Below are 72,089 nucleotides of genomic sequence, written 5' to 3' on the forward strand. Positions count from 1 at the left end.
CGAGCAAGAGCCAGAGCCAGTCTTCGAGCAAGAGCCAGAGCCAGTCTTCGAGCAAGAGCCAGAGCCAGTCTTCGAGCAAGAGCCTGAGCCCTAGCCCGTCGCCTGTTTGCCAGAACCGAAGCTAATCGCCTGCCCGCCGGATACTGAATATGCCGCACTTGGATCTGCTCATGAGGACAATGTACTGATTGTGGCTGTTCTGTGTGTGTGGGCGGCACGCACATCAGCTCTTGTCCATGAGTCCAGTTCCGAGTCCCATGATGTGCTGGCCCCGTCCAGTTCCGAGTCCCATGATGTGCTGGCCCCGTCCAGTTCCGAGTCCCAAGATGTGCTGGCCCCGTCCAGTTCCGAGTCCCATGATGTGCTGGCCCCGTCCAGTTCCGAGTCCCATGATGTGCTGGCCCCGTCCAGTTCCGAGTCCCATGATGTGCTGGCCCCGTCCAGTTCCGAGTCTCATGATGTGCTGACCCCGTCCAGTTCCGAGTCCCATGATGTGCTGGTCCTGTCCAGTCCTGCGCCAGAGCCCGTTGATCCTGCGCCAGAGCCCGTTGATCCTGCGGCAGAGCCCGTTGATCCTGCGCCAGAGCCCGTTGATCCTGCGCCAGAGCCCGTTGATCCTGCGCCAGAGCCCGTTGATCCTGCGCCAGAGCCCGTTGATCCTGCGCCAGAGCCCGTTGATCCTGCGCCAGAGCCTGTTGATCCTGCGCCAGAGCCCGTTGATCCTGCGCCAGAGCCCGTTGATCCTGCGCGCCAGAGCCCGTTGATCCTGCGCGCCAGAGCCCGTTGATCCTGCGCCAGAGCCCGTTGATCCTGCGCCAGAGCCCGTTGATCCTGCGCCAGAGCCCGTTGATCCTGCGCCAGAGCCCGTTGATCCTGCGCCAGAGCCCGTTGATCCCACTGATCCTGCACCAAATGCACCAGAGCCCACTGATCCTGTGCCAGTCCTGTCCAGCTCAGAGTTTCCTTTGCCGCTGGTCCTGCTTAGCTCAAAGCCCTCTTCACCGCTGGTCCTGCCCAGCCCCAGACCCCCTTTGCTGCCGGATCCCCCCTTTCCTGTCAATTTCCCCATTAAAATTTTGGGGGGGCGCCCTCCCGAAGGGTCCTCACCGCCATGGCCGCCCGAAGGGTCCTACCGCCATGGCCGCCCGAAGGGTCCTCACCGCCATGGCCGCCCGAAGGGTCCTCACCGCCCTGGACGCCCGAGGGTCCCACAGCTCCGCCCTGGACGCCCGAGGGTCCCACAGCTCCGCCTTGGACACGCCCACAGCCTGCTCCGCCTTGGACACGCCCACAGCCTGCTCCGCCGTGGCCACGCCCACAGCCTGCTCCGCCTGGACCGTCCTGGAGTCCAGGATGCCCACCCTCCCATCCCTTTGGATGTTATACGGCGTGAGGACGCGCCTTCGGGGAGGGGGGAGGTACTGTCATGTTTCATTATGTTTGAGTTTTGTTTTGTGATCTTGGTTTCCCCTGTGTTCGTGATTTTGGTTCAGTCCTGTTAGTTTTCCCGCTCTGTCTGATTAGTAATTCCCTTCACCTGTGTTCTGTTAATTATCATATTAGTCCCTGTTCATTTAAGCCTTGTGTTTTCCCTCAGTGTTTGTTGGTCGTCGCCCTTGTATGGTTGTGTTACTGAATTCCTGGAGTTTGTTATTTTGTTCCTGTATGTTCCTGAAGTTAATTTTGTAAATAAATCAATTACTTCGAAGTTCCTGCATCCTCGTCTTCAGCTACCTGCACTCAACCTGACAGAACGACCAACCATTAAAAGAAAAAAAACTCCAGTGAAAGCCTCCATTGAAAGATGGAGATAGATAAGCAGGCTTTTTTAGGAACCCACAAAGCAATTTTCCGGGGATCCGTGGAGGTCACAGGGGAGGATATGGGCGCAATGGGTCCAGACAGCTTGTTCAATATCAACATCTCTACGTCCAGCCCAATCCTCATCTCATCCGCCCTGTCGAGCAAGAGCCGGAGCCAGTCTTCGAGCAAGAGCCGGAGCCAGTCTTCGAGCAAGAGCCGGAGCCAGTCTTCGAGCAAGAGCCGGAGCCAGTCTTCGAGCAAGAGCCGGAGCCAGTCTTCGAGCAAGAGCCCGAGCCAGTCTTCGAGCAAGAGCCCGAGCCAGTCTTCGAGCAAGAGCCCGAGCCAGTCTTCGAGCAAGAGCCCGAGCCAGTCTTCGAGCAAGAGCCCGAGCCAGTCTTCGAGCAAGAGCCCGAGCCAGTCTTCGAGCAAGAGCCAGAGCCAGTCTTCGAGCAAGAGCCAGAGCCAGTCTTCGAGCAAGAGCCAGAGCCAGTCTTCGAGCAAGAGCCAGAGCCAGTCTTCGAACAAGAGCCAGAGCCAGTCTTCGAGCAAGAGCCAGAGCCAATCTTCAAACAAAAGCCTGAGCCCGTCGCCTGTTTGCCAGAACCGGAGCCAATCGCCTGCCCGCCAGAGACTGAATACGCCACACTTGGATCTGCTCATGAGGACACGGTACTGATTGTGGCTGTTCTGTGTGTGTGGGCGGCATGCACATCAGCTCTGGCCCATGAGTCCAGTTCCGAGTCCCATGATTTGCTGGTCCCGCCCAGTTCCGAGTCCCATGATGTTCCTGAAGTTAATTTTGTAAATAAATCAACTACTTTGAAGTTCCTGCATCCTCGTCTTCAGCTACCTGCACTCAACCTGACCAATATACTATAGTGTTAGAAATGGAAATGAAATGGTCCAAACGAAAAGTGCCCCAAACCTTGGTCTTTTATTATGAATAGATAATACAATACACCGTTATACTGTTATATAACAGTTTCTTTATATGGGCAGTATCCTGTTAGATTTCCAACATATCCCGTGGATCCTAGAAGCTTTTCAAACACACAATGTATAGATAGAACGAACATTCAGGGGAGGAGGCGATTCCATCCTCCATTAATGAATACCAGATGTTTAGCTTACACAAAAGGAAAACATGTGCAGACATGGCAGTTGTGCTGGCTAGAATAAAGTAATGTACATAGACTGTTATATTGTATGCTGAAGGAGAAAGATAAATAAAGTAGGTATATTGAATTATCAACTAAGATGTTATTATAATGTTTGTTCCAATATTCAAACTAATGAATCCTTACCTTTTTTAATACGTATGATAAAATGTATAATTTTTACAAAGAAAGAATACACTTGAAATATTGTTAAAATTGTAATTGTTGTTGTAATTGTAACCTATTTATAATTGGTTACAATTTCTAATTGTGAAAATATGTATATATAGATATTTTATTTTGTCCTTGAATTAATATGCAGCTCATTATGTATGTGGCATATTATCCGGCCTTTTCTTCTCAGGTGTGAACACGCCTCCACGCATATTGCCTTTCCAAACAAAAGGTGTCTTATAAAATTTTAATCAATGTATTGTTTTGTGTAAATGAATAGGCAGGATGATTTTCAGATCATTTTGAAGCAAAAACTCTAGGCAACAACGCCCATTAGTCAAAAGTCTTGTGGTCACATATTTAGCAAGTGTTTTATGGCCTTATTTCAGACACTTTAAGTTTTAGTTTTTTCAATAACCATGCATAAACAATATTCTCTCAAAAATGCAAACATGTACATACATTTTGCTCACATATTATGGTAGCCCTGTTTGTGCTAAATAGAGTGTAATTACACCTTTGCTATTAATATGTTTATAAGCAACTGAAAAAAGCACAAATGTCAGGGCATGTCAAAACATCTCAACACCTTGGAACCCAGAGGGTTAATATCTACTCTCGTGTAATGGAAATCATTACAATTGATATTAACTAACTGTAAATAATATATGTATATGTGACCCTGGACCACAAAACCAATCTTATGGATCAATTTAGTTTAAATTGAGAATTATACATCATCTGAAAGCTGAATAAAAAAGCTTTCCATTGATGTATGGTTTGTTAGGTTAGGACAATATTTGGCCTATATACAACTATTTGAAAATTGGGAATCTGAGGGTGCAAAAGAATCTAAATATTGAGAAAATCGCCTGGTTTCCATTTCTGTTGGTGATTGTGCTGTCTCCACTCATAAAAATATTTATATATATATATATATTTAAGGTAGGAAATTTACAAAATATCTTCATGGATCATGATCTTTACGTAATATCTAAATGATTTTTGGCATAAAAGAAAAATCGATAATTTTGACCCATACAGGGGTTTGTTGCCAGAAATATACTCTTGCGACTTATGACTGGCTGGTCCAGGGTCACTGTTGTATACACCTTGGGTTCTGCAGTTTGTAAAATGCAGAACCCTTTTTTCCACCTGTGTAGTTCAAAATGCACCGGCATTGTACTAATATTGCTTCATTTTTAATAACACTCAAATGAAAAGCATGACATAACATTTTTAGAATGGCTTCTTCAAACAATTGCTGAGATTTTTTTAGTGACTTTTGACACTCAAATTAAAACATTTAAATATCAGAAATGAGCACGTTCATTTTTATTTTTATGTAATCTAAGTATAATTTTTTTTCATATACATTTGTATTTTCAATTGACCTTTGACCAGGCCAGCTTTATCTTAATAATGTTCTGAGCGATATTCTTGTTGTCACACCCATAATTGCATGGATGTTCAACACTGAGTAACAGGCAACAGTAAATGGCAGGTTACATACAAGAAAAGTCAGAATAAAGCTGAGCACCAAGTGATAAAAACTAAGACAGAAACCAATTGCAGAGAGTACATCACATTGTATGATCATCTTTTCTTGGAAACAGTTCATACTCAGGTTAAATGGAGGTGAATATATTGAAAACCAAAACACAAAAACAAGGAACTGTGTCATAGTAAATACAGGAACACTGAGTCTATGTGGCAATTGCCCAAACCATTTCATAACATTACTGCCTGGAATTGCAGCCTTGAAGGCCATTAACACCACTATTGTTTTCCCCAGAACACAGGAGATACAGAGGACAAAGGTAATGCCAAATGCTGTGTGGTGAAATTTGCAGGAACAAGCAGTTGTTTGTCCAGTATGTGGACTCAAAGAGCACCATGAGATTGTGAAAAGCAGCACAAAACTTAGATTTGAGTTCCTGACTCTGTGGGTAAAAACATATCTTTGTGTACAGCTCATATATGTCACAACTGCAGTCTGGCCAATTAAAAACAGAAAAACAGTGATTAGCAGCACTCTCATAATCCACTGGTGAATCAGGCCTCTACTGAGTAGTTGAGTGCAGATCTGCCATTGTATTGGACTGATTTCTACAAGTACACATGAAATGAAAAGCACATCAAGTTGGTTATAATGCCATATCAAATATGTGCTCTCTAAACAAAGTAACACCTCATATACAAACCAAAAAGACAAACATTTTTCACCTTTATGCTTCCATATGTGAGTACAAGTGAGCATATGTGATTTGAAGCAGCTTTTAACCATTTGGTTTAACTCCCTCTGTTTGTCCAGTGAACATCTCGAAATGAACTGCCAATAAAGATAAAAGCATATATTGATTACAAGGGCAATTATGTCCTAATCTTAATCTAAATTCTTCTTCTTCTTATTATTATTATTATTATTATTAATGCTATTTTAGATTAAATGTAGGGACAACATTCATCGAACAGAAATCTGTACCTGGTATACCTCATCACAGTGATTGTAAGTGCAGCTTTCAAAATTTCCTCTCATGAGGGAGATCATGTTCAAAGATCTGTGGAGTGACAGTACAAGCTTGCAACGCATTGTAGTATGCACACAGATCAAGGCAGACATGATCCGGTGATCTGTCTGCCTGAGAAAGGTACCAATGTGAGCTTTCACTGCTGGCTCTGACAGTTTTACACCAGGTAAGAACATACTGAGCCTCGGTGCATGGGACTCATTTGATTCATTGAAGTTAGTTGACATAAACCAGGCCCCAGTTATGATGCACAGTTTATCTGTTATATCCAACTGGTCCTCTGCAGCCAGAAAAAAATTAACTTTGAACCACACACAGTTCATTCCTCTTGTGCGATTTTTGACATTCAGTTCACACATTATGTGAAGTGCAATTGTCCAGACACTGCCTGAAAATGTTCCATTTTTCAGATAAAAACTGTTCATAGAATTTAAGAGCAGAAGATACACATAGCTGTAGTTTATACATATGCTTGGAGACAGATTGAAAGCCTAGACATAAATAAAAAAGAGAGATTTAAAATTGCATGTGCATTTTTTTTCTTCACATGTATTTAGTAATCTGTGTTTATAATGCTCACCTTATGTAAGCCCAGGTTGGTCTGATTGGGCTCAAATTTGTACTGATCACCCAGGACCTGCCTATTCAGGACTTCACAAAGACAGAGTATCGTCGGGTGTCTTGAAATAATAATTTGCACTGAGAACGCCAAAGGTTTTTCCACAGAAAGGATCAACAAGTGCGCAGATTGATATTTCTCTACAAGGCAGCTGAAATAAGACAAACAGGAGATCTTAGACTTACTGTCTCCAAAAGCAAATGCACATCATTATTTAATTACAGCACCATGACATAACATAATCACATTTTCTGTCATGTATCTAACATTTTGTTAAAATCACATCTTCACCTTGTCATCATACAATATTATACAGCAGTATTCAAATTTGTCTTTCTTAATAATGAATGTACACATTTTTGACAGTGACATAGCGAACATTAGACTAATTGTAAATAAAAAAGTATATGAGTAAATTAACTTGAAACAAATCATACCCACCCTTGACATGTTATTGGTAAATGTCTTCTATTAAATGTCAAGGCTCTGCCAACTTTGACAGATCTGTCTTCTGAATGTTCACTTTTATCATTTTGGCTCCCAGCATCTCCTAGACTAAGTGATGTACAGCAAGGGTTCAGTGCTCTAGTCAGAAGAGCAAGTAGAACCACAGTGGCTCCTCTCATCTCAGAGGCTGGGCTGGTATAGAGTTCCTGTTCATGGTAGGGTCCTAGCTTTATACAATCCTAAGTAACAAAGGAGGAAGGTACCATTGATGTGAAACACAAGGGCCAAAACTCAGAGGTAAACATTACATTGTACTTACATATTTTGATAGCACTACATGTTGCTTTAATTTTGATACATTTAATAATTGATTAATTAAGAACATTATTCAAAATAATAGTACAAAATATGTAACTTTGAAATTTCTAATTAAATGGTACATTTAATTTCACACCACTGAAAATTATGTGGTAAGGAACAGATGTACAGTCAGTTCAGTCTGCTGAATTGTTTTATACATTGATGTTGATGTTTGACTGAAACAATTGAAAATACGTCTTTTAAATAATGTCCACTGAACATGATATCTTAAGACATTAAGATGCGTTTTGGTTACACTTTATTTTGATGGTCCACTTTAGACATTCTACTAACTAAAGTAAATTTGCAACTACCAGGCCCAGATGCTAAAGGACATGCACGAGGGTAGGACGGACCCAGGGCTCCCGCCCAACTAACGCCAACTAACGCTCATTAGAGTATTATAAGACTGAGGTAGACTGCAAGGTTAGGGTTAGGTGTTAGGGTTTGGGTAAGTATGTAGTTGAAAAGTCACTTATAGTCAGTTGAATGTCTTTTGTGGGAGCATCAACATAAAGTGTGAGCAGATATTAAGCAGATCATCAACTTATACTCTAATGAGAGTTAATTGACATGTTGCAAAGTTATTTATACTTATAGAATGTTTACCATCTAAATAAAGTGTCACCCCTGTTTCAAACAAAAACATTAGAGGTTCAAAAGTGGTCTTGTGTTTGAGCTGGCAGGTAGTACACTTGCTCTGACATTGCACAGTGGTGCTTATGCACAGGTAACCCAAAGTGAAATGTGGTTTAGCTTATTCCTTGACTTACCACTAACCATAAAATATTTGCTGTAATAAATGAGACATAGGAGAGAGAGAGAGAGAGAGAGAGAGAGAGAGAGAGAGAGAGAGAGAGAGAGAGAGAGAGAGAGAGAGAGAGAGAGAGAGAGTTTTTTTGATTTTTAAAATACATTTTATTACAATTCGGTTTTAATTCACACAAGAATACATGTACAGCTGAATTAAAAAAAACTCACAATATACTGTTAAAAATCAAAGTATTACTAAATATATTACAAAGAACTCCTTTTATACACCATCTTTGCTCAAACAACATTAGATTCTTTGTTGCATTGTAATAACGGAAATCAATTTGGATTCTTGATTTCAGCAGCATTGAAAAGAGCAATATTACATCACTATCAGAATCTTTTTCAATTTTACTTTTTCTGCTTACATAAATTGCCATTTTTGCTTGACCCAAGAAAAAAAAACTGACACTCATAAGATCGTTTTCTCGAATACTTAAAACCACAAATAAAAATCTCCATTGAGAATTCTTCATCACATTGTTTAAATAGATCTTGTAAAAAAATAAACAATGGTTTTAATCTTATATAATGCATAAAAGTATGAAACACAGTTTCTCTTTGTGAACAAAACGTCTCGGTTACGTATGTAACCCTCGTTCCCTGAGTAGGGAACGGAGACGTTACGTCGGATGACGACGAATGGGGTTTCGCTTAGAAAGCCTATCAAACCTCGAGTATTACAAAACGAGCCAATGGCAAAGAAATGCGATGGGTCTGCGGAATTTGCATGACGTAACTCCGCCCCACCTCGTGGGTATAAAAGGAGAACGCCGGCAACAGGCAGATATGTTTCTTCACTGAGGAACCAAGACTGAGCTCGGGCGATCCCTGTGGTACAGCGGAAAGTGGCAGGCAGACGTAACGTCTCCGTTCCCTACTCAGGGAACGAGGGTTACATACGTAGACGAGACGTTCCCTTTCATTGTCACTCCGAGTTACGTCAGATGACGACGAATGGGGTTACCAGTCTAATCACGCCACCTTCTCAGCTGTCTTCCAGTGCCCTGCGTAAATCTGAGATCCTTGTCGTGAGACTGGCACGGACGAAGGACTCCTATTTAGCACAGGAATACCAAGGTACACTGGGGAGCATATCCCAAAGTTTAGGGGAAATATGCAATTACTGCCAACCCAGAGGGGGGGACTTAGAGAATACACATATGACCCGAAGGAGACATATGGAGAACACTGGGGTGTCCAGCCACAGGTGGAATATTTCAACCCCAGGGGTGGCAAGGTGGCTTGCCAAGGGAAAGACACATGCTCAAAGAGGCTTACAGTGGAAATACACATGTGGGGGTCGCTCAGATGAGGGACCATGCACACGGGAGGCACCTAGCCGACGCGCAGGCAATAGACACTGGCGCCGACGTCAGGAGTGCTGGAGGAGCTCAGGGCTTTCAGGAAGCTCACCTGAGGAGAATATCACACGTATCCAGCCAGTGGAGTGGAATGGCGAGCAAGCGAAGACACCTGAGCGGGTCCTGTACTAGCTGGTGGAAGCGAGTACACGAGAGGACACTGGCTCCACTCGGAGATCATAGAATCTGGCGAATGTGTTAGGTGTCGCCCAGCCTGCAGCTCTGCAGATGTCTGTTAGCGAGGCGCCATGTGCTAGAGCCCAAGAGGATGCCACACTCCGGGTGGAGTGGGCAGTCACACCAAGGGGGCACGGTCGACCTTGCTGCTGGTATGTCAAAGCAATGGCGTCCACTATCCAGTGAGACAAGCTTTGCTTTGAGAGAGCCTTTCCCTTCAGCTTCCCACCATAACAGACAAAGAGCTGGTCTGAGGTCCTGAAACACTGCGTTCTGTCTACATAGGCGCGGAGAGCGCGTACTGGACAGAGCAGTGCCAAGGCTGGGTCTGCCTCCTCCAGGGGCAGCGCTTGCAGGTTCACCACCTGGTCCCGGAAGGGAGTGGTAGGAACCTTGGGCACGTATCCAGGCCGGGGTCTCAGGATCACGTAAGAGTAAGCCGGCCCGAACTCCAGGCACGCTTCGTCAACGGAGAATGAGTGCAGGTCCCCTACCCTCTTGATGGAGGCCAGTGCAACCAGGTGCACTGTCTTCATTGACAGGAACTTAAGCTCAACTGATTTTAGAGGCTCAAAGGGAGCACTCTGCAGGGCAGTTAGAACCACTGAGAGGTCCCAAGAGGGAACGAGAGGAGGGCGAGGAGGATTTAGTCTCCTCGCTCCTCTCAGGAACGTGACGATCAGGTCGTGCCTCCCCAACGACTTACCTTCAACAAAGTCATGCTGTGCGGCAATGGCGCCGACATAGACTTTTAGGGTGGAGGGAGACAGCCTTCGCTCCAACCCATCTTGTAGGAAGGAAAGCACGACACTGAGCGAACATCTCCGGGGGTCTTCTCGGTGAGAAGAGCACCAGTTGACGAAGAGGTTCCACTTCAACGCATAGAGATGTCTCGTGGACGAAGCTCTAGCGAAAGTGATGGTAGCCACCACCGGTGGTGGTAGGGTACTCAAACCTACCTCGTCCCATCCAGGAGCCACACGTGGAGGTTCCAAAGATCGGGACGAGGGTGCCACAGGGTGCCCCGTCCCTGAGAAAGGATGTTCCTTCCTCCCTTCCTCAGAGGAATGGGCCAAGGAGGTGCTGTCGCGAGGAGTACAAGTTCGGAGAACCAGGTCCAGGTGGGCCAGTATGGCGTGACCAGAATGACCTGCTCCTCATCCTCCCTGACCTTGCGCAGGGTCTGCGCATATGCCTGCCCCTCAAAGCAAACCGTAGAAACGGTCTGTGTCGAGGAAGAATGGAGACATGAAAGTAGGCGTCCTTCAGGTCGATTACTGCAAACCAATCCTGGGGCCGCACACATTCGAAAATGCGTTTGGCCGTGAGCATCTTGAACGGCAGCCTGTGAAGGGAGCGGTTCAGAACGTGCAGGTCCAGGATTGGCCGTAACCCACCGGTTTTCTTCGGGACAATGAAGTACGGGCTATAGAAGCCGGACCTCATTTCGGCTGGAGGGACAGTCTCGATCGCACCCTTCGCCAGCAGGGTGGCAACCTCCGCTCTCATGATAGCGGCATTGCCTCCGACCATAGTGGAGCGGACTCCCGCGAAGCGGGGAGGAGACCGCGCGAACTGAATCGCGTAGCCGAGCCTGATCATTCGCGCGACCCAGCGGGACAAGTTGGGAAGCTCTAGCCAGGCTCCCAAGAACTGTACCAGCGGGGTCATACGAACCACAGACTTCCCACCGGTGGTGCAGCAAGGCGGAATGACTGGCCCAGACGTGGACGGCATAGCGGCCCGGTGTGGGGTCACAGTCATTGACCACGCCCTGACAGAGGAGACCAGGGAAGGACGAACGTTCCACGGGGGTCTGCTCTGTCAGGGGGCTGGCGACAGAGGAGGATGAGAGCGGCACGGTTCGGGGACGGCGCGCACTGTCATCCGGCTCTGGAACAGAGGAGGACGAGGGGTGCACGACCCGGGGGCGGCGCACCGTGTCGTCCGAGAATTCTGTGTGCTTAGGGATGGAAATGTCACTTCTGTCTTTAACCACATTAGGGTGCTGCCCACCCGTGGGTGAGCAGCGGGGAGTGGAGAACAAAAGATTCTCCCCCGGCCCTCCACCGGGGGAAGGAGTGGTCCTGCTACCATCTCCTGAGAAGTGAATTTCAACATCCCTGAGCAGCCCGTCTCAGGAGCGCCGCTTGGCCCGGCGTTTAGCGGGGGCGGGGCTGGAGAGGGCTGGGGCACCTTCTTACGGCTTCCTCCGCGACCGGGCCCGGGTGGAGGCTGCTGCTGGGGCCGGGCGGGAGCCCTGGGTCCGTCCTACCCTCGTGCATGTCCTTTAGCATCTGGGCCTGGTAGACCTGCAGAGTGGCCATTGCATGCAAAGAGGCAGCCGCCTGTCCCGCCGCTCTGTAGGACTTCGCCAGTAGGGTAGACAAAAACCTACAGGCTTTAGATGGGTGCTTAGGCTCGCCACGAGAAGAAGCACTCTGAGGACATAGCTGCATCGCAACAGTGCGTTCAACCGGGGGGAGCCCAGTGTACCCACGGGCAGCTGCCCCATCGAGGGGAGGAAAGGCAGATGAAACCAGCGAGTAGTCACGGGAAGACATGGGAGTCTTCCAGGACTTCGAGATTTCATCATGCACATCCGGGAAGAATGGTATTGGGGCAGGCCGAGGACGGGAAGCCGCAGCTGCACCCAAAAACCAATCATCCAGCCGCGAGCGCTCGGGACATGGCGGAGGGGTCCACTCTAAACCGATGCTCGCGGCCGCCCGGGAAAGCATGGCCGTCATCTCTGGATCAGACTGAGCCACAGCCGTATTCACACCAGAAGGTGTCAGCTGTGACGAGTCGTCACTTCCAGATGAATCAGACCCGCCTTGTGATGCTGCGATTGACACCGTGTCTTCATCTGGAGCGCCAAAGGAAACCCGCGGGACATCAAACGACGGTCCCGCAGGAATCCCCTGAACGCTCGCGGGTTGCAACACTGGTGAAGGTGCTGTGGGGCACGGACAAATAGTCGGCGCTTTGCTCCACACAGTCACCGTCAGATCACCCTGGCCACCAGCCGAAGTAGAGCCTCTCGAGGAGGCGCTAGATCGGGGTGTGGATGAGGGGACTCTCACTCTTGCGAGATCATTGAGTCTCGATCTAAGTGTCGCGATGGTCATGTTCCCACAGAGAGAACATGACTCATCCACGAGCGCTGCTCTAGCGTGATTAAAGCCCAAACACACTAGACAACGCTCGTGCCCATCAGAATCAGACACAAGCCGACCGCAACCAGAAATGCATTGGCGAGGCATCTTTAAAAAGACGTGCCACGTGCAAGCTCTTTTTGTGAGAGAAACTTAGTGCTGAAGCGCCCCCGGAGAACACACTCACTGGCAAACCACGCTCAGATAGGCAGGAAGTGTGCACTCGCCGGGAGATCGCCGTCACACCAACACTGGAGAGTTGCTCGTCTCGTAAGAAGCTGACAATTAGATAGCTTAGGGAGTGAAGAATACACTTGGCTCCGAAGCGAAAACATATCTGCCTGTTGCCGGCGTCCTCATTTTATACCCACGAGGTGGGGCGGAGTTACGTCATGCAAATTCCGCAGACCCATGGCATTTCTTTGCCATTGGCTCGTTTTGTAATACTCGAAGTTGATAGGCTTTCTAAGCGAAACCCCATTCGTCGTCATCCGACGTAACTCGGAGTGACAACGAAAGGGAAAGGACATGCTTGATTAACTTCATGATTTAACATTGAAACAAACGCGTTAACAGCTATAGTTCCATGCAAAACTCTCCATTGCAAGTCCCCTGTTTTTTTAAGCAATGGTGACTTATAAAGTGCCCCCCATTTAGGTCTAATATTCTCGCTTAAATGTAAGACATTGCGCCATGGTGTATCTACCTTACCATCAAGACTCCTTTTATTGAAAGTGGAGGATATATATATATGCTTGGAAACTGATTGCTGATTATTTTATGGCCTTCTATGTACTTCAGGTCTTCAAGTCTTCAAGTGGAGGCATGCAGGAGGTGCATAGTTGGTATACATTTTATTTGGTACAGAATAGTTAGAAATATAACCATTACATTCATTGAGAAGGTTATATGACGCTGTTACCCGTTAAAACATTTACAGTGATAGTGTGTAATCATTGAATGCAAGTTTTTTATTAGTAATAATAATAATAAAAACACTACTCATTCTATTCTCATATCCACCCATGAAGATCTGATAAATACATAGACTCACAGTATGAGAAATACAAGAGAGATAATGAACTTCATTGTATTACATTAGTAGTCCTACACTTTTTTTTCCACTAGAGGGAGATCATATCTGTGGCATTCACTTGGATGACTGAAAGAGTTCAGGTCTTCACTGATGCATTTGATGCAGTCTGATGTGACCTTTGCAGTTTTTGTCCTTTTCATAAATTCATCAATTCTTGTAATTAAGTTAAATGTGTTCTGTTTATGTCACATTATTTTTATAACATCTGTAGTTATTAGGCTATGTTCTGTTTCTGTATGATCCATTTAATGTGGCATTCTTCCCAGTCATTTTTTTTTTGTTGTGTTTGCATCTGGTCTTAAAAAGATGACATAACATTTTGGAATGAAAATACAGATCAGTAAACTATAACTGGATGCTAAAATGGCAAATACCTCCACAGCTACTGTTAACTTTCCAGGTGTGCTTAGGTAAGCTGGGATAAAGGCAATCCAGACAGAACAGAAAATGAGCATACTGAACGTGATGGACTTGGCTTCATTGAAGTTATCAGGGAGCTTCCGGGCTAGAAAAGCTAAAATGAAACAAGACAGCCAGTAGGCCAAAGTATCCCAGAACAGCACAGAAACCGACAGCTGAGCCTAATCTGCATTCTAGGATGATCTTTTCTCTGTAGTAGTTCTGTTCATATATGGGAAAGGTGGGGATAATGTACAAGAGTAACTGTACAAGAGTAAAGCTAACAACACTGATTCTTTGTTGAAGAGGCCCAAACCATTTCATGACATTACTTCCTGGATGTGTGCTCTGAAGGCCATTAACAACACTATTGTTTTCCCCAGAACACAAGAGATACAGAGGACAAAAGTGATACCAAATGCTGTGTGACGCAACATACAGGACCACTCAGTGGCCCGACCAATGAAAGTAAGTGATCAGAGGAAAGACAGAGTCAATGAGAAGAGCAGCAGGAAGCTCAGCTCTGAGTGGTGGCTTCTACTATTGGTGTGTCTCTGTGGTGAGAGAAAACTAAAAATATGAACATAGTTAGAAATGCCCCAAGAATCCCAAACATCATTAAAATGATCCCCATGATTTCGGTGAATGACAGGAATTCCATTGTCTTTATGATACACTCATCACCTCTGCTATTGGACCAGTATCCAAAAGGGCACTTCACAGTCAGATGCATCTGGTGTGGATGAAAATGGAAGTGCAATAGTAACTAGAATGTACATTTCCAGAAGAAAATGTGAAGTGGTGCTTGCAGTGGCAAAACTCGCCACTCAGTTGCTAGGGTGTGGTACATGATTGCATACGAGCCAACAAACATGTCTGTACGATGTTCTGTTGCTGAGATGTGGCTTATTCATGTTGTTCAGGTGGGTTGCTAGGGTGTTCTGAGTGGTTGCTAGGTGGATGCTAGGGTGTTTTGGGTGGTTGCTAGGGTATACTGGGTGGTTGCAAGGGTGTTCTGGTTGGTTGCTAGGGTATTTTGGGTGGTTGCAAGGGCGTTGCTAAGCGGTTGCTAGGGTATTCTGGGTGGTTGCTAGGGTGTTCTGGGTGGTTACTATGAGGTTGCTAGGTGGTTGCTAGGCGGTTGCTAGGGTGATCTGGGTGATTGCTATGATGTTGCTAGGTGGTTGCTAGGATATTCTGGGTGGTTGCTATGGTGTTGCTAGGCAGTTGCTAGGGTATTTTGGGTGGTTGCTAGGGTGTTCTGGGCAGTTGCTAAGGTATTCTAGGTGGTTGTTATGATGTTACTAGGTGGTTGGTAGTTGTCACAGATGGTTACTATTGGAGTTCTTAGCATTTTCTTGGCATGATTTAGCACTTACCTAATTTCTATTAGCATGTAGCTATTCACAGCTATTATGTGTAGCATGTTGGAAGTCCTGTTTGCTAGCATGAGTCAAAATAAACAACCCCCATCTCTATACAATGTTCTGATAAAGAGATATATGTCTTGCAAAATGGTTGCTAGGGTACTCTGTTTGGTTGCTAGGGAGTGGCTTGGCAGCTGCCAATCATGAAACTCCAAAGACTGATTGTCAGTGTGAATGATATAAACCAACTCCCATGCCTTGGTGACATTTAGAATGGAAGATATCCTTCTTTGAATTTTGGTTGCTAAGGTGCTCAAAAATGGTTGCTAGGGAGGGGCAAGGAAGTGTTGACATGATTCATGATTGGCTGTTTGCTGCCCAGAGTCAAACTTGTGCTAACCCCATCTCTATATGATGTTCTGATACAGACATATAGTTCTTGCAAAATGGTTGCTAGGGTGCTCTGTTTGGTTGCTAGGGAGTGGCTTGGCAGCTGCCAGTCATGAAACTGAAAAGGCTGATTGTCAGTGTGAATGATATAAACCAACTCCCATGCCTCTGTGACATTCAGAATGGAAGATATCCCTCTATGGATTTTGGTTGCTAAGGTGCTCGACAATGGTTGCTAGGGAGGGGCTACGTAGTGTTGAGGTGATTCATTATTGGTTGTTTACTGCCCCGAGTCAAACGAGTCCACCCTTGTGTTTCTATGACACTTCTATCGGGAGATATTCTTTTGACCTCTTTCAATGGAAGTCTATGGGACTTGTTGCTAAGGTGCTCTAAATGGTTGCTACGGCGTGGCTTCATAGCTTCACAATGATCCTAAGAGACTGATTGGTCATCTGAGTAAAATGAGCCCGTCCCCTTGTCTCTATGACACTGTGATCCAGAGCTATGTTCAATACAAAATCCCTATGCAATGTGTAGAACGGCCCATTTCATGGCCCGTCCTACACCATAGTTAGTCAATGGGGCAACTTTGAGCAGCTCCTGACCCCCAGGGGTAAAACTTTTACCCCATTTTGAGGTATGTTCTTACAGAGCCTGTCAGCCTCTTCAAATGTGGCAAATTACACGTTTCTGTGAAATCTGATTTCTGAGCTATGACTCGTCAAAGTTTGTTGCAATGTTAAGTCTATGGGATTTTTTTGGGCGCTTTTTTGCCCCTGGGGCAATTACCGTACCCCCGATCTCTTAGAAAAGATGTAGCACACCTCTCCTCAATAAGCCGCACGATTTGACGCCTTTCTCAGGTGTCTGTGATGTCAGCATGTATTTTTTATAACATAGTAAAAGATAGTTACTATAGAGTTATTATAGAGTTCTTAAAATCTTTATTAAAAAGTGCCTTTGGCCTACGGTTGCTAGATTGCTGTAATTGGTTGCTAGATTAAGGCTATGAAGATTTTAGACCATTACTTATTGGCTGCTTGATAATATAAATCCTCTGAGGGAGAGAGAGAGGGAGAGAAATGCAGGGGTGTCAGGCCCTTTGTGTCTGTGTGTGTGAAAAAGTCGGTTGGGATTTGAAATTCTGAACATTCCGCAATGTTAAGTCAATGGGATTTTTTGGCCGCTTTTTCGTCCGCTGTGCAATCATCGTACACCCGATCGCTTAGAAAAGTCATATCACACCTCTCCTCAATAAGCCGCACGATTTGACGCCTCACTCAGGGGTCTGTGACAAAATTCGCGGGACGAGTTACGCGCCAAACTTTGTCCAGAATAATAATAATAAGTATAATAATAAGTATACACAATAACAATAGTGATGCCTTGCCTTTGGCAAGCACCACTAACTAGAATGTACATTTCCAGAAGAAAATGTGAAGTGGTGCTTGCAGTGGCAAAACTCGCCACTCGGTTGCTAGGGCGTTGCTAGGCGGTTGCCAGGGTATTCTGGGTGGTTGCTATGGTGTTGCTAGGCGGTTGCTAGGGTGTTCTAGGTGGTTGCTAGGGTGTTGCTAGGCAGTTGCTAGGGTGTTGCTAGGCAGTTGCTAGGGTGTTGCTAGGGTAGTTGCTATGGTGTTACTAGGAGGTTGCTAGGGTATTCTGGGTGGTTGCTAGGGTGTTGCTATGTGGTTGCTAGGGTGTTCTGTTGGTTGCTAGGGTGTTGCTAAGGTGTTCTAGATGGTTGCTAGGGTGTTCTGGGTGGTTGCTAGGGTGTTCTGGGTGGTTGCTAAGCGGTTGCTAGGGTGTTCTGGGTGATTGCTAGGCGGTTGCTAGGGTGTTCTGGGTGGTTGCTAGGGTGTTGCTAGGCGGTTGCTAGGGTGTTCTGAGTGGTTGCTAGGGTGTTGCTAGGTGGTTGCTAGGGTATTCTGGGTGGTTGCTAGGGTGTTGCTAGGCGGTTGCTAGGGTATTCTGGGTGGTTGCTATGGTGTTGCTAGGTGGTTGCTAGGGTGTTTTGGGTGGTTGCTAGGGTGTTTTAGGTGGTTGCTATGGTATTCTGGATGGTTGCTATGGTGTAACTAGGTGGTTGGTAGTGTTCACATTTGGTTACTATAGAGTTTTTATAATGTTCATGACATGATTTAGCACTTAGCTAATCAATATTAGCATGTAGCTATTCACAGCTAGCATGTTTAGCATGTTGAAAGTCCTGTGTGCTAGCATGAGTCAAAAGACCCAACCCCCATCTCTATACGATCTTCTGATGCAGAGATGTAGGTCTTGCAAAATGGTTGCTAGGTTACTCTGTTTGGTTGCTAGGGAGTGGCTTGGCAGCTGCCAATGATGAAACTCCAAAGGCTGCTTGTCAGTATGAATGATATAAACCAACCCCCATCTCTATACAATGTTCTGATATAGAGATGTAGGTCTTGCAAAATGGTTGCTAGGGTACTCTGTTTGGTTGCTAGGGAGTGGCTTGGCAGCTGCCAATCATAAAACTACAAAGGCTGCTTGTCAGTATGAATGATATAAACCAACTCCCATACCTCTGTGACATTCAGAATGGACGATATTCCTCTTTGGATTTTGGTTGCTAAGGTGCTCGACAATGGTTGCTAGGGCGTGGCTAGTAAGTGTTGAGGTGATTCATGATTGGCTGTTTGCTGCCCCGAGTCAAACGAAACCACCCTCATGTTTCTATGACAATTCAGTCCAGAGATATCCCTTCGATCTCTTTCAATGGAAGTCTATGGGAGTTGTTGCTAAGGTGCTCTAAATGGTTGCTAGGGCGTGGCTTGATAGCTTCACCATGATCCTGAGAGACTGATTGGTTGTCTGAGTAAAATGAGCCCGCCCCCTTGTCTCTATGACACTGTGATCCAGAGTTATGTTCAATATAAAAGCGGTTTCTATGGTGTAGGACGGCCCATGAAATGGGCCGTCCTACACCATAGTAAGTCAATGGGGAAACTTTGGGCAGCTCCTGCCCCCCAGGGGTGCAACTTTTACCCCATTGTGTGGTATGTTCTTACAGAGCCTGTCAGCCTCTTCAAATGTGGTAAATTACACGTTTCTGCGACATCCTCGTTCCGACCTACGACTCGTCAAAGTTTGACGCAATGTTAAGTCTATGAGATTTTTCGGCCGGTTTTTCGCCCCTGGGGAATAAGAAGAATAAGAATAAGAATAAGAATAATAAGTATGCACAATAACACTAGTGTTGCTTTGCCATAGGCAAGCACCACTAATAATAAGTATGCACAATAACAATAGTGATGCCTTGCCTTTGGCAAGCACCAATAAAAAGAATAATAAGTATGGACAATAACAATAGTGTTGCCTTGCTTTCAGCAAGCACCACTAAAAAGAATAATAAGTATGGACAATAAAAATAGTGTTGGCTTGCTTTCAGCAAGCACCACTAATAAGAATAAGAATAAGAATAATAAGTATGCACAATAACACTAGTGTTGCTTTGCCTATGGCAAGCACCACTAATAAGTATGCACAATAACACTAGTGTTGCTTTGCCTATGGCAAGCACCACTAATAAGAATAATAAGTATGCACAAAAACGTCTCAGGTTACGACTGTAACCTATGTTCCCTGAGAACAGGGAACGAGACAATACGTCAACGACGTTATGGGGGAACGCCTCAGGCGTGACAGGTGTCTGAAATCACTATCAAATCACGTCAATCATATTGACCGGCGACAGCCCGTGTATCATTAGCGTGAATGATTAACGTGCAGAATATAAGTGATAAGTGTATAAAAGGCATAAGTGTATAAATGGGCGCCTTGCAAACATGACAAATCACCTTATCGTCTGAAGGGACTGTACGGTAGGCAAGCCCCGAGGCATGGCAGGGAGACGTATTGTACGTACTGTAACATAGGTTACAGTCGTAACCTGAGACGTTCCCTTTCGAAGGGAACTCAACAATACGTCAACGACGTTATGGGGAACGATATACCAACTCCGCCATGCTAAGGGGAGTGCATGCCAAGTGGCAGTGACAACTGTCAGAACCAGCAACTTCAAATGAAACGCTAGAAGCTGGCAGTGAACCACTCGGCCCGGATCTCAGAGACGGGATATCCCGGAGAGTATGACTCAGCATAGTGCTTTCCAACCCTTGCTAGCGAGGGGAGTTTCTCTACTCGATCCAAGGATCAACCCAGTGTCTGTGTTTCAAAACACTGAGGAGGCCTGTGAAGGCCTAAGGGCTGATCTAACTGGGAGGCCTCACGAGAGGCCTACGACCGTCTGACCAGACTCAGGAAGCCGCATGCTCATAGAGACCCTCGGTGAGGGGAGCACAGGTCAGCCTGGAAGGCAAACCAGGCTGTAGGCAGAAAAAGTTCCGGGAGGGAACCAATAGCAGAGAATGAACACTTTAGCGAGCCAGGGCGCAAGCTCGCCTTCAGCAGCTCCCTATTAAGGCTAGCTGAAACTGATAGCAAGAGACCACTAGCTTCATAAACCCAGCACCACTAGGGAACAATACAGGGAGGCCCGGAGAGGCCTACTACCTGATAGCCAACGTAAGTGGGAATTCACCTTCAGAGAGGCCCGTGAGGCCTACTACCTGATAACCACAGTAAGTGGGGTGCTCATCTTCAGGGAGGCCCAGAGAGGCCTACTACCTGAAAACCACAGTATGTGGGGTGCTCACCTTCAGAGAGGCCAAGAGAGGCCTACTACCTGATAACCACAGTACGTGGGAACTCACCTTCAGGGAGGCCCGGTGAGGCCTGCTACCTTACAACCACAGTATGTGGGGAGCTCACCTTCAGGGAGGCCTGGTGAGGCCTACTACCTGACCGTACTCATTCAAGGAGGCCTGGAGGAGCCTACTACCTGATAATCACAGCATGTGGGAACTCACCTTCAGGGAGGCCTGGTGAGGCCTACTACCTGACCGTTCTCATTCAAGGAGGCCTGGAGGAGCCTACTACCTGATAATCACAGCATGTGGGAACTCACCTTCAGGGAGGCCTGGTGAGGCCTACTACCTGACAGCCAAAAAATTTGGGAGCTCACATTCAGGGAGGCCCAGAGCGGCCTACTACATGACAGCCACAATATTTGGGAGCTCACATTCAGGGAGGCCCAGAGAGGCCTACTACCTGATAGCCAACGTAAGTGGGAATTCGCCTTCAGGGCGGCCGGGTGAGGCCTACTTTCCTGATAACCATCTTAAGTGGGAATTTACCTTCAGGGAGGCCTGAGCGGCCTACTACCTGATAACCACTGGTAGCTTTGAGCCCTGAGTCCGGCTGATAGTATAAGGTGGCCTGCTAAGGCCAGCTAGCTGGGGACTCGCCTATCAGGGAGGCCTGTTCGGGCCTACTAGCTAATAGCAAGTCATATTCTGCCATAAAGTACACTGTTGGGAACCATACTACACAAGCATAATTTACTAATGGGCTTCCAGTAGCGCTATAAGGAATGTCCCACAATGTTGGGACTCACCTCCGAGGAGGCCTGTTTAAAGGCCTACTACCCATCAGTGAGTCAACTGCCCGAACCACCAAGGCCAACCACGTAAAGTGAGCTGGCCTACAGTGCCCTCTAGGGGGCTGTCCAATCAAGGAGGCCTGCTGAGGCCTACTACCTAATGGCGCAGCCTTCGTTGGCAGAAAAGCTGTTTACACAGCGCCTACAGCATCCTGGTGCCTAATCACATTGCCCATGGCAGTGTACTCCGCAAGAAAGCTAGCACCCTTAAGCACAAGGGGAGTACAACATACGCCACTCTGCCTCAACGGAGGCCCCAGTTAGTCAGGTGCCTACCATCTATGCATGGGCGTCAGCTCAGGGCAATGCTCTGGCTTCAGGGGAGCATACTTCGACCAAAGAAGAAGTGAAGCTTACTTCATACTCGACCCGAGCCATAGTGGTTCGAGGTAGGATAAAACAGAACTGGGAGTGAAGTGCTCAGACCTACCCTGTATCACAGGGGGATACTCACACCTCACCCTGAGGTTACCAGGGTGCGGGCCTGCCAGCGGCTCTAGGGGTGACAGAAATTTATCTGTGCTCAACTTAGGGGAGTGGGGCTTGAATGAAAGCCAACCACCTACAACCTAGCGCTCGAGCAGTAGCTCAGCGAGGTGAGTGAAGCCTAAACTGGCGGCCTAAATCCGTAGACCAGTTCTGCATGGCAGGGTCGGGCAGGAAACCCCGCTCAATAAAGACATATATACCACGGAGGCCAGTTTGAGGCCTACCATGTCCTTACAAACCATCCTCTGCACCACGCTGCATTACTCTAGTCACCCCAGAATGCAGAGAAGGGGGGCGGGCCTTGGCCTAACGACTCCCATGGGAGGAGGCTGTTTATACAGGGATGCTAGAAACCTACATTCACAAAGTGAAGGTTCAGAGGAAGCAATGCTAAATTTTTAGCAGAGCGCCTTTATTATCCCTGGCACAGCCTAGGCCAGCTACAGAGGCGGCCCTGGTGAGGGCCAGCCTGCAGGCATAGATCTATCTGAGGGCTCGGAGGAGCCACAGCCTTACTAAAGAATATAGTCTGTATTCTATATTCCAAACAAAGGGCTGCATGATCGCTCAGCCTAATGAAAATCCAAACAGAGCTCAAGGGGCGAAATACTCAGGAAGAAGTCAAACGGACCCGTGGGCCGGACATAAGATCTATCTGAAGCTCTAGCGTCAGTCAACACTCTAAGTAAAAAATTCTAAGAGAGAGACCAACTACTCTACCCTGAGGTGGCTAACAGCCCGATGGCTAACATAGTTATCGTTCTGGCCACCTAATGGGGAACTTCAGGGCCCTAATAATCCAGGAAACTTCTCTTACCTTATTACCTGATGACATGGCAAATGACATGACCCCATAGCTCTATACAGGGAACGAGGTCTGTAGAGAGATACATTTCGGAATTTTAATTCACAAAAAATTTACTCTTGAAAGACCAGTCAGCTCACCTGCGGCGTGCGGAGTGAAGACTCGCCAGATAGTTCTTTACGAACCTGGGGTCCACCACTTTACATGCCTGAAAGAGGCGTTTCTACTAACCAAGCCTAGGCGGGCCATTGGAACATCGTTCTTATCATAGGCCCAGTCCCAGGCCTGATGTAATGAACGTCTGGGGAGTCAGAAGAGAGGAGAGGGCTGGATTTCTTTTTAATGAAGCCCTCCGGGGAGATTATCCATCAGCGACGCTGTATGCGCTTGTGCTGGATAACCTCCCTCAGATCCCTCTTCTAGCGGGAGTCACGCCTTTTCTGCGCCCTGTTCCTCTACGGAGGGGGCGCACGAGAGGCGACACTGGCTCTCTGGCCCTGTCTACGGTACTCAGACCGTGAAGGGCCAGGCCCTCCCGCCTGCCTGGGCGTGGAACCGGATCTCAGCGGTATGCATGTCCTAAAAGCAGCTGAGCGCGCCTTCGCCTCCCTGAACTTCCCAAGCACCGCCTCCACGGAGGGGCCAAAGAGTTCAGAGGGCGAAACCGACGAATCGAGGAGAAAGGCCTTCTCTTTCTCCTCGACGTCGGCCAGGTTTAACCAAAGCTGTCTCTCCGTGGCCACCATCGCCGCCATCGACCGACTGATCGTGGCAGCAGTTTGTTTGGTGGCCCGGAGCGCAAGCACCGTGGTTCGGCGCGGCTCAGTAACCGCCTCAGGGGACATCCCTGCCCCCTGGTCGAGATCCTGCAGCAGGTCGGCCTGGTATGCTTGCAGCACCGCCATGGTGTGCAGGGAAGCACCAGCCTGAACTGCTGCTGTGTATGCTCTTCCATTCAAACGCGCTGTTGTCTTCAGCGGTTTGGATGGCAGAGTTGGAGCTCACAGTGTCGACACCTGCCCAGACACGAGATAGTTCGCAAACGACTCGTCAAATGGGCGGCATCGACACATACCCATGCTCTGCGATCCCCTCGACATCAGCGATATTAACCCGCTGATGTCAGTGAATACGGCAGAGTATGGGCTCTTCCATGCCCTCTCGATCTCCGTGTGAAGATCAAGAAGGAATGGAAGGCTCACCTGAGCTGGTGGTGTATGGCCGGGGAGAAACCGATCGCCGAGCCTACCGCGAGCGGTCTCTCCTCTAGCGCGTCGCCATGGCAGCTACAGCCTGTTGGCGGCGCGCTCCACAACATCCACCAGACCTGCATACACGGGGCAGGGTGGCTGAGAGGGTTCATGATCTACCTGATTATAAACCTCCTCAGCCATCTCCTGCTCGTCCTGAAGAGCAGCAACTGCAGGAAGCCGTCGGTGAGAAATCCTCATCATCGACCTGCAGTTCGCCCTCGTCAGCCGTCGAATCATCTGAGAGGTTTACAGCACTCTCAAGATGATCGACGAGCTCTATCTGGAAGCCCATGATGCAAGTCGCCGCTCTGCCTCGGCACGAGCGGTACCACGAGGACCAGACGTTGAACCCCCTTCACTCGAGAAGAGGGCCAGACGAGAGCGGAGCGTTTTAAGAGAAAAACGCTCACAGTTCACACAGAGGATTCCCTCGAGAACCTCCCGTGTGCACTCTTCTCCCAGGCAGGAAAAGTACACTCGTGTGCTGTACATTTAATTTTCTTACCGTTTCATTGAGTAGCGTTTTCAAACAGACAGTCCCTGAAGACGATGAGATGATTTGTCATGTTTGCAAGGCGCCCTTTTATACTTCCAGGTCGCACGTTAATCATTCATGCTAATGATACACGGGCTGTCGCCGGTCAATATGATTGACGTGATTTGATAGTGATTTCAGACACCTGTCACGCCTGAGGCGTTCCCCCATAACGTCGTTGACGTATTGTTGAGTTCCCTTCGAGAGGGAACACTAGTGTTGCTTTGCCTATGGCAAGCACCACTAATAATAAGTATGCACAATAACACTAGTGTTGCTTTGCCTATGGCAAGCACCACTAATAAGAATAAGAATAATAAGTATGCACAATAACACTAGTGTTGCTTTGCCTATGGCAAGCACCACTAATAATAAGTATGCACAATAACACTAGTGTTGCTTTGGCTATGGCAAGCACCACTAATAAGAATAATAAGTATGCACAATAACACTAGTGTTGCTTTGCCTATGGCAAGCACCACTAATAAGAATAAGAATAAGAATAATAAGTATGCACAATAACACTAGTGTTGCTTTGCCTATGGCAAGCACCACTAATAATAAGTATGACGGATAACAATAGTGATGCCTTGCCTTTGGCAAGCACCACTAATAATAATAATAAGTATGCAAGAGAACACTAGTGATGCCTTGCCTTTGGCAAGCACCACTAATAAGTAGGCAAGAGAACACTAGTGATGCCATACCTTTGGCAAGCACCACTAATAAGTATGCAAGGAACACTAGTTATGCCTTGCCTTTGGCAAGCACCACTAATAAGTATGCACAAAAACAATAGTGATGCCTTGCCTTTGGCAAGCACCACTAATGAGCCTGCTATTTCAATGAAGTATCTCTTAGCCTATATCTGATCATATACCACTCTTTTAGAAATAGACTTGTTAGTGTTTTAAATAACGTTTTTATGGCAGTGTATATGATAATTTAGATTAAAATAATTGTAAAACTTTTCCATTTAATCCTCTTTTGATGAACAGCAAGTGTTAAAATAGCAATTAAACAAACATGACCTGTTGTGTTGCTAATCTCTCCTGGAGGGCATGGAATACAGTCAAAACAACAGATGGGTCTTCCTGGCTGCACAGCTTCCTAGTGGCTAGGGTACAGGTCTCACTGCACACAGACACGGGCACCTGCCACACATTAGGGAAAAGCTACTTGAACAATAATATAAAAATAATATGCCATGTGACATGTTTGCACATGTTTACACATGTTTGTCTTGTTGATCTGAGCCTATACGATGCATCACTGCATCTCATGTGCACTTGGGTATTTGGTTGTGATTGGAAAGTTAATTTGAAAAGAGACCCTTACAGTCTTTAGGCCTCCTCCCCAGATGATGTTGACATTGTTCATAGTAAACTGTTGCCCACGAGGCAGAGTTGCATTATAGTAGCCAATTGTGGCTACGTCCATGGTGCCTTTTGTGACCTGTTGTAAGTTATCAGTTCGTACCTTGCAGGGGAGTTGCCTTCACTATCAAAAAACAGCGTTTCTCCCCTATTCATGCTGAAATTTACGGTTTGCAGATGATGCAAAACCTGTAATTATAGAAAAGGTTTTAATGTTCTTATTTTAAATTTGCAGTAATCTCATTTTGGATTCAGAATAACCTCCTTTTAGCAAAAACAAAGTTGAAAAGCATATAATTTTAAAACTACACTTTAGTAACATCATATATGGTGACTTCAGTGATTAAAAAAAAATCTTATTTAATAGTAAATTGTTCATTCATCTTTTGTTTAAATCATGCAATTTACTTGGATTTATACATATATTTATAGTTTGGTTTTAAGATTTCAACATTTTAGAAGTAGTTCACCTGCCAGGGTTGTATTGTTGTTGGCTGTGCACAGGTGGCATTATCAAATGTGAGTTTTTGCTGCTTACATGACAGTAGATTGTGCAGTGCATGAGAAATTGCATACACAGCAGTGTATACATTATTGATAAATCTCAGATCAGACACATCAGTAAAATAATGTTTGACATATTTCAAGTTCTCCTAGCCGTTGCATGCCCGCATAATTGTATTTGGGCTTAATGAGCACTGAAAAACATTTTCCCAGTATTCTTTGAGAAACATCCTTTTAGGAAATTGGGAGGGGTTGATGTCCTGTAGAAAAGGGCCTAGTCCAGGTATTTGAGCATTGCGTACAGTAAATCCTATAGATCCAATCAGCAAATTGTGCAAAAACAAATAAAAAACAAAATTAAAAGACAGCAGCCCCTCAAGGACAGCTGCTGTCTTTTACTTTAGTTTTGTATTTGTTTATTTTATTATTAAAGTGTGTGTTGAACGTTCGCCGGTTCCTGCCACCTTCTTCCTATAACATCTGAGCATGTTACTATATATATATATATATATATATATATTTATATATGCTTGGAAACTGATTGCTGATTATTTTATGGCCTTCTATGTACTTCAGGTCTTCAAGTCTTCAAGTGGAGGCATGCAGGAGGTGCATAGTTGGTATACATTTTATTTGGTACAGAATAGTTAGAAATATAACCGTTACATTCATTGAGAAGCTTATATGACGCTGTTACCCATTAAAACATTTAGAGTGATAGTGTGTAATCATTGAATGCAAGTTTTTATTAGTAATAATAATAATAATAATAACACTACTCATTCTATTCTCATATCCACCCATGAAGATCTGATAAATACATAGACTCACAGTATGAGAAATACAAGAGAGATAATGAACTTCATTGTATTACATTAGTAGTCCTACACTTTTTTTTCCACTAGAGGGAGATCATATCTGTGGCATTCACTTGGATGACTGAAAGAGTTCAGGTCTTCACTGATGCATTTGATGCAGTCTGATGTGACCTTTGCAGTTTTTGTCCTTTTCATAAATTCATCAATTCTTGTAATTAAGTTAAATGTGTTCTGTTTATGTCACATTATTTTTATAACATCTGTAGTTATTAGGCTATGTTCTGTTTCTGTATGATCCGTTTAATGTGGCATTCTTCCCAGTCATTTTTTTTGTTGTGTTTGCATCTGGTCTTAAAAAGATGACATAACATTTTGGAATGAAAATACAGATCAGTAAACTATAACTGGATGCTAAAATGGCAAATACCTCCACAGCTACTGTTAACTTTCCAGGTGTGCTTAGGTAAGCTGGGATAAAGGCAATCCAGACAGAACAGAAAATGAGCATACTGAACGTGATGAACTTGGCTTCATTGAAGTTATCAGGGAGCTTCCGGGCTAGAAAAGCAAAAATGAAACACAAGACAGCCAGTAGGCCAAAGCATCCCAGAACAGCACAGAAACCGACAGCTGAGCCTAATCTGCATTCTAGGATGATCTTTTCTCTGTAGTAGTTCATGTTCATATATGGGAAAGGTGGGGATAATGTTAACCAAAGGATGCAAATAAGGACCTGTACAAGAGTAAAGCTAACAACACTGATTCTTTGTTGAAGAGGCCCGAACCATTTCATGACATTACTTCCTGGATGTGTAGCTCTGAAGGCCATTAACAACACTATTGTTTTCCCCAGAACACAGGAGATACATAGGACAAAAGTGATACCAAATGCTGTGTGACGCAACATACAGGACCACTCAGTGGGCCGACCAATGAAAGTAAGTGAAACAGAGGAAACACAGAGTCAATGAGAAGAGCAGCAGGAAGCTCAGCTCTGAGTTGTTGGCTTTTACTATTGGTGTGTCTCTGTGGTGAGAGAAAACTAAAAATATGAACATAGTTCGAAATGCCCCAAGAATCCCAAACATCATTAAAATGATCCCCATGATTTCGGTGAATGACAGGAATTTCACTGTCTTTATGATACACTCATCACCTCTGCTATTGGACCAGTATCCAAAAGGGCACTTCACACAGTCAGATGCATCTGATGTGGATGAAAATTGAAGTGCAATAGTAATGAGCCTGCTATTTCAATGAAGTATCTCTTAGCCTATATCTGATCATATACCACTCTTTTAGAAATAGACTTGTTAGTGTTTTAAATAACGTTTTTATGGCAGTGTATATGATAATTTAGATTAAAATAATTGTAAAACTTTTCCAGTTGATCCTCTTTTGATGAACAGCAAGTGTTAAAATAGCAATTAAACAAACATGACCTGTTGTGTTGCTAATCTCTCCTGGAGGGCATGGAATACAGTCAAAACAACAGATGGGTCTTCCTGGCTGCACAGCTTTCCTAGTGGCTAGGGTACAGCTCTCACTGCACACAGACACGGGCACCTGCCACACATTAGGGAAAAGCTACTTGAACAATAATAGAAAAATAATATGCCATGTGACATGTTTGCACATGTTTACACATGTTTGTCTTGTTGATCTGAGCCTATACGATGCATCACTGCATCTCATGTGCACTTGGGTATTTGGTTGTGATTGGAAAGTTAATTTGAAAAGAGACCCTTACAGTCTTTAGGCCTCCTCCCCAGATGATGTTGACATTGTTCATAGTAAACTGTTGCCCACGAGGCAGAGTTGCATTATAGTAGCCAATTGTGGCTACCTCCATGGTGCCTTTTGCGACCTTTCGTAAGTTTACCAGTGAAAGTTACCAGTTACCTTGCAGGGGAGTTGCCTTCACCATCAGAAAACAGTGTTTCTCCCCTATTCATGGTGAAATTTACGGTTTGCAGATGATGTAAAACCTGTAATTATAGAAAAGGTTTTAATGTTCTTATTATTTTTAATTTGCAATAATCTCATTTTGGATTCAGAATAACCTCCTTTTAGCAATGTGGAAACATAAAATTGAAAAGCATATAATTTTAAAACTACACTTTAGTAACATCATATATGGTGACTTCAGTGATTTAAAAAGATCTTATTTAATAGTAAATTGTTCATTCATCTTTTGTTTAAATCATGCAATTTACTTGGATTTATACATATATTTATAGTTTGGTTTTAAGATTTCAACATTTTAGAAGTAGTTCACCTGCCAGGGTTGTATTGTTGTTGGCTGTGCACAGGTGGCATTATCAAATGTGAGTTTTTGCTGCTTACATGACAGTAGATTGTGCAGTGCATGAGAAATTGCATACACAGCAGTGTATACATTATTGATAAATCTCAGATCAGACACATCAGTAAAATAATGTTTGACATATTTCAAGTTCTCCTACCCGTTGCATGCCCGCATGATTGTATTTGGGCTTGATGAGCACTGAAAAACATTTTCCCAGAATTCTTTGAGAAACATCCTTTTAGGAAATTGGGAGGGGTTGATGTCCTGTAGAAAAGGGCCTAGTCCAGGTATTTGAGCATTGCGTACAGTAAATCCTATAGATCCAATCAACAAATTGTGGCCTTGGCTATCTGCAAGAGAGTCATCTGTGATGCAGGCATCACTTCCGATCCACTGCAGTCCTGTAATATTTTGCCTGTATAGCTCATCCACCAGTATCTTGATCTCTCTGTGGGACATGAAAGCCATTATTACCTTAGATGTGGAGGTTATGATAATGTCTACTATATTTGTTAAAGAAGTGTTTGATCCTGTGTTTTCAAAAGCCTCTGAGTATTCAATACAGACTCCTTCTTCGGCAGCCTTAATAAATGAGGCAATGCCTGTTTTACCATAATCATTGTCATTACTTAAGGCTCCCACCCATGTCCAGCCAAAATGTTTCACAAGCTGGGCCAGAGCACTGCTCTGGTAGTAATCACTTGGAATAGTTCTGAAGAAAGAAGGAAACTCTTTTCAGCAAATGACTGATCTGTGTGAAAACAATTACAAATGTGAAACTGCATGAATGAAACTGGGTGAATTTCATTCTTCAATGCCTTGGCTTTTTAATTTTTTGTGTGTCAACATATCATTGGTTATTCAATTAAATGTATTTGTATAGCGCTTTTCACAATACATATCGTTTCAAAGCAGCCTTACAGAAAATGCATGCATCTACATTACAAGTTAGAGTGATCTGTTATCAGAGGTGACTGTCCAAGTACATATAATCAAGCAGTTAGCTAACCTTGTATTAACATAAAACAATAAGCTCAATTAAGTCATTAATACTAGTTGTAAACATAATGATTACAAATGCAAATTAATGCAAATGAAACATGCTTAATCATCTGTATAATATATTTTCAGCTTTCGATTATAATATATAAACAAATATAAAATACTTTTTTTTTCACCCTCCATTAGAGACAGGAAATGTCAAAAACAAATGGCATGGAGCTTTATGTAACTTTATATAGCAGCATATTAATAGAACATTTCATGTGTGAGCATACTGTGTTTATATATATATATATAATTGGGTGACATCTTACCACAGGTATTTGGAATAGGCCAGTTATTCTGACAAAGCCAATTGTTGGAGTGGATCCTGAATGACCTATTATAGCCTGCACAGTATCGGCCTTGGTGCAGTTTATTTTGTCAGTGACATCATCATGTTCATTGGACAGTGAAAGTGCAGACTGAAGAATATTAGAGAATCCACAGGCATTAAAGATTTCATATCCCAGAGTGTGGTTTGGGAGTAAATTTCGTTTTTTATTTATTTCATCTATTGCAAAGATCATAGTGCATGCAAATTTAAATTCCCTGTAATTGATACTACAGAGATAAAAAAAAAAAAAAATCGGACAGACAAGTACCACTTCTGCAAAGCACAAATACAGTATAAAACATTACATTATGTAATTCCACAAATTACAAATTACACTATGATAACAATTTGCTTTGAAAACATACTTACTCCTTGCTCTTTGGTTGAGGAGGTAATCGGTTAAATTTCGGAATCACCCCAGTATACCCTGTGTAAAATGTGAAGATGCCTCCAATTTTTAGGGCTCCATCTTTGATGAACTCAGGCAGGTGTTTTACCCTGTCGCTTACAAACTGTCTGTTCTGCCCTGATCAAAACCAACTTGAGCAGTAGTAGCTCTAGAATCAACATTGTGGGCCGGATCCTTTCAAATATTCTGTGACCAAACACATTCACCCTTTTTATATACCAAACCTTTTGTTTACACCCTTAACAGAGGATGTTTTACCGACATACATCATATTATTTGGATGTTTACATCATACACATAATTTTCTTTGAAAATTATATAATAATTTAGATTTACGTGAAATTAATACAATATGTATTCATGGTATGCAAAGAAATAGAACAAAACTTTTTCAGGCATGACATGAAACATTTTTATTAGTTTTAAAGCATTCACAAAGCATATTTTATATATGATTTAATATATTTATACTGTACAAATTAGACATTATTTACAGTATGTTGTATATACAGTATATTGGAGTAAATGACATTTGGGTATAAAGTGTTTTAATTACTTCTGTCAGTTAAACGCATTATTAACGGCGTAAACGCAAACCCATTTGAATGGCGTAAATTTATCGCGAGATTAACATTCTTTTTGGCCTAGCAAACTTTGTAGTTTTTTTCACATGCTGTTGCAACAACTAGTAACGTTAGAAAAACTACAACACCACACCGGATCTAGCTAGACCAGAACCAAAACAACAGGCAAGCCATACTCACACTTATTTGGGCTTGCGAACCGGCCAAAGAGTAGTAGGCTAACGTTATGTTTTGAGTGGATGGCGAGCGCGAGACGCCGAAATGGATGCCAATAAGATTCTGAATGGAAAGTATACTTTTAAAAAGTTGCCAAATGGTTCCATTGACAAGACCAAAGTGATCTGTGTGTTTCGTAGTTGTAAACTGAGCTATCAATCAAAGCACGTCCAGTCTAAAATACCACTTGATGGCCAAGCACACAGCTGATCGAATTCTCCACCCCCTCGTCAAAGCCAGGCGACAATGGATGACTTCAGACATAAGCACATGGATACCACAACTAAAAGCAAACTTACTGCCGATCCACTTTTCCATTTGATAAGACCATTAAAATGAGAAAAAAAAGTATGGGACAAAAATAAATGAAGGGACATTTAGAATAGATAAAAATGTGTGAGTAATTGCATGTAAGGGATCCACTGAAGGCAAGTTGTAGAACCCAAGTGCAGTTTATTTAATTTAAACAAAAGCAAACATCAAACAAAAACATGGCGTGGCACGAAAACTCAAAATCAGACCATGAACAGAACGTAGACTTACACACAGTGGAAAACAGGAAACACAATACTTGACACAGACACATGGCAACCATGAGGACTTAAATACACACAAGACTAATGACTAGACAAGGGACACCTGTGAACAATGAAACCATGAACTAATAGGCTTGTTCGACTTGAACCGGCGCTGCACAGACCGATCGGTTGATGACATCAAAGTACGGCGAGAGCGATTAGAGAGCAGACGGCTCCTTATGCTTTTGAATCGCTCTCGCGGTACTTTGATGTCATCAACCGATCGGTCTGCGCAGCGCCGGTTCAAGTCGAACAAGCCTAATGACAACATGACACATCAGACAAGGGAACACATGGCAGGATCACATGACTAACAGGGAATCACATGACAGACATGGAACATGACATGAACAAACCAAAATGTGACTGAAACAAGACCAAATCGTGACATTGAAATTAATTGCGAGTTAACTATGACATTACTGCGATTCATCGCAATTAAATATTTGAATCGTTTGACAGCACTAGTTTTAATTCTACAATATATGGTGTAAAAACGTCTGAGTGCTGCCCTCTTCAGGTTGAATGGTGGCTACTGCAGTTGAATTTTACTATTGGATGTTGTGGTACTGCATGACTTAACAGAACTTATTATTATTACTTATTATTATTAAGCAGGCACCAGCTCACCACACCCTTGCCTATGCTTTTTCAAATGTTGCCAGAGGGTGGAGTCAGGCTCTGACCAGAGGTTGAGTTACCCTTTTAAGTTGTCCATTTATGTTTGCAATTGTGCTGCATTCACTCACAAACATAAATGTTTATATATTTACGGTAGGAAATTTACAAAATATCTTAATGTAACATGATCTTTACTTAATACCCTAATGATTTTTGGCATAAAAGAAAAATCGATAATTTTGACCCATACAATGTATTGTTGGCTATTACCACAAATATACACATCCTACTTGTGACTGGTTTATTGATCCAAGGTCACAAATGTTTAACATTATTTGTTGCATGGTACAACTTGGACACATAATTAATAATTAGTACATGACTTCATAGTATTGGCAATTTGAAAGTTGGTGTTGTTGTGGAAATTTTAATAGTCATTGATCCCAAACAGGTATCATAAGAGAAAGAACCTATTCTTGCAAGAATAAATACTTTTCTTTTTATTAATTTGACTCTGAGTGTCTCTTACGCAGTGATGATGTTTAACAGAATTTTTGCCACAACAATTTTGGTGTCAGAGTGGGATTCCTTGGAAGTGCCTTCTGGACCTGAGAGCGGACGGTGTTTGGCCACCTGGACTGAGCAGTTCCAGCTCTACCTCGTAAGCTTGAGAGAGAGGGGCCGACCGCTGTCGGGTCCGGGAGGGGCTCCACTGGAATCAAAAGAAAGCGAACCCGTGGCAACCAACATATCTCTGGTAAGAGACGTCTAAAATATTTTCTTTTGGGGAAAAGTATTTTGTTTCGGGTATGTGAGTGAACCATATTGGCTGAGGGCTGTTTCTGTGGTACGTAATCTGAGATTAATTGAGATCTATATATAGATCAAGAGGTTTCAAACAGATACGAGAGGAAATTATCTGAGATTAATTGAGGTCTGTAACAGATCAAGAGATTTCAAACAGATAGGTAACCTGAAAATGAGTTGTTCCGCCACGGAGCAAATTGTTTTTAGGTACTGAGGCTAATTAGGGGGAACCAGAACAGTTTTTGGTAAACCTTAATTAGGAGGGCACTAATAGTGCAACCCGACCGATTTGGGTTAAAAGAAAAAATCGGGTCTGTTGGGGACGCCTAACAGATCAGGAAAACGCGCGTTGAAGAGAAATCCACAGAGAACAGAGAAGCAGCCAATATGGGGAAGTCTCAAGGTAAGCATGCAAAATTTGATACACCGGTTTTTCTATCAAATGAGAAAATTATGGGGGAAAATTTATGTTTTAGATATTGAAAAAACTGAGAAAATACCATTATTTCCCAAGGGAGGGAACACTGAGCACAACTAGACTGAAAGTAGTGCGAGAATCAGTTGAACAGGGCAGTGAGAAACAAAAAGGTTGTTATGGCTGCATTCAACATGTGTGATTAGGCAGATAAAAAAGTCGAACTGCCAGGAGAAATAAAGTTTTTACTTCTTCATCCAGTAAATGGATGCATGACATTAGATGTCTGAGAACTTAAATTTACATGATAAGGATTGAAGTAGCAAGCAGCAATAAGGCTGTCTGTGTGAAATAGAGGGAACTGTAAGTGAGAGACTTGATGGAAGAGGGAAGTGAAAAACAAAAAGGTTGGTGTGTGAGATATGTGTGTGGGGATTGTTAGCAAACAATTATGTACTGGTTAGATAATGAAGGAACTGGCATGTAGAGAAAAGAAAGAATTAGCATGTAGAACAGAGGATGCAGAAGGAACTGACATGTAGGGAAAGATTGAGAAGGAATATAGTAGAAAACTATATGTGATGAAAATAAAATGTCTGACAGAATTTATGGAAGTCAAATTAACTGTATGAAAAATGAGTTTCAGAATAAAAATAAGGCATTGAGTATGATTAACGGGGATTAATGTGATATAAAGATAAGGAATGTTTCATTAAGCAAAATGGGGAAAAATTCTATATTTTAATGGTAAAATAATGATTGAAATTAGGTTTAGTTTTAGTTTCATAACCATTGTGTTTTGAACCTAGGGTCCAGCTATGCTGAGGATACAGCAACAGGGTTTGCTTATTCAGCCCGGTTCCCGGATGTTAGATATGTACTTGTTCTGTAATTAGGGTTGTTGATGATAATACCAAATTAGTAAAATGTAAAGACTACTTTGACCAAAAATTCTGGAAATCAATAATGTATATTGTTGGATATTTGTTGATATTAAGTAATTGAAGCAAAAGATATTGTCTGTTTTATAAATGAAATTATGGGTCGGGGATAATTTCCCTGGACAAGTATGACTAAAGTTAAACGAAATCTTTGTGAAAACAACTTAGAATATTTTGAGCATTTCGATGCAGCTTATTAAAATTAATGTGCGGCCAATGATAATGATGAAGATTATGATTTGGCTATTGTGATTAAATCCGCCACTGGTGGACTGTAAAAGAATACAGAGAACTGCTTAATCAGTGGCTCTGTTTACATTCCTGAATGGGACACACACTGCTTCAAGGGTGTGCAGTAAGTTGGAGCCGTTTGCAAGCTCACAGTGATCAAACTATAGTAAAGGACAGGTGTCTGATGCTGTAGTTGAGGCTGACACATGAACCCACTAGATGACAGAGAGTGTCTTGATTGTGGTCAGCAGGACATTCTAACATGTAACTGTAAATGCCCACCGAGAAGGTGTAATAAACAAAGTGTAATTAAGTGATATAAATTTCTGGTGTTAATGTGGGCTTGAAAGTAGATCAGTGTTTAATATGATGATATTAACATTTTCGTCTGAGAAGGAACAAGAGATAAAAACAAGGTCAAAGGATTGAACTCTTAAAGTGAATCCTTTTGAAGAAAAGATCTATAATAGTAATTTTTATAAGTGAATTGATGAATAAAGGTTGAGGTAAAATTACAGATAATGACTCCAACAAATGTGAGTAGCAAAATATATCAAAGTAACTAACAGGATGATTGTGTTGTAATTAAACATAAAAAAAAAAAGATTTTAGAGTATATAGAGAGACTAATCTCACAGATGATTTACAATAACTGCAAAAGTATCACAAGCAGAGAGTGCTTGCCTCGTCAAAATTAAATCCTAATTGGAGATTGATAAACTCCTAGGAAAAATTTAAGTCAAATATTAAACTATGGTAATTGAGATTGAGAAATGTGAAACGTTATTGAGAACTAGAATAATTATTTTTATGTAAGAACAAATAAGCAGAAGTAGTAGGCTACTGAATTAACAGTTGCTAAATGTAAAATGTGTTGAAAGGCATCTGAGTAAACAAACAGCTTGAAAAGTTGACCATGAAAGAGCTAGAAGCTGATGTTTTGCTTTCAAAAGATAAGTCTGCTATTGGCTGTAATGAAACAGTTCGCTTATCTAAATCTGATGTGTGCTGTGGCTGAAACAGCCAGTGCGACAGAGACTCAATCTGAGTGGAAATTTGTAATGTCTAGATTCCCTGACGTGGGCAAAGGACAACTGTAAAACTATGTTTATTTGAAAACGTATGTAATTTCTGGCAAAGAGGCCTTAAGCTGGGCTAGAGTTAAAATATGGTAGATAAAGTTTGATGTTAGAAGTTTATAAGAGGGCAGTGTACCAGTCTTGGATGCCTCAGAGTCTCTCTCATTAAATGTCAGATAAAAGCTGTTATCTGAGCCTGTGTCATAAGTGAAAATAAGTTATTGATAGTAAAGCACAGTGTTTCAGTTGAAAATCATAGACATGGAGAGGTTAAAAGAAATCATTGCCGTTCAGAGGGCAATTTGTATTTGTAAATGTTTTAAATGTAAAACTGAATGACTTTAAAGAAGTCTTTAAAATAATAATACAGACCTTAAACGATAGAGGTGACATTTTGATTAGCGTATTTTAGGACCAGTAACAACTTTGTCTAATTTAGTCTCCACCATTCAGGACCGATGGCTCCGGCTACAGATGAAGTACACTGAATGTACGGTTGTGATCTAAATTCACTGAGTATAGTCTAAGTAGCTAGGTTGCTGCTTTTAAGATAGTTAATGGATTTAAGTGATTAAATACTGTTGTTATTAACCTGTCTCCCTGTGAACACTATTAGGCAATCGGAATGGCTCTGGTGACTCTTGAACGTGCCTTTCCTAAGCTCCAGAAAACAGCTGAGTTCTGTTGAAGAAAACTGATTGTATTGGGAATGAGCGGTCACCAGTGTGTACGTGTGTACGAGTGGCTACTCAATGACGGGATGATCTTCCTGGCCAGGGGACAGCCCAACGCAGGGGGTCACGAAACAGGTGTTATTTGTGAGAAAGGTATGAGAGTTGAGCGCTGATTACTGGAGGCCACCGGGGTCAGCAGAGCATTGAGAGGTGAGATGCGCTGCGAGGTTAAAATTAACTTTACGGCAGTCTGACCCAGAAATGTGAGTTCCTCTATACCACTCACCAGAAACCGCATTCGTTGTATGGCTTGTTTTTCATTGTGACAAGTGTCTGAAACTATGCCAGGGGACGACACCCTGAAGAGAAGAAAATTAAAGATAAATGATTAGCGGGAGTGGACTTTCAAAAGCCAGCTGATTCCATGAGGTGATTGCCATTATTTGCTGCGGAGACAGTAACAAAACTTAATTATATGAGGGACATGATGTTGGTTGCCATATGGGCAAGTAAAATGTATAGAAGAGTTAATGTTGAGCTAATATGTTTATGACATAGTTTTAACTCCTGAAGGTCGTTGGACATGGTGGTGGCTAAAGATGAAGACAGGCTTTTGTCGATTTGAGAAGAGTCTGGATAACAAAGGTGAATGGTAAAAGGTTAATGTAATAAATTTAATATTACAATTTGTCTAAATTACAGTCTTAGGAGGCTGTTGAAAAAGATTATTTGTTTATAGTGAGAGAGACTGCTTGAGTGGAGGAAGGGATGGTAACTGTGTCTGTCTTTCTGTTATCGGCCTGATAGAGCAAGCTAAAGAACAAAATAGTGATAATGAACCAAAACAACCCAGCTGACTTTGCTAAGATGAAATGAATAATGAACAGACATGTTTTGAAACTGGTTAAGAGACCATGTAAAAATAGGTAAAAGCTACAGTAAAATGTGAAGTTTAAAATCTTACTTAAAATTTAAATCTTTTTAGAGATGATATAATGAAAAGCGAACATTAAAAATGAACAGTTAAAATATGTGTCTAATATGAGTGTGTGTGATGCACTCTATGTCTTGTATGTATTAGTTTGGGGCACTAATATTCCGCCTGAATGGTGTGTATATTGCGTCATTAACCTCTGGAATGAGTTTATCATTACAGATGGGTTAAGGCAAATGACAAATTTTAAAGAAGCTGATAATTCTGATGAAGAGACAATACAGAACATGGGACAAGCTTTAAGTTGATTGGCCATCAAGCTCTGTCTGGTAGTAATACTTTTGTCATACATAATGTAGATTTGAAGATCAGTAAATTGGAATTGTGTAGTTGTAGATCACCATCTGGCATGGGCTGAGATAAATGAAAATGTTGTAGATTTGAGGGAAACAACAAAGTGACATATTGGCTAAGTCAACATGAAATTATCAAGAGAGCCCCTCACATTTATGATTATTGTGAACAAAGGGGGAGAAATGATTGACTGACATTGACCAAGTCTGCACAGCACGACCTGACCTGATAGGGAAAATTGATGACTTTGGAAATGTTTGTAGATGACTGACTTGTGAGACCAAACAACAGGCCTGAAAAGCAGAATACGCTGTGAGACTGAGGGCCGTTGCCTTTCAAATACTTCGATAAGAAGATGAGATTGTGGCTTTAAGTGAAGAATGTAATATTTTTGTTTCAGAGGCAGAGAAAGATGTCTGGAGGAAATTTGTCTGAAGGACAACGTTTGGGTTAGTGTTGATGGCAAACTTTATAAAAAACACTATGTTAAATGTTATGTTAAATTGATGCTCGAGTTGTGTCGTGCATCAAGAGGGAGATGGTATAACAATTGCCAAATATGGATTATTAAGGGGTTCACATTTGCTGAATAAATGTTGGGAGAACACTAGGGGTAATTTGATAAAAGCCCTGAAAGAAGCCATTTTTTCTGCCTAACAAAATGGATGTCTGTGAGTGTGCCGCACACACCAATAACAAAGATTGTTTCAACAGGAAACGCCAGGGCATCGAAGGCCACGGGAGAACAGTAGACAAAAGAAACTACGTACTTTACTATCTGACAATAACCTCGAAATCTGTTTCTCTTTACAGAGAGCATGCAGGATTGGGAGACAGGGCAAAATGGGCCCAATAAAATAATGGTTATGGATGAATTTGGCTAACTGTCCTGGCCTGGGTTATTAGTGTGGCAGAAAGGTGCTACACCTGCGCAGCGCATAACTTAAAATTTTCCTTTTACAGAATGTCAGGAAGGATTGGATCAAACAGAACTAATTCTGTTCCAAATGTATAAATATTGTGTGGACATGAGGACAGGGGTTGAGTGTTTTTCAGGGTAAAAGGACCCCGAGTGCTATTAAGTGAGCAAGAAATTATCCGGAGATAATGTTTCAGGTTGTTGATTCCACAGGTCACACCAAAGGGGACGAGCGGCAAGACAAGCGGTCACTAACAAAATACTTAAGGTCTCCATTCACAGGTGACAGTTCACTCCAGTGGGGGTGCGGTCGTGATTTAAGGGAAAACCTTATAAGGATCAGAAAATGGTTGGAGAGTGTGACACCTGGGTCCAAGCCTCTCACCTACACCAACAGGCCACAACCATCCCATAGTCCATGGGGCGAACGAGACGATCAACACGCCTGGAGGAGGATGTGAACCAACTAATGGTTTAAGAATGTGGTTTTGTGATTATTTTGAGGATTTGATTCGATTAAATCAAAATAGGGCTTAGTATTGATATACACTAGATCAAAAGATTTGATTGGTTACTTATTCATTAGAAAATATTTCAGGTAAATTATAGGGATTATTATTGAAGAAACTTGATGATTAGGCTGTCCATTAAGGGTAAGAAAGGCCGATCATGGGAGAATATGTATGGTAATAAGCTAAAAGATGGTCCGTATTTGAAATATTAGAGTTAATTTTGAACAACTACATTGGTTAAAAGAATGGATAAAAAAAAAAATATAAAACCTTTTCAGGATAGATTTTATTAAATATGGTGTTAAAAGTTAAGAAAATATGGTTAGGAAAATGGAGGCGATGTATGGAAATGGGCGTGGACTGATGGTAAATGGATAAGATTGGTTAATCTTTGGGGGGTTGGGGGTACTGTACTACCAATTTCAGCGATAGGATTATCAATATTGTTATGTTTACCATGCATTATAATGTGTTTCCAGCTCAGTACAGAGACTGGTTAAAGCTGGGAGTCTGTTCAATTGGATGAACAAAATATGATGATACAAGTAGTGGGAGCTACTGTGACATGTGCTAAAGTGTATGTTTCCTTTTCTTTTTCTTTCTTTCTATGAATGTTTTTGATATGAACAGAAGGTTAAAAGCTGTGGTTATCCGCTATGTGATGACGTACAAGGAGAGGGGTCGAAATGAGGGATTTTATTCTACTTTTATTTCTTCGTATTTCTTAGCCTGTTGAAATGCCATGTGGGTTTCAAGATGTGTAATGATAACCAGGGTGTTAAATTGATGTGTTTCCTACTTAAACTATACACTATTTCTTGTTTATACTGAGGTGACTGAGGGTCCGACCTAGGTCGGGAGTGCAATAACAGTGCTTATTCATTCAGCCCGGCCGCAGATAAAGTCTTTACTTGCTTGCTAATAGTTAAGGGACTATCCCCACAAAAACAGCCTAGGCTTTTTACTTTTCCAAATGTTATTTCACAAATGTTTAAGAGAGTGGTCAGTGAAAACCAGAGATGAAGAGTATAAGTGTGATGAAATGACTTAAAATTTGTTCTATTATTTTTATTATTATGATTGGGTAATCTGAATGATAAAAAGGGGGGAATTGTTGTGGAAATTTTAATAGTCATTGATCCCAAACAGGTATCATAAGAGAAAGAACCTATTCTTGCAAGAATAAATAATTTTCTTTTTATTAATTTGACTCTGAGTGTCTCTTACGCAGTGATGATGTTTAACAGAATTTTTGCCACAACAGTGTCATATCAAGATTAAATTAAAAACAAAATATATGATTGGTTTGATAAGGCATCATTTGTAAGTAGTGAAGGTAAGCTAACATTCACAATTATTCATAATTTATTTATTTAAGCATTTTTGATATATATTCCAACGTTTATTCAGTAAAATATAAGGTTTCAGTAGAATAGTAATGAATTTAGTAAATGTAGAGGCTACAATCATAATTCATAAGCAAACCTTTTTGAGATAAATTTGCCTCATTCAAATTTACATGATCATTCCCATGTTTATGAATTTTATTTATTTATTTTATGATTTATCATCATGTGTTTCTTTGTGTTTTGCTCTGGCTTGAGTAAAATAATGTAACATTTTGGAGCAAATATGCAAAACAGCAAACCAAAACTTGAAGCTAAAATAGCAAATATCTCCACAGCTACAGTAAATTTTCCAGGAGAACTGACATAAGCTGGGATAAATGTGAGCCAGACAGCACAGAATATGAGCATACTGAATGTGATGAGTTTGGCTTCATTGAAGTTATCTGGCAATTTACGAGCCAGAAAAGCCAGAATGAAGCACAAGACAGCCAGTAGGCCAATATAACCTAGCACCGCCCAGAAACCAAAATCAGAACCTAAATTGCATTCTAGAATTATTTTCTCTTCGTAATAATTCATGTTCATATATGGGAAAGGAGGGGATATTGTTAACCAAAGCACACAAATTACAATCTGTAATAGAGTGAAGGTAATGACACTGAGTCTTTGCTGCAAGGGTCCAAACCATCTCATGACATTACTTCCTGGAAGTGTAGCCCTGAAGGCCATTAACACAACGATTGTTTTGCCCAGAACACAAGAGATACAAAGGACAAAAGTGATCCCAAATGCTGTGTGACGCAACATACAGGACCACTCAGTGGGCCGACCAATGAAAGTAAGTGAACAGAGGAAACACAGAGTCAATGAGAAGAGCAGCAGGAAGCTCAGCTCTGAGTTATTGGCTTTTACTATTGGGGTGTCCTTGTGTACAAATAAAACTACAGCAACACCTAATGTAAAGGAAACACCCAGTAAAGAAAACACTACTAGAATAATTCCCATCACATCTTCAAATGATAAGAATTCCACAAGTTTTGGGACACATGCATCTCTCCATTTGTTCGACCAAAATTCAGCAGGGCACTTGAGACACATCACTGAATCTGAGGAACAGGTTTTAATATAAAACATTATTTTAGATTGTACACTACTGCTTGTTGTTGTGCATTTGTAATCATGTCCCATACCTGTCTCATTACTTATTTCACCATCTGCACACTGAATACAATCATAACAGCAGACAGGTTTTCCTTTTTTCACAGCCTTCCTAGTGCTCATGGGACAGCTCTCACTGCACACAGATACAGGAACCTGTAAAACATGACAATATGTACCACAACAAAACTTGTGTCTGGTTTACAGCAATCTAAGGTGTACTTCAAATCTATAGGCCTGCTCACAAAAATTACCTGGTGTTGATTTTTGGCCCACACTATGCCGATGTTGTTAAATGAAAGCTGAAATCCTGGTTGTAAAGAGGCATCATAGAAACCCACTTTAACAAACTCTGTTGTTCCATCCTCTCCCTGCTGCCAGTTCATGAGATCATATCTTGCTGCCGGATCTCCATTTTTATCAAAGAACACCTTTTCACCGGTTTCGGTATAGAAGCTCACTTCCCTCAAGGCATTAAGTACCTGTAAATGCAAAAATATTACTTGAGCAAATTAATGAGCAATTGACATGACCGTTTCGATGCAACTCGTGTTACCTGCCATGTATTGTTGACTTTCTCCAGGCATTTGCGTTGGTCTGTCTCTAATTTTGAACAACTGATTATGATGTTCAGAGCATGAGCGACAGCATACACAGCCTTGTAAACATTGTTGGCAATTTGTAATTCTGTAACATCTGTGTACTGGTTCTGCACATTGTCCAAACTTTCATTGCCTGTGCACATGCTTCTGCTTCCAACAGTTTGTTGTGAGGGAAGTTTACAATGGAATACTGTTTCCCACAACTCTTTATGCAGATCTGAAGATGGGTTAAGTTTAGTCAAAAATTCCCTTAGGCCTCTTATTTCAGCTTTTGGGATGGCAAAGCCCATGGACCCTCTAAGAATGTGTTGCCATTTAACAGAAGCAATGTTCGTATCAGAGATCCACGATTCACTACCAATCCACTGTAGACCGGTAATATTCTGTTGAGCTATTTCCCCTAGAAGAACTTCCATATCTGAGTAGGATACAAAGGCTACAATCACTTTAGAGCTTGATTTCTTCACAATGTCCACGATCCTCAAAATGTCCTCCCTGGTATCAGTCCTGAAGAATGCTTCTGAAAATTCCACACAGACTCCCAATTCTGTGGCTGCTTTGATAAAAGTGTTCATGCCATTGTTTCCATAGTCATTATCACTGCAAAGAGCCCCCACCCAAGTCCAGCCAAAATACTTGATCAGTTTGGCCAGTGCTCGGCTCTGGTAATAATCACTAGGAATAGTCCTATAGAAGGAGGGGTGTTTCTTTCTGTCACTAAGGCAGGCGCATGTTGCAAAATGACTAATCTGCAGTTGTGTTTTGTTTTTAAACAAAATAGAATGTGAGATTTATTAGTAGGATTTTTTTTTACATTATTACATAAATCACTGTTTTGTTGAAGCCTTAAACGGTCATAAGGAAGATACAGCAACTTACCACAGGTAAATGCAGAGGTCCTACAGTGGAAGAGATGGCAATAGTTGGAGTAGAGGAGGTTTCTGCAATGATAGCTTGGACTGTGTTAGGTCTTTGACAGGACAACAGATAGGCATTTTCACCATTAACTAATGATAGAGAAGCTCTGAGAGCCATTTCTATTGAGCCACATGAATCATAAATTTTGTAACCCAAACTGACACCAGGAAGAATATCAGCTCTGTTGTTGATTTCTTCAATGGCAAATACCATTGCCTGTGCATTTTGAAATTCTCTGAGGCTCAAACTACAGAAAGAAAATAAATCAAATAATTAAATAAATGACAGTGAAAATGCAAAAGGTTAATACAGGTATAAGTATATAAATACCAGACATGTTAAGACAGGCACACCTATACAAGCACACTGCATTCTTTCATTGTACTTTTTTAACATCTGTAAAAATGTGTCCTTATCCTCTCACCTCTTGCATTTGGGCCGCTCTGGTTTTGATGTGAATGTGGGCATCATTTCCTCCCAGCTGTTGTGGAAGGAAAAGATGCCCCCAATTGTCACATCCCCATCTTTTCTAAGCTGAGAAATGTCAGAAGTCTCCCATAACTTACATGGAGGGTCAGCTGCTCTCACTAGTGTGAACAGAAGCCATGTGTGTAAGAACCCCATTCTAAAGCCTTAACAGACAGCTAATCCTCTGGTTCTGTCTTATATAACAGCTGTTGGGTCTCCATCCACAGAATACCATGTTGTGGGTGTTGCTTATTGAATTGCCCATTTTCTGTCTTTAACTTCCTTTAGCCAATGAGAAAACAATTGTGTAAATATTATTCACAGTACACTGATATGGAATATTTACTAATGACATGTCAAATGAACTTAAATAGAAATTAAACATGTAAATGTAACATGTTCTGTTATGTTCTGTATTAGTTTAGTTTTTTCTGTTGGCTCTGTTCCCGTTTGCCTGTTCATATTATTTCCCTTAGTTACTAATCACATTCACCTGTTGGTCATTTGTTCCCTCATTATTTCCCTATATAATTAAACCCTTAGTTTCCTCTGTTCTTTGTTCCATGTCCCCAGTGTGGTACCTGGTTGTGGATTCTATCTCCTGAGTTATCCTGTTGGACATTACTGCTTATTTTTTACTCTTTTTTTATTTGCGCATTCATTACAGCCAGCATTTATGAGTGTAAAAAGGTTACAGTATATTTTCATACAAACAAGTAAAATTGTTTGTTTTTTAAAATAAAATGGAGTCCATCTTCTTTTCAGTAATTACCTTAAATCTAGAGTAAGAATTGTGAATAAAATGTTGCCCTATGTGTCCTATTCATAAAAAAAAAGTCATACTAATAAAATCACACTTAAGCAACAAATAGCAGATGTATATTGGCATAAGTGTAATACACAAATGTGTAAACCAATCAAATATCTTAGAAGGACTATTAATTTAAGTGTTTGCAATAACAATAATAATTAAAGCTGCAAGCAGCATTTAGCGGTGTTCAAGCAGTTAAGGCCTTTAAGGCAGTAAAGCACAAAAGCACCAAAAGACATTAAGTTTTATTTAGCATACATTTAAACACTGACATAATAGATGGAAAATACCATTTACAGCCAATACAGGCAATTTTAGCATGATTTACCATGATATACCCCATTTCAGTGTGATTTTCATGATTTACCATGAATCTAGCATGATTTACCATAGTTTACCATGGTATACCAAGTTCTAGTATGATTCACCATGATTTACCCTGTTCTAGCATGATTTACCACAACTAAACACATTCTAGTATGATTTAATATGTTTATAGCATGATTTATCTTAGTTTACCTTGATTTACCATGTTATAGGATGATTGACCATGATATACCACATTCTAGAATGATTTATCAGGATTGTAGCATGATTTACTATGATTCGTCACATTGCTAGCATGATTTACCATGATATACTGGTGAAAATCAAGTCTGTCAAAATGAGAGTGAGCCACTAAGTGGTCTTCTACTGCCCTTTGCTGGCCATTATACTTATTAATAAAGTGTTTTCACAGGTGCTTTTGTGACTCATATCTAGACACACACACAAGTCATTATGAAAATATATGAAATGCTTATAGACCATTAAAATATGTCTTTGCAAGCTATTAATCAGATTATTCAGGATTTATTCAGAAACATGGGACTACACACACACATTCTGTTGTAGATAAAGTGATCTGAACGGTGTCTCATTCAGGATTAACATTTGTCCGTGACACAATGGTCAATAGTAATACTTCAATAGATGAATTTTGACAAAATGTGAGTGTAAATGTTAAAATAGTGATTTTATAAACTCTAAATAAGAATTATAGAATATTAGTAGTTAGTAGCTTGACAAAATGACTATTTTAAACAGCAGGGGGCAGTAGAATACCACTTATTCGCTTAATATGCCATTATGTTATAACTTTAACCTTTTTAACTGTTATAGATGCATTATTTCTTATCTTATTTAGAGTCACATGTTCTGACTTGTTTTTAAGAAGATCTGAGCATTCATTGAAGAGATATAGGCTTTCTTGGTAAAGGCTTCATATTGAAGTGACCCTATTATAGCCATCCAAATGAAGAAGTTATAACTTTTCTGATGATTATTTATCTAGAGAGTCCAGAGAATTGTACTGAACTGATTTTGAACATTGTGATATAAATATTATATGATCATAGATGGAACACACCATTTACAGCCAATACAGGCAATTTACCATAGGAAATACATGGTTTTAAACCTTTTCAACTGTTATAGCGCCACCTATTGTCCGATCTCCATAAAACTTTGCATGCTTGTTAATGATGTTATGTCACATATGCTCATTAATTTTTGTGAAGTTCTGAGTTTTTATTTAGGATTTATAGGCTTTTGAGTGTGTTTTGACACACCCCTTCTTCTAAATGACCCTATTACAGTGAATCAAAGGGCAAAGTTCAACTTTTTTTCAATGATTATTGATCTAGAGAGTCCAGAGAATTGTCCTAGACTGGTCTGGTTCCGATCGGGCACAAAACCAGGGACTAGTTCGCAAAAGTAGGTTTTTAACATATTCGTGAATATTTAATGAACGATTTGATTGACAGCAATGGTTCTAGAGGCAAAGTTGTTCATCATGAGGAGATCTATCAAATGATATGCATTTTGTGGGGATATGTGCAACACCACGTGATTACAGAGCCGTAAAACTCGTTAGCGCCAACTAGTGGCCGATTTCTTTCAAAACTCTTACAGACCTCTTGGGCCATGAGTCAAACATGCCCATTGAGTTTCGTTCCGATTGGCCTCCGTTAACCTCGTCTCACAGGTGCTCAAACTTTATTGGCCGATGGCGGCAATGTTTTTTTAGATACGCCAATATCCTTTTACACATACATGGGGCCTTGGACCAAGACACTGCATACCAATTTTCAGGTCAATCGGACTAACGGTCAGGTGGCCACACCCCCTTTTATGTTTTTTTAATGTTATAGCGCCACCTAGTGTTAGATCGACGCAGTTTTTTTACTGTGACCTCAAATTGAACTCATAAATATGTGGACCAAGTTTGGTGAAGATATCTCATTTACTTCTCGAGTTATATCCATTTTAGTAAAATAGGCTCCTCCCACAACGTTCATTTTGCGCCCCCTAGCAACCGAAAATCGAAAATTCAATTTTTTTTTCAATGATTATTGATATTCAGACTCCAGAGAACATTTCTACACTGGTTTGGTTCCGATCGGGCAAAAAACCAGGGACTAGTTCGCAAAAGTCGTTTTTTAACAAAATTCAAAATGGCGGAAAATCTATCATGGCGGAAATGAAATCGGAGATATACGTTTTTTAAGTTAAGAGTCCAGCTTTCCAATGATATAAGACACTTGAGTCTACGCCTTACGGTTTAGGAGTTATGAGCAGTTACGCGCAATTGATTGCTGTAGCGCCACCTATAGGCCAATCGGGGTCATACTCTCTGAACCTCTCCTCGATTTTTGTACTACCATCTGACAAAGTTTCAGAGCTCCAGCACTTACGGTTTGGGCTGCACGATGCGTTTTAGGGGAAAATAATAATAATAATTAAAGCTGCAAGCAGCATTTAGCGGTGTTCAAGCAGTTAAGGCCTTTAAGGCCGTTAAGCACAAAAGCATCAAAAGACATTAAGTTTTATTTAGCACACATTAAAACACTGACATAATAGATGGAAAATACCATTTACAGCCAATACAGGCAATTTTAGCATGATTTACCATGATATACCCCATTTCAGTGTGATTTTCATGATTTACCATGAATCTAGCATGATTTACCATAGTTTACCATGGTATACCAAATTCTAGTATGATTCACCATGATTTACCCTGTTCTAGCATGATTTACCACAACTGAACACATTCTAGTATGATTTAATATGTTTATAGCATGATTTATCTTAGTTTACCTTGATTTACCATGTTATAGGATGATTGACCATGATATACCACATTCTAGAATGATTTATCAGGATTGTAGCATGATTTACTATGATTCGTCACATTGCTAGCATGATTTACCATGATATACTGGTGAAAATCAAGTCTGTCAAAATGAGAGTGAGCCACTAAGTGGTCTTCTACTGCCCTTTGCTGGCCATTATACTTATTAATAAAGTGTTTTCACAGGTGCTTTTGTGACTCATATCTAGACACACACACAAGTCATTATGAAAATATATGAAATGCTTATAGACCATTAAAATATGTCTTTGCAAGCTATTAATCAGATTATTCAGGATTTATTCAGAAACATGGGACTACACACACACATTCTGTTGTAGATAAAGTGATCTGAACTGTGTCTCATTCAGGATTAACATTTGTCTGTGACACAATGGTCAATAGTAATACTTCAATAGATGAATTTTGACAAAATGTGAGTGTAAATGTTAAAATAGTGATTTTATAAACTCTAAATAAGAATTATAGAATATTAGTAGTTAGTAGCTTGACAAAATGACTATTTTAAACAGCAGGGGGCAGTAGAATACCACTTATTGGCTTAATATGCCATTATGTTATAACTTTAACCTTTTTAACTGTTATAGATGCATTATTTCTTATCTTATTTAGAGTCACATGTTCTGACTTGTTTTTAAGAAGATCTGAGCATTCATTGAAGAGATATAGGCTTTCTTGGTAAAGGCTTCATATTGAAGTGACCCTATTATAGCCATCCAAATGAAGAAGTTATAACTTTTCTGATGATTATTTATCTAGAGAGTCCAGAGAATTGTACTGAACTGATTTTGAACATTGTGATATAAATATTATATGATCATAGATGGAACACACCATTTACAGCCAATACAGGCAATTTACCATAGGAAATACATGGTTTTAAACCTTTTCAACTGTTATAGCGCCACCTATTGTCCGATCTCCATAAAACTTTGCATGCTTGTTAATGATGTTATGTCACATATGCTCATTAATTTTTGTGAAGTTCTGAGTTTTTATTTAGGATTTATAGGCTTTTGAGTGTGTTTTGACACACCCCTTCTTCTAAATGACCCTGTTACAGTAAATCAAAGGGCAAAGTTCAACTTTTTTTCAATGATTATTGATCTAGAGAGTCCAGAGAATTGTCCTAGACTGGTCTGGTTCCGATCGAGCAAAAAACCAGGGACTAGTTCGCAAAAGTAGGTTTTTAACATATTCGTGAATATTTAATGAACGATTTGATTGACAGCAATGGTTCTAGAGGAAAAGTTGTTCATCATGAGGAGATCTATCAAATGATATGCATTTTGTGGGGATATGTGCAACACCACGTGATTACAGAGCCGTAAAACTCGTTAGCGCCAACTAGTGGCCGATTTCTTTCAAAACTCTTACAGACCTCTTGGGCCATGAGTCGAACATGCCCATTGAGTTTCGTTCCGATTGGCCTCCGTTAACCTCGTCTCACAGGTGCTCAAACTTTATTGGCCGATGGCGGCCATGTTTTTTTAGATACGCCAATATCCTTTTACACATACATGGGGCCTTGGACCAAGACACTGCATACCAATTTTCAGGTCAATCGGACTAACGGTCAGGTGGCCACACCCCCTTTTATGTTTTTTTAATGTTATAGCGCCACCTAGTGTTAGATCGACGCAGTTTTTTTACTGTGACCTCAAATTGAACTCATAAATATGTGGACCAAGTTTGGTGAAGATATCTCATTTACTTCTCGAGTTATATCCATTTTAGTAAAATAGGCTCCTCCCACAACGTTCATTTTGCGCCCCCTAGCAACCGAAAATCGAAAATTCAACTTTTTTTCAATGATTATTGATATTCAGACTCCAGAGAACATTTCTACACTGGTTTGGTTCCGATCGGGCAAAAAACCAGGGACTAGTTCGCAAAAGTCGTTTTTTAACAAAATTCAAAATGGCGGAAAATCTATCATGGCGGAAATGAAATCGGAGATATACGTTTTTTAAGTTAAGAGTCCAGCTTTCCAATGATATAAGACACTTGAGTCTACGCCTTACGGTTTAGGAGTTATGAGCAGTTACGCGCAATTGATTGCTGTAGCGCCACCTATAGGCCAATCGGGGTCATACTCTCTGAACCTCTCCTCGATTTTTGTACTACCATCTGACAAAGTTTCAGAGCTCCAGCACTTACGGTTTGGGCTGCACGATGCGTTTTAGGGGAAAATAATAATAATAATAATAATAATTAAAGCTGCAAGCAGCATTTAGCGGTGTTCAAGCAGTTAAGGCCTTTAAGGCCGTTAAGCACAAAAGCATCAAAAGACATTAAATTTTATGTAGCAAGCATGATTTACCATGATATACTACATTTCAGTGTGATTTTTCATGATTTACCATGTTCCAGTATGATTTACCATGAATCTTACATGATTTTCCATAGTTTACCTTGATATACCATGTTATATGATGATTTACCATGATATAGCACATTCTAGAATAATTTACCAGGATTCTAGCATGATTTACCTTTTTTACTATGATTTACCATGTTTCTGGCGTTATTTACCATGATTTACCACGTTGATAGCAATTATATGAAGCATAAGATCAATTGAAGTGATAAACTCTGACAAAATATGAATGTGTTATAATAGTAATTGTTATTTAAGTGATTTTATAGTGTCTATATACAAAAAAAGACTATTAATAAGAAGAGTGGCCAGCAGAGGGCAGTAGAAGACCACTTATTGGCTCACTTTCATTTTCAACTACTTTGTTTCTCCAGTATTCTCCAGTGAAGCAAACCATTTTTTTCATGTTAACTCCATAATGCATGCTTACACACACACACACACACACACACACACACACACACACACACACACACACACACACACACACACACACACACACACACACACATTTTTGGGATATGTTATTGTGAAAATCTGTTTTAATGGTATATGAGCATTTCACATATTTCTTTGCAATGTAATAATATAAAACTAATTAAAGAAAATGCTTTAAGCATTTGTTTGTTAGCCAATGCTGAAAGCTGATAAAAAAAGATTAAAAATGTCTAATGCTGCTGCTCCATCTAGTGGACAACAGTGCTATTACAGCCTACTTATACAATAGGCCATGTTTTTCATATAATTTAATTTACACACGCTCATTCTGATGTAGATAGAGACATTTGGAACTTCAGGAGCCAATGTGACTCAATTGTCACTTCAATAGACGATTTTTGACTAAATGTTATTGTAAATGTTAAAATAGTGAATTTATAAAGTCTAAATATTAATTATAGTTGAGTAGTGTGACAAAATGACTTTTTTTAAACAGCAGGGGGCAGTAAAATACCACTTATTGGCTGTTAGCCTTTTTCAAGCTGTTATAGCTGTTCTTGACCTTTTTTTAAGAAGCTATGAGCATTTATTGAAAAGATATTGGCTTTCGGTCAAGGCTACATATTGAAGTGACCCTATTATAGTCATCCAAATGAAGAATTTATACATTTTCCTATAATTATTGTTCTAGAGAGTACAGAGCAATAGATGAATTTTGACAAAATGTGATTGTAAATGTTAAAATAATGATTTAATAAAGTCTAAATATCAATTATATATAAAAATATTAGAGAGTAGTATGATGAAATGACAGCAGGGGGCAGTAAAATACCACTTATTGGCTGTTATAGCCATCCAAGCTGTTATAGCCATCCGATTTACACTCTATTATAGCCATCATACTGAAGTAATTATACCTTTTCTGATAATTATTGATCTAGAGAGTCCAGATAATTGTACTGCACTGGTTTTAAACATTAAGATATGAAAATTATACGATCATAGATGGAAAAGACCATTTACAGCCAATACAGGCAATTTACCATAGGAAATGTATGGTTTTAAAGCTTTTCAACAGTTATAGCGCCACCTATTGTCCGATCTCCATGAAACTTTGCATGCTTCTTCAGCCTGTTATGACACATATGCTCATCCATTTTTGTGAAGTTCTGAGTTTTCCTTTAGGATTTATAGGCTTTTGGGTGCATTTTGTCACGCACCTTTTCTAAATAACCCTTTAATACCATGCAAAAAATAAAAAAGTTCAACTTTTTTTCGATAATTATTGATCTAGAGAGTCCAGAGAATTGTCCTAGACTGGTCTGGTTCCGATCGGGCGAAAAAACAGGGACTAGTTCGCAAAAGTAGGTTTTTAACATATTCGTGAATATTTAATGAACAGTTTGATTGACAGCAATGGTTCTAGAGGCAAAGTTGTTCATCATGAGGAGATCTATCAAATGATATGCATTTTGTGGGGATGTGTGCAACACCACGTGATTACAGAGCCGTAAAACTCGTTAGCGCCAACTAGTGGCCGATTTCTTTCAAAACTCTTACAGACCTCTTGGGCCATGAGTCGAACATGCCCATGGAGTTTCGTTCCGATTGGCCTCCGTTAACCTCGTCTCACAGGTGCTCAAACTTTATTGGCCGATGGCGGCCATGTTTTTTGAGATACGCCAATATCCTTTTACACATACATGGGGCCTTGGACCAAGACACTGCATACCAATTTTCAGGTCAATCGGACTAACGGTCAGGTGGCCACACCCCCTTTTATGTTTTTTTAATGTTATAGCGCCACCTAGGGTTAGATCGACGCGGTTTTTTTACTGTGACCCCAGACTGTCCTCCTACACATGCGTGTCAAGTTTGGTGAAGATATCTCATTTACTTCTCGAGTTATAGCCATTTTAGTAAAATAGGCTCCTCCCACAACGTTGATTTTGCGCCCCCTAGCAACCGGAAATCGAATATTCGACTTTTTTTTTGATAATTATTGATATTCAGACTCCAGAGAACATTTCTGCACTGGTTTGGTTCCGATCGGGCGAAAAACCAGGGACTAGTTCGCAAAAGTAGTTTTTTGACAAAATTCAAAATGGCGGAAAAATTTGCATACCGGAAATGAAATCGGAGATATACGTTTTTTAAGTCAAGAGTCCAGCTTTCCAGTGATATAAGACACTTGAGTCTACGACATAGGGTCTAGGAGTTATGATCACTTTCGCGTTTTTGTTACTATAGCGCCACCTATGGGCCAATCGGGCTCATACTCTCTCAACCTCTCCTCGATTTCTGTGCTACCTTAATCCCAAATATGAAGTCTGTAGCACTTACGGTTTGGTCTGCACGACGCGTTTTACGGCAGAATAATAATAATAATAATAATAATAAAAATCAGTACAAATACAATAGGTTTTCAGCACTTCGTGCTTGAACACCTAATAAAAATCAGTACAATTACAATAGGTTTTCAGCACTTCGTGCTTGAACACCTAATAATAATAAAAATCAGTACAATTACAATAGGTTTTCAGCACTTCGTGCTTGAACACCTAATAAAAATCAGTACAAATACAATAGGTTTTCAGCACTTCGTGCTTGAACACCTAAAAATCCTTACAATTACAATAGGTTTTCAGCACTTCGTGCTTGAACACCTAATAAAAATCAGTACAATTACAATAGGTTTTCAGCACTTCGTGCTTGAACACCTAATAATAATAAAAATCAGTACAATTACAATAGGTTTTCAGCACTTCGTGCTTGAACACCTAAAAATCCTTACAATTACAATAGGTTTTCAGCACTTCGTGCTTGAACACCTAATCAGTACAATTACAATAGGTTTTCAGCACTTCGTGCTTGAACACCTAATAAAAATCAGTACAATTACAATAGGTTTTCAGCACTTCGTGCTTGAACACCTAAAAATCAGTACAATTACAATAGGTTTTCAGCACTTCGTGCTTGAACACCTAATAATAAAAATCAGTACAAATACAATAGGTTTTCAGCACTTCGTGCTTGAACACCTAATAAAAATCAGTACAAATACAATAGGTTTTCAGCACTTCGTGCTTGAACACCTAATAAAAATCCTTACAAATACAATAGGTTTTCAGCACTTCGTGCTTGAACACCTAATAAAAATCAGTACAATTACAATAGGTTTTCAGCACTTCGTGCTTGAACACCTAATTAAAGCTGCAAGCAGCATTTAGCGGTGTTCAAGCAGTTAAGGCCTTTAAGGCCGTTAAGCACAAAAGCATCAAAAGACATTAAGTTTTATGTAGCAAGCATGATTTACCATGATATACTACATTTCAGTGTGATTTTTCATGATTTACCATGTTCCAGTATGATTTACCATGAATGTAACATGATTTTCCATAGTTTACCTTGATATACCATGTTATATGATGATTTACCATGATATAGCACATTCTAGAATAATTTACCAGGATTCTAGCATGATTTACCTTTTTTACTATGATTTACCATGTTTCTGGCGTTATTTACCATGATTTACCACGTTGATAGCAATTATATGAAGCATAAGAACAACTGAAGTGATAAACTCTGACAAAATATGAATGTGTTATAATAGTAATTGTTATATAAGTGATTTTATAGTATCTATATACATATGAATGCAAAATCACATGTGAAAAGACTATTAATAAGAAGAGTGGCCAGCAGAGGGCAGCAGAAGACCACTTATTGGCTCACTTTAATTTTCAACTACTTTGTTTCTCCAGTATTCTCCAGTGAAGCAAACCATTTTTTTCATGTTAACTCCATAATGCATGCTTACACACACACACACACACACACACACACACACACACACACACACACACACACACACACACACACACACACACACACACACACACACACACATATTTTTGGGATATGTTATTGTGAAAATCTGTTTTAATGGTAGATGAGCATTTCACATATTTCTTTGCAATGTAACATAAAACTAATTAAAGAAAATGCTTTAAGCATTTGTTTGTTTGCCAATGCTGAAAGCTGATAAAAAAAGATAAAAAAATGTCTAATGCTGCTGCTCCATCTAGTGGACAACAGTGCTATTACAGCCTACTTATACAATAGGCCATGTTTTTCATATCATTTAATCTACACACGCTCATTCTGATGTAGATAGAGACATTTGGAACTTCAGGAGCCAGTGTGACTCAATTGTCACTTCAATAGACGATTTTTGACTAAATGTTATTGTAAATGTTAAAATAGTGAATTTATAAAGTCTAAATATTAATTATAGTTGAGTAGTGTGACAAAATGACTATTTTTAAACAGCAGGGGGCAGTAAAATACCACTTATTGGCTGTTAGCCTTTTTCAAGCTGTTATAGCTGTTCTAGACCTTTTTTTAAGAAGCTATGAGCATTTATTGAAAAGATATTGGCTTTCGGTCAAGGCTACATATTGAAGTGACCCTATTATAGTCATCCAAATGAAGAAGTTATACATTTTCCTATAATTATTGTTGTAGAGAGTACAGAGCAATAGATGCATTTTGACAAAATGTGATTGTAAATGTTAAAATAATGATTTAATAAAGTCTAAATATCAATTATATATAAAAATATTAGAGAGTAGTATGATGAAATGACAGCAGGGGGCAGTAAAATACCACTTATTGGCTGTTATAGCCATCCAAGCTGTTATAGCTGTTATAGCCATCCGATTTACACTCTATTATAGCCATCCAAATGAAGTAATTATACCTTTTCTGATAATTATTGATCTAGAGAGTCCAGATAATTGTACTGCACTGGTTTTAAACATTAAGATATGAAAATTATACGATCATAGATGGAAAAGACCATTTACAGCCAATACAGGCAATTTACCATAGGAAATACATGGGTTTAAAGCTTTTCAACAGTTATAGCGCCACCTATTGTCCGATCTCCATGAAACGTTGCATGCTTCTTCACCATGGTATGACACATATGCTCATCAATTTTTGTGATAAAAAAGTTCAACTTTTTTTCGATAATTATTGATCTAGAGAGTCCAGAGAATTGTCCTAGACTGGTCTGATTCCGATCGGGCAAAAAACCAGGGACTAGTTCGCAAAAGTAGGTTTTTAACATATTTGTGAATATTTAATGAACGGTTTGATTGACAGCAATGGTTCTAGAGGCAAAGTTGTTCAGCATGAGGAGATCTATCAAATGATGTGCATATTGTGGGGATGTGTGCAACACCACGTGATTACAGAGCCGTAAAACTCGTTAGCGCCAACTAGTGGCCGATTTCTTTCAAAACTCTTACAGACCTCTTGGGCCATGAGTCGAACATGCCCATAGAGTTTCGTTCCGATTGGCCTCCGTTAACCTCGTCTCACAGGTGCTCAAATTTAATTGGCCGATGGCGGCCATGTTTTTTTAGATACGCCAATATCCTTTTACACATACATGGCACCTTGGACCAAGACACTGCATACCAATTTTCAAGTCAATCGGACTAACGGTCAGGTGGCCACACCCCCTTTTATGTTTTCTTAATGTTATAGCGCCACCTAGTGTTAGATCGACGCGGTTTTTTTACTGTGACCTCAAATTGAACTCATAAATATGTGGACCAAGTTTGCTGAAGATATCTCATTTCCTTCTTGAGTTATAGCCATTTTAGTAAAATAGGCTCCTCCCACAACGTTCATTTTGCGCCCCCTAGCAACCGGAAATCGAAAATTCGACTTTTTTTTTGATAATTATTGATATACAGACTCCAGAGAACATTTCTGCACTGGTTTGGTTCCGATCGGGCGAAAAACCAGGGACTAGTTCGCAAAAGTAGTTTTTCGACAAAATTCAAAATGGCGGAAAAATTTGCATACCGGAAATGAAATCGGAGATATACGTTTTTTAAGTCAAGAGTCCAGCTTTCCAATGATATAAGACACTTGAGTCTACGACATAGGGTCTAGGAGTTATGATCACTTTCGCGTTTTTGTTACTATAGCGCCACCATGATTTCATGGTGCATGACGCATGCGCGAGAACTGAGAAGAGGACGTTCTTCTCATAGACATCATATCTATGCTTCTTCTAATACTTCTTGTTCAGTTCTCGCGCATGCGTCGTGGAAATCTCTTGAACTCTCGTCTCAGGCCCACAAGGAAGAAAAGGAATAGTCGAATAAAGTCGTTATTTATGTTATTTTTTTCGGAAAAAAGTATTCTCGTCGCTTGATAAACTTATAGTTGAGCCACTGTAGGCACATGGAATATTTAAACATGTTCTTTAATGACTTTCTGGGCCGTCAAGTTTCATTCCCTCTGGCAGCCTATGTAGCAGTGATCCACCTCTCAGATTTAATCAAAAATATCTTCATTTGTGTTCCGAAGATGAACGAAGGTCTTACGGGGTTGGTACAGCATGGGGGTGAGTAATTAATGACTTAATTTTCATTTTTGGGTGAACTAACCCTTTAATAGGTGCTCAAACTTCAGTGGTTCGATCGCGGCCATGTTTTTTTTAGATACGCCATTATCCTTTTACACATACATGGTACCATGTACACTGCACACCAAATTTCAGGTCAATCGGACTAACGGTCACGTGGTCATAGCCATTTTTATGTTTTTTCCATGTTATAGCGCCACCTACTGTTCAATCATCGCAATTTTTTTACTGTGACCTCAGATTAAACTCATTCACATGTGTACCAAGTTTGGTGAAGATATCATTTACCTCGAGTTATAGCCATTTTAGAAAAATAGGCTCCTCCCAAAACGTTCATTTTGCGCCTCTTGACCCTAACCAGTGACATAATAGATGGAAACAACAATTTACAGCCAATACAGGCAATTTACCATAGGAAATATATGGTTTTAAAGCTTTTTAACAGTTATAGCGCCACCTATGGTCCGATCTCAATAAAAATGTTGCGTGTTTGTTAACTATGTTGTCACATGCTCACCAATTTGTGAAGTTCTGAGTTATTTATGATGATTTATAGGCTTTTGAGTTATTGCCACGCCCCTTTTCTAAATCATCCTGTTATAACAGCATACGAAAACTGCAAAAGTTCAACTTTTTTGATAATTATTGACCTAGAGAGTCCAGAGAATTGTCTTAGACTGGTCTGGTCCCGTTTGGGCAAAAAACCAGGGACTAGTTTGCAAAATATTTGAAATTGACTTTTACTCTTATTTTGTACATAAGGTGCGGTGTGGTTTGGACTAGGGATGCACCGATACCACTTTTTTCAGAATCGATCCGATACCAAAAATTCTGAGTATCGACCGATACCGATCCGATACCAACACAGTTTTTTTTAATTAAGTAGAATCTATATAACTCTCTGTGTGTTAAACTGATAATCACTCTTTTGTGTGTTAAACACAATCTACTTAATACAGACAACTTCATTATAAAGAAAAACAAATCCAAAAAATATATGATCATAATCTATGACAAAAATGCTTTTATAAACTAGATTAGTGGATAATTCAGCAGTAAAATTTAGTCTAGAAGAATCATAAATCCACAATAATTGTATAAAATCTGAACATTTAGTGAAAAAAACAAATAAGAGAAAATAAGTGCAACACTAAATCTGGTAAAACTTTACACATTGCTCTTTGTACTGTAAAATACATTCATGAAAAACAAGATTACAAAAATCAAAAAGATAAATTATTTTATATATAGCTAATAGGCTACTATACAATTGAGACATGTTTTAAATGTATAGCACACCTGTTTAATGAGGCTGCAACATATGATAGATAGGACAGAACAAGAAAGGCTATTAATAATCTTTCATTGCGTCACTGTATTATGATATGAAAGGCTGCAATACAGTGCGGCACAGAGCGCTTATGCGTATCCCGAGTGCAGAATGATGCGCTTGAAGCAACACGGAGTCACAGCGCGCAGAGTCCGCATTGAAAAGTTCAAAGCACAAACGAAAGACATATCGATGCGTAGTGTATTATACAGTATCTATCTATGCAACAGTTTATTGAGCCTTTCATTTTAACAGTTTTAAATTTTAGTTACTGTGCGCGTGAAGAACAATTATAGTGGACTCTACTCTAGTGTTGTGATCTAACAAACACCCGGTAGAAACATGATTAAGTTAACGTTACAGCAATAAAGTCCAACAAGATAAAGTTGTTTTATGCGAAACCATACAATTTTATCTACAGATCAAGTATAGTAATAGTAATATTGAATCATCTTGGAGAGGGTTTCATCATGTTGACTGTCGTAACCGAACGTGACGCACTGATTGAATATACTGAATGGAGAATGACTGACAGCCGCAGCTGAGGGAAAAGTTTATGTGATCTTGAATTTAATGACTTAAATGTTAATTTCTATCTCACATTATACTATAATGGCTTCAGAACACTTGTAATATAGTGCACAAAAACTTTATGGTGCTTTATAATGTTTTGGTAGCCTGGTAATACCAGACTCTGCTACTTCACTTTGCTTCGTACACAGAGTCTGGGATAGCATAATAGAGAAGTGTTTTCTCTCTCGCTAGGGGGCGCGTACTGAAGTTTAAAATCATTGGTTACCCGTAAGCCAATCAGATAAGTTTGTTTATGACGCATGTTATGCGCCGACACACCCGCATCGAACCACAGACATCATGCATCGAACTCAAATCTATGATCGAACTTCCACTATAAACACTTGATGATGCGAGCGAAATACCCGAGTGAACATGGCTGTAAACGACTTTTTTGATCTGTGAGTGATGTAATAGAATGACTGCTGCGCTTGACAGGGCACAAACGAGCAGAGAGAGAGAGAGAGAGAGAGAGCCCCGGCCGCGTGCGCGCATTCCCACGTCTACAAACAACACGAGCGCTGTCTTGCTCTCTCTCCCTCGCGCATATTCATAAAAATCAATCGACAAGATAGTAAGAGGTCGGAAGACCGCGGTTTCACGTGGAGCATTTGGAGATTTTTAGAGATTATAGACTCTAGGAACAACATCTCAATGAACAACATCTCAACTATAAAGGCCTGTCTCATATAAGTTAGACGCCTATCTCAAGTACAAGCCGGTGCAGTTCGACGATTTGGGCAAATAAAAGCCTGGGCTATTATTTGAAGTTTCACGGTATTTAAGACCTGGAAAAGAAAAGAGACACTGACCTGTCAAAAGGCTCCCCAGTCTCTCGCTGACGATCGGTAATAGTTGATAAATTAAACTTTTCCCAAAGGGAGTAGGGCCACAACATCACCTCCATTCAAAATGTTTAATACACACTCTTCGTGTTCGGGCTTCAGTTTGCTAATGCCGGGAATATTCTCCACAACAGAGCGAATTGCATCCGCGTCTCCATATCAGCGGTCGTTTTCGATTTCCCTGACCTAATCTTAAACACGGCGGTTACCGACTACGTCACGGCTTTCAGCCCGCCCTCTGTTCGTTGATTGGCCAGGCTGTTTTCAGGCCGGTGGAAAACAGAAACATAGGCTGCTATCTCAGACTGACTACAGGAGCGAAATGAAATTAGCGGAAGTAGGAAGTCTGACGTAGTCAGGCTAATGTTTTGGTGCTATTGTGGAGCTTAACAATAACACAGAATATTACGCACAATATCGGATTTGGATCGGCCTTGTCTGATCGATACCCAAACCGGCAAAAATGCTAGTATCGGAGCCGATACCGATTCTGAGTATCGGATCGGTGCATCCCTAGTTTGGACATGGTGTTTGTCGAATATAAATTAGGCGCCTATCTTTAGGGAAGCGGCGTGGAGAGACGCTTCTGAAATCAAATGCTGCGTTGTGGAACATTGCGCTCCCCAACTCGCGAAAGGTCGGATTTGCTCCATGTTTTGATAATGTTTGTTTAGAAAACCATGAATCCATGTAAGACACAAATGTCATTAGACACAATCCATGTCATTACAATCAATGAATCCATGTTATTCGACACAATGTTAACATGTAAAGGTTTTTTTTGTTTTGTTTTTTGCAGTGATGACAGTGACGAGCTCAGACCTGTGGTAGGCGTCATGTGACAGTGGTGTTGCTATCAAATAGAAAATTATATTTATTTCCTTATAAAAATGAAATAGTTCTCTTTGTAGTTTGTTTCAGAAAGATGAGTGACAAATATAAACAATTTATAACAGTCAATAAATCAAAACAGACATCACTGACTAGTAGGGCTGTCAACTTTAGTCGTTTAGTCGACTAATCAGTTGATGCAGTCTTTGTTGACTGACATTCTCATTGGTCGACCAGTTGCATATTTTTTTACCAACAGAAATAAATTAATTGATTTACTATTTGATGTTTATTTCTTTATACGCAGTTATATATTACTGTATTTTAAATATAATTAGCCTATGTTTTATCCCCAAATTTAAATGTTTTAATTTAGGCTATTTTGCGCCAGTTTGGCGCACCACGTAGAACACTCGGGAACCACACCTGCGGCTGGCTGCACTGCTGCTTCGCGCTCGGTAAGGAATATAGGTAGTTTTGCTGTATTCATTCAGTTAGAATGCTATTTGTTTTGGCTTTTGTCGACAAAATCTCCAAGAAATCTAAATCTTTTGTCTGGCTGCATTTTACAAAAAAAGACAAGACTGTGGAGAGCAAGCTATGCTGCTGCGCCATTCACATATAGGCGTAGAAAACGCTAGTAGCGCCGCATTCTCCTTTTTCCAAAGCGCTAGGGCGGTTGCGCTCCGGAGGAGTCTGTCGTTTCTAAGCTTGTTGTTGATGTTAAGGGTTCTTGTCACGTGACCTACGGTGCGCTTGCAGCATTCTGAAAAGTTGAGATGTTTTTATCTCGATGCGACGCAGATGCGCTTGGGAAAAATGAGCATGTGGCACCGCGACCGCGCCGCTTCCATTAACCCGTTTAATCCCACCGGTCACAATTGTGACCGTAACTTTTTTCTTATTTCTCGAAGCTCTAAAAGTGTTGTTTTTGACTCTAGGTAAGAAATTCAACTTTTAAATGAAAAAATAGATTGTCTTGATTAAAATGTATCAATGTCATGTGACTAGTGCGAAAGGTCACATGACCAGATCAGTTTACTTCCTGCTTGCACATCTAGAAGAAGATGTCTTCCTCAGACTACTACAAAAAGAAGTAAGTAAAACATCTTAATTAACAGATAGAACTATCAAATTTTGTACATATATTCTTAAAAGGGTCTACTACTGATATATTTTGAGAACTATACTCTTGCATATATATTTTGCTCGTAAGAGGTGTAAATTTGTTTACGGTCACAATTGTGACCGGTAGTATAACACATATAACACGTTTCAATTGAAACCACAGGTTTTAGCTGTTAATCCTAGTTATCATTTGTTTATGTTTACACAGGTTAAAACTATCAGATGTGTTGGACCTCTTAGACGTACGTGACACCCCAAGTGCTGTGTGCAGCATCACCGTCATTCCTACACTTGAAAAAGAGGCAACTGAAAGTGACTGTGATAGTGATGGCTCAGATTGGGAGTACCAGGGTGAAACGGCCCATTTACCACGTAGACTTTTGAATGGCGATGCAGAGGTGAACTATCTGGAGGATGCGACAGATGTTCATGAAAACCAATTGGTGTGCCCCACCCCCCCACCTCCACCCCCCACCCCCCCACCTCCCGTTGCAGCAGTCCGTGTTGAAGCAAACGTGCCCTCACTGCCATATCTTGGCGAGTCTCCCACAGTGACCAGCCGGAAAAGGAGATGCCCTGAGGAAAATGAGACCCCGCAACACACAAAAAAACAGAAAACATCTCTTCAAAATATGAAAAACAGGGACAGGGTTTTTAAAAGATCAAAACGACCTGCCACGTCCAAGATTCCAGCTTTCGTGACCTATGGCCCAACTGCAGCAGAGTGCCTTAAGCAAACTAGACCCGATCCAATCGATTTGTTCCTGTTGATGTACCCTCTTACTCTGAGGGAGCTCACTGTTGAGATGTCAAATATCTATTCAATGCAAACCAAAGGGAAGACACTTGATCTGAACATGGATGAGTTGCTGACTTTCTATGGGGTTCTTCTCACATCTGGCTACAGTTCTGTTCCACGGCGGCACATGTATTGGTCATATGACCCTGATGTCTACAATGAAGCCATCTCAAATGCAATGAGAAGGAATCGCTTTGATGAGATAATGGCCTCAATCCATCTGGTAGATAACTCAGAAGCCACAAACGACCCTTTCTTCAAAGTACGGCCCATCTTTAGTGCACTGAATGAGGCTTACAAAATGATGCCATACCAAAAATGGTTATCGGTGGACGAAAGCAGGCATGGTTGCAAAAGGCATGGCAGGCATGGTTGCAAACAATTCATCAGGGGCAAACCAATCAGGTTTGGGTATAAATTGTGGAGCCTTTCATCACCTACAGGGTACATGTATCATATGGAGCCCTATTGCGGAGTGCACACACATCTCCCTGAAACTGGCCTAGGACAGGGCCCAAGTGTAGTCCTTGGTCTAGCTGAACAAGCGGAAGTTCCTACAGGGTGTAACTTTGTACACGACAACCTTTTCACCTCACTAAGCCTCATTGATGAAATGACAAAACGAGGTTATGGATGTCTTGGCACTCTGAGACCGTGCCGCCTGCATGATGTCCCTTTCACAGATGTGAAGAATTTCCAAAAAATGCCTCGTGGAAGCTCTGAAGTCCTTACACAGGGGAAAAAGTTACTGGTACGGTGGAAGGATAACAATGTTGTAACCATGGCAACCAATGCTGCTGAGAAGTATTCTGAGGTGACCGTAAACAGGTGGAACAAAGAGAAAAAAGCCTATGACAAAGTTCCACAGCCCATGTGTATCCTCACATACAACCAAAACATGGGGGGCGTGGATCTGCATGATCTTCAGGTGTCAAGATACAGGGCTACAATAAGGTCAAAAAAGTGGTGGTGGCCAATCTTTTCTTGGTCCCTTCAAAGTGCGGTAGTGAATAGCTGGTTGTTCTTCAGAGATGTTGTTGGTAGTGAATATGACCTCCTGGCCTTTCAGCGATCTGTGTCCCTGGGTCTCCTAAAAAGATACGGAAAACTACCTCTTGGCCATGGCAGAAGAGCTTCGATTGCAAAAACTGTCACTCAAGATTCTGCAAGAAGCGATGGAAAATCTCACTGGCCTGTGAATACAGGGAACCGTTTCCTCAGATGCAGATGGTGTGACAAGCGCACTGTATATGCATGTGAGAAGTGTGATGCACCTCTCCACATTGAGTGCTTCAAGCTTTTTCATGGAGTCTAACCGATGTCTAACAGATGTCTAACCGATGAACTGTGGTCTACTGTTTACTCAAATTAGTTTAAACTTTTTTATGAGACTGTGAAATAAGTACACTGTAGTTACTGATAGTACCCTATGCACTGCCCTTATATGTTCTGCACTATGTTTTAATGCACATCTTATGTCTGCCTGCTCTGACATGCAGTGTGTTTGACTGACTGACTGAAAATGTATCAGACAAAATGACTCTGGAATGTTCTGATATTTTATAAGCTATGACTTATCCACTGTTAAAATGTTATATTATTGATAATTAAAAATTAATATCTTCCTGTTAAAAATGTTCAGAGACCATATTATATTTTATTTTACTAAATGTTATTTTAAAGTGTTGAATTCTACATGGTGTATGGTTTCCATGTCCTGGCTTCTGTTATTTCTGAATGAGCCTACCTCAGATGAGTTTGCCAATTGTTTGTATTATTGTAAGTTTAAACATTGTGTAACTTAACAGTAATAAAGTTATGAAGTAAATTCTAACCATATCTCATTCTTATATGTTAAATATGTTACTGTTATTTTATGTTTTAAATATGTCAATAGGTCTAATTGAAGAATTTGTATGAATTCTGACTATGCTGTTTCCCACCGGTCACTATTGTGACAGAGTATAAAACCTATTATTTCACTAACTTAACCAACATAAAATCAAAAAAGGCATAAAGTTTGTGTGTCAGGGAGGTCTAAGGAGTAAAATACATGTACTCAAATTGCAAGAAAAAATTTGGGATTAAACGGGTTAAGAGCTTGCATGCCGCGCGCCTACATTTGAAATGACGAACTTGAGCACGCAAAAGACGCCTGCTCTGCATCCCTGCAACCTCTACTCCTGCAGAGCACATATTTTCCAAAGCAGGATTTATTGTTCAGTCGAGGAGCTGTCTTTTACCCAAGAATGTGGACATGTTAGTGTTTTTGGCCCACAACATAAAAAAGGTGGACTAGGCCTGCAAATCTGTAAGAAGCCTTAAAGGCTTTATTAGACTGACTCAATAGATTGTGTTTTATGTTTTTGTTTTTATTTGTACACTTGACACGTTCGAAAATAGCCTAAATAATGTAACAAAACGAAAATAAACCTATATGCCTTCCTACTATACAGCCTATTATTATTAGGATTGTTTTTTAGGCTATTTGGGTTTGTGTGTTTTAAAATGCCTAGATCGGCTGAAAAAAAGTTAACCCAAAGCTTTGAAAGTAAAGAAGAATATACACCAGTATAAACGAGAGCTTTTGTTATGATTTTTCATTATTTGGCAGTTTTAGCAGTTATATTTTTTGTAGCGTGTGGTGTGGTCAGGTGCGCGATTGTGACGGTCACTATAGATCTAGGACAGAACTTCTCACGTTGCAGTTAAAAAAAATCACTTAATTTTCAACTAATTTTATTATTATAGTTTTATGTAGTATTGATTTTTTGTTGTTGTTTTATAAATGCTCTATGACAATTGTTTAATAAATGTGCAATAAAAAGGCAAAACATCGAATTAAAAAAAAAAAAAATTTGTTGACTGATCGTTGTGCAGGACAGGACTTTGGTCGACTATGGATTTATCTGGTTGACTAACGTTACAGCCTTAACGACTAGTCATTTCTTTTGGGATGAATGAATGATGAAATGTACAAAAAGAAATGCAATCAGATATTGGATTCAACTCAAAACACAATGATTCAGAATTCCTTCCAATAAACACATTCACTGTCAATAGTAAACAGTATGTTCAACAATATGAATCGGAAATGCTGGAAAGATGAAAAGATTCAGTTGAACAAAGTTTATGAATAAAACGACTCAGTTGAACAAAGTTCGTGAATCAAATGATTCAGTTTAAAGAGTTGTTCAAACTTCTCAGATCAGTTCAAGTACAAAAAACAAAGTCTGTCCATTTCAGAAGCAAAAATAAACCAATCAATCACTAAAACCCATGAATCAAAGTCCTTTGAGTCCGAAAAACAAAACAAAATTGTAAACATCTTACCAGTTGATTGGCCTAGTTTCAAAACAGGATACTTGCGGATCACGTTCACATAGGAAAAAACTGAGAACAAGGAAACACAGCGTTGCAAAACACAAGACAAACGTACAATAATTAAGTATGCGCATCTCAAATGACACATTAATATAACTTCTCGACATTTATAGAACAGATCAACACTCATAAATCACTCATTGCCTCAACTCATGATACAACCCAGATAGCAAGCATGTTTGGGCCACATGTGGGTATTATCTGGCACATATGGCCTAGATGTGGCATGGCTGAACAGATATGGGCCAAATTGTGACCATATTTGTTATGCCATAACTTTAAAATTTGCTGGAAATGCTCTCTTGGTTCACACCTCATTTTGAGGTATATGGCCCAGATAACAATGAACACATGAGAACCATATGTGGTTGAGCTATGGTACATAGTGAGAAACACCGACTTGTGGTAAACATTTGGCGTATACATGGAAAAACACAGGAATCCTGAAATCAAGTGTGGCAGACGTCCGCCGTTCCACACCTCAGGTTGCTATGCATCTTCCCTCCTATTAGTGGAGTGAGACTACAGCGCGAATTTGACTGCGACGCGGAGACCAGACGTGGACAACGGGCGCCATTTACTCTACTTTTCTCACGACTGTTTTCATTCAGGTAAGTGATTTAAAGTCATATCATTGAAATATGCAGCATTATGTGTCAATGTTGCATTTTATTGGGCGTTTAGTTGTTCGTTTCATTGAGGAAGGGGTCGAATTAGCTAATATTTTCCTCAGTTTACCGCTATACAAAAAAGGTTAATGTAACGTATCCGCTGGTTTGCCATTTTAAATTCAGATGTTTTTGGCTATAAATCAACACTGTCGTATACATAAAATAGAGTCGTATGCCATTTATAATATCATATTGTGAATTCAGGCGACGCGGTCCGAAGTCGGTGTTAGGTTAACGTTAGGCCTAACAGTTAACATACTGTTCGTCAAAAAACCTAAATCCTAATTTGTGTTCACAATCATTTAATCATAATAATAAAAGTAAAACAATGACAACAAGACTAATAATACGTGTGCATTATTGTATGTATCTTAATATTTAACGTTAACTCTGTAATGATATTGACCAAGACTTTTCTCGTGACTTTTTCCTCTTTAAGTTGTGTTGTCACAATAACATAATTATGACTTTTGAAACAAATACCTGATTAAAATACTTTGTTAACTTGAACTAATAATTTTAACTAAAATTCTGCACTTATATCTGAAATTATGCCTGATATCACTATGTAGCCTACTACCCTGCTTCCTTTTTTACAACAGATTTTGTTTTTGTTTTTCTTACAGATTTATTCGGTGAGACTTTTCCCTTCAAATTATCATCATGGACGTTGGAATTAAATGTAAACCAAATAACCTTAGAAGGAGGGCTGTTAAAAGAGTAAATGACTTATTTGACTCCCTTGGTTGTGTTCAAGATAGTGAGGATCATTTATCTACCACGCATGTGTCAGATTCTGAGGAGCCATGTGCTGAGTCATCATCAGAGCTGGTTTCTGATGATGATGACCAATCTGATGATGGGAATTTAGTGAGTGATGATTTGGTTGCTTCACTGGCAAGCTGGGCTGTAAATTTTGGAATCTCTCTGATTGCTTTGTCTGCCCTTTTGACCATACTTAGGGTGCATCATCCTTCCCTTCCTAAAGATGGTAGAACTCTGCTTAGAACAAAAACCTCTTACAAGACTCAAATGATAGCTGGTGGAGATTTTCATTACTTTGGTATACTAAATTCACTAAATACAGCATTTGAAAACATGTGGTCCAAAGTTCCTGACCAACACATTTTTAGACTGCAGTTAAACTTTGTTGGCATTCCACTGTTTAATAGCAACTCTGTACAGTTTTGGCCAATACTTGGTATTCTTCAAGACTGTAAAGTAAAGAGGCCCTTTGTAATCGGACTGTTCTGTGGTAGCTCTAAACCAAAATCTTTGAACGAATATTTGAAAGATCTTGTAAGTGAATTGAAAACACTGAGCTGTGGGTTTGGCATTAAAGGCAAATGGTTCTTTTTAAAAGTTAGTTCTGTTGTTTGTGATGCACCTGCTAGGGCTTTTATCAAAGCCATCAAGAGTCACACTGGCCACTCTGCCTGTGGTAAATGTACTCAAACTGGCCTGTATCTCAAACACCGAATGACCTTTCCTGAAATGAATGCCCCACTTAGGACAGACCTCTCTTTCCGGCAGATGATAGATGAAGACCATCATGTTGCCAAGTCTCCTCTAATAGAAACAAACATTGACATGGTTGGTGGTTTTCCTCATGACTACATGCATCTTGTTTGTCTTGGGATGATGCGGAGACTTTTAGATCTTTGGCTGAGTTCAGGGCCACTCCGTGTTCGTTTACCTTCCCGGCTGAGTCAAGTAATTTCAGATTCTCTTGTAGGGTTGAGATTTTACATACCTTCTGATTTTGCACGTAAACCAAGACCACTAACACACAGACTGAGGTGGAAAGCTACAGAACTCAGACAGTTTTTGTTATACACTGGTCCAGTTGTCCTTTGTAATGTCCTGGCCTCACCAGTGTACAGCCATTTTATGCTTTTGTCAGTTTCTATTTATATTCTTCACAGTCGGAAATTTAGCTTTCTGTTAAATGACTTTGCTCATACAGGTCTAGTGTCTTTTGTTGAACATTTCAGCGTGTTATATGGTCAGGAATTTCTTTGTTACAATGTGCATGGATTAGTGCACCTCTGTGAGGACGTAAAGCAGCATGGTAATTTAGATGAATTTTCTGCTTTTCCTTTTGAAAATTTCTTGGGCACTCTTAAAAAGCTTGTCAGAAGACCTAGCAATCCTTTGGCCCAAGTCATTCGCAGGCTATCAGAAATAAATGCCCAGAGCAATGCACGTGATGAGACCATCAATAGGACCCTTAGACGTGAACACAACAATGGCCCTGTTCCTGTGATGTTTTCAAAAGCAGTTAATCAGTTTCAAGAGGCTTTCCTTGGTGGTTTAGTCATTAAAATAACTGAAGGAGACAATTGTGTGAAAATACAGAATAGTATTGCCACTGTTGTGAACATCATTTTGAGCGAAGGAAAAGTATTTCTTGTGTACAAAGAGTATAAACATAGAAGCTCTTTCTTTGACTATCCAATGAATTCGTGTGATCTGGGTATTTTTGTTGTGAGGGAACTCTCTGAAGACTTGCACATCTCAGAGTTTGATGGCAGTATTGAAAAGTATGTTAGGTTACCTCTTCGAGAAAATTTTGTTGTTTTACCATTACTACATTCTGCACAAGTTCATGAAACAGAAAATTAAATATGAGTGTTGCGATAAACCAGTACAAAAAGCAGTTGGTAAGTATTTATCTAATTGTTGTTTTTGTTTTAATTCATGTGTCTGACTCCCTAGTTGATAAAACCTGTTGTTAATGCAAGATAAGGTGCTATGAAGTTGGGAGGTCATTTTAAAGAGCCAAAATTAAGTTCAAACTACTGTCTTACTGTTAGGTAGGAGTGTGCGATATGTATCGTCTACGATAATATCATAATTGTTGTTTTAACAATGTGGAAGCTGACATCACAAAAAAAAAATAATAATACTTGGAGTGTCCCATAGGAGTTTTTGTAATTTTATTTAATATATTTAAGCATTATCATACAAGTAAGCAATATGTTTTTATGCTTTGTATATCTTTCCGGAGGTTTTAACTTTTCTGCCAGGTGGTTGTTGAAAATAAAATGTGTTCTTAACAGAATTTTGATTTTTAAGTGAACTATTCTTTTATCACTTACTCACTCTCAAGTTGTTCCAAACCTGTATGAATTTATTTTTTCTGAACAAAAAATTAACAAAAACTAAACAGTTGATGGACCCCATTGACTTCCATAGCATTTTTTTTTTCCGGCTATGGAAGTAAATGGGGTCCATCAACTGTTTATTTTTTGTTAATTTTGTGTTCAGAAGGAGAAAGAAATTCATACTGGTTTGAAACAACTTAAGGGTGAGTAAACGATGACTTTCATTTTGTTAAATAAAGGTTAATAATAATGTTTTTCCTGAATATAGGTACGATTGCAAATTTAATAGAATCAATATCAAAAGAAGTTATATTTTATACACACTAAATTGTCAATATTGTCTGTTTCAGTTCCCATTGACTTTAATTGTGAGAAAATACAAGTCATACAGGTTTGAAATGAAATGAGGATGAGTAAATGATGATAGAATTTTCATATTTCAATTTGTATTAAGCATTTAATGAATTGTTGATAAAAATATAAAGTACAGTGGTATACTTTTGTTTATAATGAAATAATGTTAAGCAGATTCTGACTTTCTGAGTAGCACCTCTGAGTAGCCCATGTCGTTCCAAACCTGAATGATGTACTTCTGTGGAACTCAAATGAACGTATATGTCAACAATATTTTCAGTTTTGAGTCTCATGTACTTTTTCTTTTTTTGTTAAATAGGCATGTTCCATATCGTTTCTTTTTTGGAAACAAATGAGGTGGAAGTGGTGCCCAGCTGTTGGGTAGATGGTGACCAATGTGTCTGGCCACGCCTAAGAGGGGAGAGCCTCACAAAGGCAGTTAAACTTGCAATGAAACCCAAGAAAGAGTGGAAAATTTTTAAAGTAAAGCTTCTCTACACAACAGGTAGTTTTTTTAATGTATAACCCCAATAAATATATGTGATGCATAATATTTAATGTCTCACTTTAAGTTTTACGCTTTATTAACATATTTAAAAAAAAAAACTTTTTATTGCTAAAGAAAAATATTTGATGGTGTTTAGAATGTCTGTGGATTCTATCAACTTTTCTATTTTTATACAATGTTATAAAATGTATAAATATTTTATAAATTATGCTTTTTCTGTTTATGTCCCTTTCACACAGTAAGCCTGGTAAATTACTATTATAGTTACTACAGCGTACAGTTTGCTAGTTATGTCTTCGTCACGGTAATGCGTACTTGCGATGCGATCATGTACAAAACAGATCGGTGTCCTTATTTCAATTTCCTAAAAATGATCACATCAAGATGAGGTGGATTAATTTTGTGAAGAGACACCTTGATGGAGAGCTGAGGATCACCACCAAAACCCGCCTCTGTAGTGATTATTTTACACGGGATAGTTTTATAAACTTTCGCCGGAGACAACTGGGATTCACTGATAATCCGCTGTTACTGGTGAATGGGGCCGAACTGACTATCTCCCGCCTCGGCCTTCATCTTCCCGTCGCGCTGACAACTGGTGACATCATCGGCAGTGCGTGCCCACCAATGAGTGTAAGTTTGTGTGCTTATGTTATAACGTTAATT

At 40.5% G+C, this 72,089-nt stretch overlaps 1 protein-coding gene and 2 pseudogenes across 1 annotated transcript; all 3 read right to left on the bottom strand.

Moving 5' to 3' along the window:
• Positions 1–25,480: 25,480 nt before the first annotated feature.
• On the bottom strand, positions 25,481–27,357 carry LOC143697099 (extracellular calcium-sensing receptor-like; annotated as a pseudogene).
• Positions 27,358–27,426: 69 nt separating this feature from the next.
• Positions 27,427–32,375, bottom strand: LOC143697102 (extracellular calcium-sensing receptor-like; annotated as a pseudogene).
• Positions 32,376–41,666: 9,291 nt separating this feature from the next.
• On the bottom strand, positions 41,667–44,632 carry LOC143697135 (extracellular calcium-sensing receptor-like). The gene is made up of 6 exons (XM_077194052.1): positions 44,574–44,632; positions 44,111–44,396; positions 43,186–43,980; positions 42,884–43,111; positions 42,662–42,785; positions 41,667–42,577 (listed from the first exon to the last, which is right to left on the bottom strand). The coding sequence occupies exons 1-6, from the start codon at positions 44,618–44,620 to the stop codon at positions 41,667–41,669; spliced, it is 2,391 nt and encodes a 796-aa protein (XP_077050167.1). The 5' UTR covers positions 44,621–44,632.
• Between the last annotated feature and the right edge of the window lie 27,457 nt (positions 44,633–72,089).

The sequence above is a fragment of the Siphateles boraxobius genome, unplaced genomic scaffold (assembly GCF_051911475.1).
Source record: "Siphateles boraxobius isolate OS27281-9 unplaced genomic scaffold, OSU_SipBor_1 31, whole genome shotgun sequence".
NCBI lineage: Eukaryota > Metazoa > Chordata > Actinopteri > Cypriniformes > Leuciscidae > Siphateles > Siphateles boraxobius.

Coding starts and splice junctions, on each gene's coding strand:
- LOC143697135 (XM_077194052.1), bottom strand. CDS start 44,620: ATGATGCCCACATTCACATCAAAACCAGAGCGGCCCAAATGCAAGAG. Junction 44,397..44,573: donor GAGCGGCCCAAATGCAAGAG/GTGAGAGGATAA, acceptor TTCTTTCTGTAG/TTTGAGCCTCAGAGAATTTC. Junction 43,981..44,110: donor GACCTCTGCATTTACCTGTG/GTAAGTTGCTGT, acceptor ACACAACTGCAG/ATTAGTCATTTTGCAACATG.